The sequence below is a fragment of the Bidens hawaiensis genome, unplaced genomic scaffold (genome assembly GCF_021521415.1).
Source record: "Bidens hawaiensis isolate Kalapana, Puna unplaced genomic scaffold, B.hawaiensis_p1.1 tig00019201_1, whole genome shotgun sequence".
NCBI classification, from domain to species: Eukaryota; Viridiplantae; Streptophyta; class Magnoliopsida; order Asterales; family Asteraceae; genus Bidens; species Bidens hawaiensis.
Window position 1 is genome coordinate 94,579 of NW_027492911.1, and position 72,089 is coordinate 166,667.

The 72,089-nt window shown below is 40.3% G+C and overlaps 1 protein-coding gene and 2 pseudogenes across 2 annotated transcripts; 2 read left to right on the forward strand and 1 right to left on the reverse strand.

Moving 5' to 3' along the window:
- Positions 1 to 14,403: 14,403 nt before the first annotated feature.
- Positions 14,404 to 18,201, forward strand: LOC143557843 (BTB/POZ domain-containing protein At1g03010-like). Of its 2 annotated transcripts, none has more exons than XM_077046814.1 (4): positions 14,404 to 14,532; positions 16,031 to 16,097; positions 16,187 to 17,374; positions 17,559 to 18,201. In XM_077046814.1, exons 1-4 carry the CDS (start codon positions 14,456 to 14,458, stop codon positions 18,096 to 18,098), a joined length of 1,872 nt encoding a protein of 623 aa, XP_076902929.1. In that variant the 5' UTR covers positions 14,404 to 14,455; the 3' UTR covers positions 18,099 to 18,201. The 2 variants fall into 2 exon arrangements, with proteins under 2 accessions (XP_076902929.1, XP_076902928.1); XM_077046813.1 differs by lacking the exon at positions 14,404 to 14,532 and adding an exon at positions 15,342 to 15,834.
- An 11,771-nt stretch (positions 18,202 to 29,972) lies between these two features.
- LOC143557833 (monothiol glutaredoxin-S2 pseudogene) lies at positions 29,973 to 30,533 on the reverse strand (annotated as a pseudogene).
- Positions 30,534 to 57,557: 27,024 nt separating this feature from the next.
- LOC143557834 (glutaredoxin-C13 pseudogene) lies at positions 57,558 to 58,665 on the forward strand (annotated as a pseudogene).
- The last annotated feature ends 13,424 nt before the right edge of the window (positions 58,666 to 72,089 follow it).

Here is a 72,089-nt window from a genome sequence, read left to right on the forward strand (position 1 = left end):
TTTGCTCATTCCCTCAGGTGACACTGAGTGATTGAGAGCTAAGTGCCTTGTGCGTGTAGCCTTGCTGCGCGAGTGGCCTTCCCTGATGGCTTGTATCCGAAGCTGCGGGAACAGGCGGAGTCCTTCACCATCGGGAGGCATTTCCTGCGGGAACAGCTTGCGTACTGCGCGTAAGGACGTCACGTCTCTGAGCATGGTTGGTCCTGCGGATCCAGTTGGTTTCTGCGCAGACGTTCCTCTTCAAGGTGAGTCTTGCGGGTCCAACTGGGCTCTGCTGGGACCTACCTCTTCAAGTCCCCCCAGTCCAATGTTCTTCTCATGAGTGTTTAATAAAGTGAGGTGAACTTTTGGACTTAAGCAGAGGGTTTTGAAAAGGGTTTTTTAAGGTTTTCCATGGGGATTCTTCCCGCGGAAGTCCTTGTCACTTGCAGAAATTCCCGAGTTTCCTGCTTGGTCTTTGGGTATGATGCGGGTAGGTCTGTAACCTCCTCGCAAGTCAGGAGCGTTGAGTCCCACTTGTGGATTCTCCATGAGGTTTTGGTAGTTTTGAACATAGTGATCAATTATGTTAAAACCACCAATTCCATCCTGGAGCTTCAAACAACGTAGTTCTCGACGTTCCCGCTATGCGGGGATGTTATTTCCGTTTCCGCAAGCATTGCCCAGAAGATCCTTCTTGGTTTCAATTCCCAGCGGAGCGCTAGGTATGTGAAGGGTTTTGCCTTAACACTGTACCCGCGCTCGTCTTACGGTTACTTTACTTCCAAGGTATTCCTGGCGTCAATTCCCTACGGGTGCTAGGTATGTGAAGGGTTTTGCCTTTACACTGTACCCGCACCCGTCTTATAGTTACTTGGTTGCCGAGGTATACTTGGCTTCAATTCCCTGCGGGTGCTAGGTATGTGAAGGGTTTTGCCTTAACACTGTACCCGCATCCGTCTTACGGTTACTTGTTTGCCAAGGTTTTCTTGGCTTCAATTCCCTGCGGGTGCTAGGTATGTGAAGGGTTTTGCCTTAACACTGTACCCGCATCCGTCTTACGGTTCCTTGTTCGCCAAGGTTTTCTTGGCTTCAATTCCCTGCGGGTGCTAGGTATGTGAAGGGTTTTGCCTTAACACTGTACCCGCATCCGTCTTACGGTTACTTGTTTGCCAAGGTTTACTTGGCTTCAATTCCCTGCGGGTGCTAGGTATGTGAAGGGTTTTGCCTTAACACTGTACCCGCATCCGTCTTACGGTTACTTGTTTGCCAAGGTAAGGGGTATTTTCCCGCTTACTTTTTAATCTTTTTGAATTTTGAATTTTGAAATTCGAAGAGTTGGTGGAAAGATAAGAACAGTCCAAACCTCTGAAACGTCGTGCGACGGTTTCCTCTGACTGTGTCAGGACGTGCAGGAAGTTATGGTGACGTGACGGTACATGGTCATTCCAGACACTTTTTCAGGCGCGTGGGCGCGATTTTTCGGGCGCGTGGCCGCGAAATTAATGGTATGCGTCCTGTCAACAGCTGTTGCCAGCTTGCTTTTTGCCACGTGTCATAGTTTCATTGCACCTTCGTTTTCTCTCTCTTCCGCCTTAATTTCATCGCATTAATTGCGATTAGTATATAAAGGGGTAGAGGGTTTTTTGTAATCCACACTTTCACTCTTCTCTTCATCTTCTAAGCGATTTCCGGCGAATACTCACCTTTTCAGGCAAGCATTCTCCCGAAATCGTTTTCTTCTTCTTTTACAAGATGTCTCGTGATCTCGAATCTACAGCTGATGACAAGGGTACCGCTGGCGAGTGCCAGTGTGCTCTGCCTGGCGATCTGTATCGGTACGTCGTCAGGAAGTTCATGCTCGAGTCTCTCGAGCCTAAGTTTCCTGAACCCCATCAGACGGTGTACAATGCCCCCAGAGGCAAGATCGGGGTTTATGCTGCATTCTTTGTTTATGGGAATCTTAGGTTCCCATTGACAAAGTTTGTTTACCGTGTCCTTGAGAGGCACGGTGTTCATTTGACCGAGTTGCATCCCATGGCGATCGCCAAGATTCGCCACTTCGAGTGGGTATGCCGGAGACTGGGCATTGAGCCCTATGTTGACCGCCTGATGACCTTCTACACTTGGAGGTGCATCCAGGGGTGATACACATTGACAACCCGGATCAAGGGTTTGAAGATTTGCGCAACCGAGCGCAGTCTTCGTTCGTGGAAGAGGGAGTTCTTCTACCTCTCTGCTCGCGCCATCCCCCTTGCCATGAAATTTAAGAACGGGCAAGTACTTCCCAGCCTTCACGCCTCCAACTACGAGGAGGCGGAATGGTTTTCGAAGATATCCCGAGTCCAATCTCCGGTTTACCGGTTTGCGGAGTCCGGGATGGTGATGCTGGGGATGAGCCGGGTGTGGAAGGCTGCCGATGCGCAAAAGATCCCAATCGTCCTCGAATACGGTTCGAACTCTGTTCCTTACGGTATGCTTTGTTTCTTTTTGTTGATTTTGAATTTCTTCTAACTTTTTTCTTGTTTATTTCAGAGGGGAACGACATGCAGTCGCTCCTAAACCCGCGGGAGGCTGACGGTCCCGCTCGGATGGGTACTCGCGCTCTAGACGAGAACGAGTTGCCCATCCTAGAACAAACGGCGGATCGGTTCGTGGAGGTCTATCCGCTAGGCCATGAGATCCTTAGCGCCCGTCGGCCAGGTAAGGCGCTATTCGACCCTCGACCCCTCAATGTTGAAACCTCTGCTGGAATTCCTCTAATCGTATGTTCTGATGAGGAATCCGCAGATGGTCCTCCGTTGGTGCGGAAGAAGAAGGCTGCCGGCGGGAAGGGGAAGGAGAAGGTGGCCTCCACTGCCGATCCAGCGCCTCGGTCTGACTCGGAGACCGAAAGCGAAGAGGTGGCGGGGAATCCCGGTGGTGATAAGACCACCGCTCCGGAGGTTGCGACTGTCACCTCCGGAGAGCCAAAGAAGACGACGGTAACCGGCGCAAAGAGGCCGGCTCCATCGGGTTCGTCCCCGCCTCTCCGTACATTTAGGCTCAAGAAAACCCGTAAGTACAAACTTCCTTTAGCTTTTATCTTCATAGTTTAATATCGTTAAACACTTATCTTCTTTACGCAGGCGTGGATGTTGACGCATTCCAGGGTGGAGCGCAGAGGAGTACCTCTCCGCCAATGACGGCAGGCTTGGTCAGCCTACCTGAGGCGTCGACCCAGGCGCCTGCGCCTGCTTCCGCTGGTTCAGTTGCTCACTCCTTTGAGCCGACTGTTCCAGCTGAGATGACGTCACCGCCGGCTGTGAGTGCTATTTTTACAGCATCTTTCACCAAGCCGGCGGTTACTATTGCTGCGGATTCCACGGCGGCGACCGCGGCGGCTGCTACCATGCCCCCGTCAAAGGCAACGACGGCCGATCCATCAGGTACGCATGGGGCTTCTCGCCAATCTCTGCCACCTTCCCATCTGCCTGACCTCTTGGATGGATTTCCCTTAGGTTCAGGTGATGGGTTCGGCAGCTATCGGCCTGTTATTGACCCTACAGGTGCGTAGGGTTCTTTTGGCCCTTTTTATATATTTTTTCTTTATCATCTTTTCCTAACTGCTTTATGTTTTTTGCAGTGTCGGATTCCAATGAAGTGTATGTTCCACGATGGAACATTCGCCGAGGAACAACCCTTCGCACCCCTGTGGAGTGCGTGGAATGGGCTCGTCACGCTGCTCCCTGTGGTGCGTTGGGGGAAGCCATGGCTAGCTACCAGGAGGGTAGGCTAACCAATGAGCTTCGGGTTCTCCTGGCCCGGATGCAGCCGCGCGTTGAGCTGCTTTGTCGTGAAAACGACAAGTTAAAAGCAGCTCGCCTTAAAGAAGCGGCTCAGGCGCGGGCTGTCCGGGAGGAGAACCAAAGGCTTTCCGCATTGGCTGCGGAAAAGGAGAAGGCCTTCAAGGGCCTCGAGGTTGAAGTTCAGGCTCGACTTGAGGCCCGTTCCAAGGCTGCCCAAGCTGTTAATGAACAGCTTCGGCTGGCTAAGGAAACTGCCAGGAACGCAACCGAGAGGGCCACCAAGGCTGAAGCTGTTGCTGAGCCTCTTCGCGTGGAGAATGAAGAACTTAAAGCCAAATTAGAGGCTCTCCAGCAGGCTCATGATGCCTTGGCGATGGAAGACGCCAAAAAGCTCCAAGAAATCCTGGACCAGAGGGGGGTGCTTGACCATGCTGAGCGTAAGCTGAAGGGCGTCGAAGAGGCTGCGGCTAAAGAGGTGTTGCTTGCCAACCTCAACAAGAGTGAAGCCGATCGCGCCCGTAACGAAGCTCAAGCTGCCCTCCAAGAAGCCCTGGTTGCCAAGGAATGGCTTCTTCGAGAAGCGTTGTCTCAGGTATGTTTTTCATGTCTTTACGCTTTTCTTTGTAAATAGAAAAGGTTTTGACACTTGCATATTTTCTTGTAGGTTGTGCATCGGGTCTTTGCTGAGACCTCTTATGATGATGCTATGAGCGCAGCCCTCAACGCTTCTCACGAGGATGGGGAAAAGGTCGGCTTCCTGCTTGGTCTAGGGTTCGTTGAGAAAGGCATCCCGCCTTCCAACTTCCCTTTGTACAATGTTGATACTGAAGCTGTTTACGACCAAGCAGTGAATCAGTACGCCGCCTTCCCGCATCCGGTGGTGGAGAAGGTGAATGAAGTTGCTGCTGCTGATGATGGGCTAGCTATCCTTAAGGCTTTCCTTGAACTGCCACGCTCAACTGACGGTGCTGGTCCAAGTGGAAGTGGCCCTGAAGCCTGATCCTGAAGATCCCTTCCCACTGCTAGGATAGATTTAGCTTGTATAGATTTATTTTCTTGTAGGCGGGTAGTTACCCGGCCATTCTTGTAATGAATATTTATGAAATATTAATCTTTGTGCGGGTAAGACCGCTTCTTTTATTGGATTCCTTGCTTTATAAACGTTATATGACTTGCATACTTTAGTTTAAATTAGCAATTTTCCAAGTGTTTAGAATAAGTTAACCTTTGAACGTGGTAGATAGGTGTGAAGTTTTGCTTCCTCTTCCGTGATTGTGCGGGTAGGACCGTCACTTGCAGGTAGTAGGATGGCTAAACTTTACCATCTGACCTGCGTGTAGGTTTTCCTCATCTTTTGAGGATAAGTTAACCTTTGAACGTGGTAGATAATAGGTGTGAAGTTTTTCTTCCTCTTTCGTGATTGTGCGGGTAGGACCGTCACTTGCACTTAGTAGGATGGCTAAACTTTACCCATATCTGACCTGCGTGTAGGTTTTCCTCATCCTTTTGTTAGAAATTCTGTTTTGAACCGTTCGACGCGCGGTTGTCAATAGGTTAGTGTTCAGTTCCCTTTTTCATGATTCATGCGGATAGACCGGCACTTTCATTTAATGGGAGGACTGAACTTTTCCCCTTCAACTGACCTGCGTGAAGGTTTGTCGTTTTTTGGGTTTATGCGGGTTTTGCCGCCTTCCCCACGCAACGACTTTCCACGTATTTATGCGGTGAAAACCGGCATATCCGTGTTGAATAAATTAACCGTTCGACGCGCGGTTGTCAATAGGTTAGTGTTCAGTTCCCTTTTTCATGATTCATGCGGATAGACCGGCACTTTCATTTAATGGGACTGAACTTTTCCCCTTCAACTGACCTGCGTGAAGGTTTGTCGTTTTATGGGTTTATGCGGGTTTTGCCGCCTTCCCCACGCAACGACTTTCACACTTATGTATGCGGTGAAAACCGGCATTAGTGTTGATAGTTCATAAAAGTATAAATGTAAAATCATCAGCGTCGATGTTTTGAGGAGAATCATTTCCATTAGAAGTGGCTCTTGGCCTTTTCTTTACAAATTTGGAATTGATTTACATGCAAACTGTGTAAATGAGCTCCCTTCCATGTTGTTGGGATGGGAGTGCCATCGAGCCGATACGCACCTGGTTCGGGATCTCGTTCTTTACGCAGCATGTAGTCTCCACATTGAAGCTGGAATTTTATTCGTGTTTTCCCCAGCTGGGGTTCTACACGCATCAGCCTGCTCAGCGTTCATTGCGCCACGAGGTGCGCGAGCGTCCCATCTCTGACAAATGCTTCGACCATGTCCTTCACGTCTATGCATTCTTCGGTGTTGTGGCCTTTTGTCCTGTGAAAGTCACAGTATTTGCTCCGATCAGCATTGTGACGATGTCGGATTATTTGAGGCTTTGGCCATGGGAGCTCCTCAGTGGCGAATATCTCGGTGACGCTTTTGGTGAGCGGCGTCCATCTGGAGTTCTTGTTTGACTGTACGTTATCCCTTCCGCCTAACCGATTTTGCAAGCCGGATGAGGTGTCAAAGTTGACCCTTGACTGCCAAATGCCTAGCTTTCGCTTTTTGTTTAATCGGGCGGTAAGGACGTTGTCTTCCCTTGTTTTCTGGGTATAGAGGTTTGTGCTCTGTGGGAGATCTCTACCCAGTTGCTTCTCCGTTTCCGCAAAGCGTTTAGCTGCTGTCATGATGGCATCCCATGTGGATGGCATGCCATCTTTACCCGTTAAGGTGCGGATGAGCTCTGGGTCGTTCGCGCCCTGAATAAAGGCAGCGCGAACAAGGTCTTCGCTAATGTTACCCAGACTTAGCTTCTTCGAGTTGAAGCGAGTGATGAAGTCTAGCAAAGATTCATCTTTTTCTCGAATGCACTTGAGGATTGTCCATTGCTCCTCGGTATACTTTCTTTGCTGGCTGAAGTGTTGGCTAAACTTCTGTTGGAAGTCTGCCCAGTCGTAGATGTGGTTGACCGGTAGACGATCGAACCACGCTCTAGCAGCCCCCACAAGCGTCATTTGGAACATGTAACACCACGTAGGTTCCGTCCAACTACTGACGGTTGCCCCCGCTATGAACCTGTTCAAATGATCGTCTGGATCAGATATACCATCATATGTGCCTATGTTGGACATTTGTTTGGCACTTTTTGGGGCAATTGCTTCTGCAATGTCCCTTGCAAATTTGGACGTTCCCGCATTTGCAACGTTTGGTCTGAATGTTTTGGAGAAGTCTCGTGGACTTCCACCTGTGCTCTTTGGTTTGAAGGCTTGTCCAAAATGCCTTCTCGGTTGGGAATCCGTTTCCTTACGCTTTCCTTTTGCCCTATGGCGAGGGTTCGCGTCGGAGTCGGATTCCTCCGAGTCATCCAAGTAATCTTCGAATTCGTCAGCCTGTTGGACGGAACGCAAGCGTTCGTCCAACTCAGCTTGGAATTCCCTCTGACGTGCCTCCGCCCATGCCTTAACTTCATCGAGTGTTTGGCGGGGGAGTCTTGTTCGTTTCTCTAACTGGGTATCGGTGAATCCCAGTGAGCGATTATTTACTGCACTTGCCCCAGCTTTGGTAGCTGGGGTAGTGTTCGTAAAATTTACTTCACTTGCCCCGGCTTGGGTAGCCGGGGTAGTGTTTGTAAAAACTGTGTTGCCGGTATTCCCCCCAGTAGCTGGGGTTGTGGTTACCGGAATTTCTTTAACCATCTTAGAAGTTTGAAAAAACTGGAGAAAAATGTTCTAGCTTTATGCACGGATGGCGCCAATGAAGAAACACTAACCGGACCCCGGGCAGATTACTGGTAACCTGGGGGTTAGATAGATGTTTCCCACGAGGGGTTAGACCCTGAGAAGATGGTTCTTAACTGGACCCCAGGCAGATTACTGGTAACCTGGGGGTTAGATAGATGTTTCCCACGAGGGGTTAGACCCTGAGAAGATGGTTCTTCTGATAACCTGCAAAACAGACACCGTGAGCTTGTCACTGAGAAGGGGGGGGGGGGGTTCCTCCTTGTGACCACCCTCCGGCGTGAGAATCAGACTAGATTGCTCTTTAAATATAAGTGTATATTAAGAGATTGCTAGAGCAGATATCAGGTATAATATGATGATATAAGATAAGATATGATGGTCATACCATTTGTGGTATTTATAGCCGAAGGTAGGTTTCCAAGGAGGTGTGGCCGGCTGCAACAGTGTTCCTGTTCCACCAATAGTGGCCTACGCACGTGCCCTGCTGGTAGTTGGTGGGTAGGCAGCGGCTGATAGTGACCAGGCCTGCTGTGTACTATTCCTTTTCCACCAACTGCCGGCTACGCACGTGGTATGGCAGTAGTTGGTGAGTAGGCAGCGGCTAATAGTGACACAGTACAGGAGCATGCTGCTCGCCATACTGTTGTCAATAAGCTGTCGTATCTTTAGTCAGATCTTTTTCCCATACCTCGTCAGGTACAGTACAGAAGATCTTCCCGTATCGTACGGACTGGCTTATTTGGGCGGGAGTATTCCCCCTCCCGCCCTTGTGCGGGATTGTTCCCGGCTTTGCTCATTCCCTCAGGTGACACTGAGTGATTGAGAGCTAAGTGCCTTGTGCGTGTAGCCTTGCTGCGCGGGTGGCCTTCCCTGATGGCTTGTATCCGAAGCTGCGGGAACAGGCGGAGTCCTTCACCATCGGGAGGCATTTCCTGCGGGAACAGCTTGCGTACTGCGCGTAAGGACGTCACGTCTCTGAGCATGGTTGGTCCTGCGGATCCAGTTGGTTTCTGCGCAGACGTTCCTCTTCAAGGTGAGTCTTGCGGGTCCAACTGGGCTCTGCTGGGACCTACCTCTTCAGTTATTGAGGTCCCATAGGTTTTCCGCAAGAGTTCAAGTGTAGTTGATAAAAAATGAATTTAGTGATTTGTGGACAACAGTATATATATTCTTTGCTTGTGACACCTGGCACGTCAAAAGGGAAACAAAAAGATTTAGGACTTAGGGGCTCTAAGCCTCTAACTGAGCAAAAATGCACAAGATATAATTATTACTATACATAATATTAGTGGTGACATTGTGAAAATATGAATGGGTTGAATTGGATTTAGGTGATGGATATTAGAATGAGTTTGGGTCAGGATAAAATTTTAAAATAGAGGGTTATGATGGTTATGCTTAAGATAGGTAAAGTTAATTCATCTTGATTCAAGTAAAAGTTATACAAAAGGTTTAAAAAAACCCTCAAAATTTTTTTTTTTTAAAATTAATAAAAAAATAATAACTCAAAATATAAATAAAAAACGCAAAATGTAAAATAACTAAAATATTTCCCTTGTCGTCTTCGTTCATTAAAAAAAACCGGTTTTGTCTCGGTTCAAGGTCGATTTTTTGGGTTTTTTTTTTTCATTTCGGTCGGTTTTGGTATCTTTTCGGTTTTGATTTCTCGGTTTCGATTCGATTTCGTGGGTGTTGTTTGAAATAAAATTGGATGGAGCTTGTTTTAGTCCATTCTAACCTATAAACAAACCCATTCTAACATATAACCAAAAGTCGGTAACATTTTCCCAATACATCTTAACCTTCTTGCAAAATTCTTTTGATCCATCTTGACTCATTTCAGTTTTAAAAGTTATCCATATTAACCCAAAACAACCCATTTGGGTATATTTTGCCACCCTTACATAATATATATATATATATATATATAAGAAAGGAATAAATATAATTATTATATTTATATATAACAATTAAGGAATTTGATGTCGCTAAGTGCCGATTGGGCCACTTGGCAACACTTTATTAGTTGTTGCGTTTTGTTTTTTGAATTTTTTGTTATATTTTTTGATTTTTTAAATTTCCGGTACAATAACGAACATAATGGAAGCCGACTGAACGCCAATTTTGTGTTGTTTTTTTTATTGTTTTAATTTCGGTACGGTAACGAACATGATGGAAACCCGATTTTTAATTTCCCGTAGACTCTTAGTCTTGACGTCTGGACCGACAACGCTCGGGTTTTATCAACACCCGAGTTTACCGACTGACGCCACCCTATTGGTCCACCTCAAATTTTTATATGTTTTCCGTTCTTTTAGCTTTGGTACCGTAACGAAAGTAACGAAAACCGATCACATTCGTGTCGAGTTACCTCTTCAGCCCGGGACTACAACGCTTGGGTTTTATCTCCGCCCGGGTTTACCGACCAAATACACGTCGAATATTTTATTTTTTTATATGTTAACTTGCCCAATTTATTTTTTTAGGTTTTAACGCTCAGGTTTTACCAATGAGGATCTATAGTGTGACGAGCCTGACCGATAATGTCCAAATTCGTGTCGTCTCACCGTTATAACGCTCTGGTTTTACCAACACCTGAGTTTCAACACTGGGGTTTTACCAGCTGCCCCCCCCCCCCCCCCGCGCAATGCGACGAGCAAATCACTAGTTATATATAATTTTAAGAGTTTAATAAGGGTTAATCACTTTAAATAATCTCAACTTTCTTTTGGTTGGAAACATTCTTAACTAACGAAATGCTTACCATCACTCTCAACTTTTAACTTATTTTCTTCTGCCACTCTAAAACTAAATGAACCCTTACTCCGTTAGTATATTGCTGACTTGGCATTTATTTAATGATTAGTTAAAAAACCCACAGGTCCCGCATCATCATTTCATATATTTCTTCTAAAAAAGGCCCTAACGTCCATTACAACCGCTACCCAACCAACCCCCACCTCCTCCACAACCACCACCATGCAACCACCGACCACTATCTTCAACCACCACACCATCTCCCTTGCATCATCACAAACCCTACAACTTATTCTAAGATCACAACATAATATGATTCCGGTTGTGAACAAATAATAACAAAAAAACATCTACCTACATGAATTTATAAACTTTGCTACCATAGAACTCCTAATTCTAGCAACAATATCAACTTACATGTACATTAATATTCAATTACTCTAGCAATGGTGACATAAATCGCAAACCCTAGCACATACACACATAATATAAACTTGAAACCTAATCAACGCTAAACCCTAACCTAACAACAAATAGGGAAATCAGAATGAAATAAAAACTTTAAAGGGAAATGAGAACAACCAGAAGTGAGAGGTGCGAACCAATACGGTCGAATTGTTATTGTGCACCGATGAGGAGGACAACGAAGTAGCATAAGAGAAATGAAAGATTGAACCTGAGAGTGTTAAACACAATCACTAATACTGTAGACACGTATTTACTGAGAAAACCGTTCATTTTTCTATTCGTCATCTCTTCGGATCTAGTGAAGTGTTCAAAGTATTCATTAGAAACCCCAATTTGTGCTCTAACATCACCGATTGTGAAAATCAAACTAGGGTTTCAGAAGTTGTAGACGGTAGCCTATGGTTGCAGGTGGGTGGTGATGGTGGAGGTGGAGATGGCTGGTTGGGTGGTGGTGGTAATAGAAGTAAGGTTTTTCTTCAAAAGAAAGATGAAGTGGTTGTGTGGAACCCACAAATTTTTATTAATTCATTAAAAATGTCACATCAGCACTATACTAACGGAGTTAAAGTTCCACTAGTTTGGGAGTGACAGATGAAAATAAGTTAAAAGTTTGAGAGATTGGGCATCTCGTAATACGTGAAGTTAAACTGAGAATGGGATACATTTAATTAAATATGCTAGTATGGAAAGCCCAATGCCACAACATGTAGCCAAAATAGAGTATATAATGCCATATATACCCAATGGGTGCCTTCGTATGAGGTGGATTATAGTATGGATAGGTTGTCATTGATAGGGAACACCTAGAATACGAATCACAAAGCTAAGAGTTAATAGCAATTGGTAAATGTTGTCAAAGTTTACCTTACCCGCAAAGTTATATATGATTATCTAGCATGAGAACATTAGTGTTTCATATCTTTAAGGTATTGAAATGACATATCAAGAAGGTTTTAAATGTGGCCAAGGTTATGCAGGACGTTGGGGTCGATCGCCAATGAACAAAAACCAATTAGATGAGAATTCCTTCATTGGCACAAAGGTCAATGAAACTGAGGAACCATATCTAAAGACAATGCAATTTAGTAGGAAAAAGAAAGTAAATAATAGCAAGGTGAAGCGGGGCATATAGCTAGGGTTTGTGGGAAACTGAAGGCTGGAGGATCGGGTGGTGGGAAAGCTGGTGAATGAGAGAAGTTGAAGGCTAAGACCTGAGCGTACGCGCTTACATAGAAGGAGGCGAGAGAGAACCCTAACGTCGTATAATGTATCTTTCTCATTAATGATGTTTATGAGTCAGACTTGTTTAACTAAGGTCCAAATAGGAGCTTATAACTACTTCTTTTTGCCTATTGTTAAAGTGCGTGCCAAGACTTTTGCATGAGACTTTTGATGTTGAAACCGCTAGGGATAATAATGTTAAGCAATAGAACTTATAGACGGGTGTATAATAAAATTAGAAGGATTTATGTTTTTGATTACCTTATATGCTATGGTCTTATGAGGATTTAATGTAGTAATGCGGATGGACTGATTGGTTGAGTTCGAGGCTCGGTTCATATGTAGAAAGAAGATGGTGCATCTTAAAGCATGTGACAGCATTCCAATAACGGTTTATGGCGATAAAGTGTGTATAGTGCGAAGGTCATTTCTACGATCAATGTATGAATGTTTATGCAACGATGTGTGGTGCTTACTTGGCTTACACTGTTGATGCTGAAGTTGAAATGAAAGTTTTGAACACTATGCCCGTGGTGAATGACGTTCCAGAGGTGTTCCCTCTGAGGATCTTTCTCAAGTACCGCCAATTCAGGAAATAAAATTTTCAGATTAACTTATTGCCAGGAACCAGCTTGTCGCGAAAGCATCGTGCCGTCTAGTTTCATCAGAATTAAAAGAGTTAATGACCTAGATGCATGACCTTCTAGACAAGGGTTTCATTAGGCCGAGTATATCCCCTTAGGATGCTTCGGTGCTGTTTGAAACAAAGAATTAAGGTAGTATGAGAATGTGCCTAAACTATCGGGAGTTGAATAAGCGTAAAGTAAAGAACAAGTACGTGTCTCCATGGATAGATGATCTCTTTGATCTATTTCAAGGAGTACACTGGTTTTCAGAATCGATCTCAGGTCAGCTAACTATCAGTTGAAGGCTAAAGAGGATGACTTGCCAAAGACAAATTTTCGTATGCCCTATGGACAATATGCGTTTTTTGTGATGTATTTTGGGTTAATAAATATCCATGCGACGTTAATGGACTTGATGAATAGGATATGTCGGCCAATGATGGATAGGTCGATGATTGTGTTTATATATGACTTACACCTTATGAGTTGGGAAATGCCAAACACCTTATGAGATAAGGAGTTTCGTAGGCTTGGCAGACTATTACCGAAAATTCATCCTAGAGTTTCCAAAGATCTCTTCATCATTGACTAAGCTAACTTGTAAGGAAGTGAAGTTCAATTGGGGCTTGGACTAAGAGAACATGCTTGAGGAATTAAAGAGGAGGTTGACGTAAGCACCGGTCTTGGCCTTACCCGATGGCGATGAAAACTTGATGGTTTGTTTGGATGTCTCATACTAAGGATTGGAATGTGTGCTGATGCAGTGAGGAAGAATGATTGCATATGTGTTGCAACAATTAATGGTTCATGAGGTGAACTACCCAACGCATGATTTGGAATTGGTTGCAATAATATTCACACTAAACATCTAGAGGCACTCCCTCTACGGTATCAAGTGCACAATCTACATGGATCATAAGATTTTAAAGTATGTGCCCGAGAGGAAATATTTGAATACAAGACGGAGCCACTGGATGGAAATGATAAAGGATTATAATTGTGAAATCATGTACTATTTAGGAAAGATTAATGTGGTCATTGACGCATGGAGTCCCAAAGAAGGAAAAACTTTAGTAAAAGTAAAATCTTACAAGCTAGTAGTGACACCGGACTTCATGAATCAAATTGGAAAGGCCCAACTAGAAACATTAAATTAGGAGGAGCAGGCTAACAAAGAAAGAATAGTTATCACTAGGAACCTCTAGTAGAAAACACGCTCGAAGTTAATACTACATATGGACGAATATGGATACCTGGTTATGTGGATCTCAGAAATTGGATTTTGGGTTAAGTGCATAAGTCGTGCTATTCCATTCACTCCGGGGCAACAAAAATATATATATAAGCCGTAAGTTTCTTTCTAAATGGATGTGTTGGGTGATCACCACGTCCTGTTATGTTCTTTGAACAAAAGGGAAAATGAAAATCTTTCTATTGTTAACGAACATATTAATTTAATAGGCAACTCACTTTATTGTCAACTAACTTATCTAGCCTAACATATACCAAATTTAATATGAGCAGTATTGGTAATAATAATTGACACTTTGAAATGAAGAGAAAAGCACTACATACATTATTATTGTTATTATATTTATTTGAAAACAATTTGTAAAAGGGAAAATATAACACAAAAACATAGTGGAAAAAGGCACCGAAAAGTAAACTACAGTGCTGTCTCTACATTTTTGACTTTATATTAATCAAATCGAAAAACCACTCAATTAAAGCATAATTATCCCTCCCCTTTAATCTTGCATGCATTCCTCTCACTTTCCTCACACTCATGCTTCAACCCACTTGAAACAAAATCGGTCCTTTTTTGTTCTTGAAGAAACGGGTGTTGTAACTATGAGTGAATTGAAGCCTAGCATCTCAGGAAAACAATCGTTTCAACCGAGTTCTAGTGCGCGACATGCCACTGAATGGTAAGGCTTCTTTCCGTGAATTCATTTTGGCAATGGATTGTGACATAAATCAGATTTGTCATGTTATTAATTTTGGTGAGTTGTTGTTGTCTGAAAGTACTGTTTGCCTTCAATGGAGTACATTTAACCAAGACGATGATAGATATGGTTGAGCTGGGTCGGTTGACCCCATTGATTGCATAAGTTTTCTGCATTTTAGCATATTTTTCATATATTTTTTTTACCTATTTTAGTTTTAAAAAACATGAAAAAATTTCTAGATCTGCCACTAAAAGCTTTTGAGTTGATAAAATCAACCAATTGCGGCAAAATGCAACTGCCCAAGGTTGTCAAATTCTCTGTCTTTGACACTCGAAAAACAAGATGATAACTTATGTCACCAGAAGATGATATTATCATCCGGTTATGCGTTTCAACCCCTAAATTTTGATTAAAAATTTTTGGTTTTTATATAAATTTTCACTACACATTTCTCAAAAGTGGATGAACTTCCGAGTTCTCATTCTCCATATTTAGGGAGTCCTGTTCACTCCTCATGCCTTTCTCTCCCAAATAGTGTTCACCTAGTAATTGAAAAAACTAACATAAAATTAATAAAAACATTACTTTTTATTTAACAAAAAATTTAATCTGCTTCTAATAATATTATAATAATATGTCCATCACGGAACCTATTATTTCAGAAAAAAAAATATTATTGATAGAAAAGTATTGATAAAAAGGGATTTTGAGCTAAATTACAGTGACAAAGTCACCTTTACATATGCAAAGACTTCAAAAAAGTAAAGTGTAAATTTGGGATTTTTAAATTATTCTAAACAAGTTTTAGTGACTCAACGTAAACAAACATGGCCAAGCAAACAGGATAACACATCAAGAATTTAGGATTGTGTCCCAGTAGGTCTTTAACCTTTAATTACTTGAATCCAATAATTTAAATCTATTGATGCAAAAACCAAAAATGTTCACTTCACTTCCCATGTACATGTTCAATCAAACAGGCCCCTCACATGGTTGAAAACGACAGGAAATTTATTTCAGTTAGGTTATACAAAAATACAAAAAAAACATACTTTCGTGTTTAACGTAAGGCTCACATGTTTTGCCCTTAATTTCTTCAATCATAGACCAAAATCGTCAACTTTGGGTCCCTTATTAGTATCCCAGTTGTTCATCCTTATGCTTTCATCATTGTTTCTGCATGAAGTTCTTGATTTTTGGGTGCAATTACAACAAAATTTCATTTTCTCCGTGCTTGAATCTCTTGCGAAGAAGCATCGAACGTGTCGTAGCTAGATTCATGTGTGTTCTTCACTTGCTTTTAGTTGAAAATTTTTTAATGAAAGATTTTGGAGCACCTTTGTGACGTATTTATGTTATCTTGAGTTGTTGACGGATTGTTGTTTATAAAAACTAAAAGAATTATGCGACTCTTTTATTGTTTTTGAACGGCAAAGTTACAGTACTTCTAATAATCCCCAAACTTATTTTTTGACAGGCCGATATCTGATGTTTCTAGCGATCTAACAATAGATGTGGGAGCAACAAGTTTTGCACTTCATAAGGTAAGCGAAAACTGACCGGATCTAAAATTTTATTCAAAATTGCTCATGAAACTTTATGTTTTAACTCCAAATGTATCACCTTTTTGCAGTTCCCTCTAGTTTCTAAAAGTGGAAGAATCCGAAAGATGTTAATGGAAGCGAAAGACTCAAAAACTCTACACCTAAATCTTCAAAATCTTCCAGGTGGATCGGAATCATTTGAGCTTGCTGCCAAGTTTTCTTACGGGTTGAACATTGAGATCAATCTAGCAAATGTTGCAAAGCTAAGATGCACATCGCATTTCCTTGAAATGACTGAAGAATTTGCCGATAAGAATCTTGAGTTTCGCGCAGAAACATTCTTGAAAGAAACTGTTCTTCCTAACATAACAAATTCGATCACGGTTTTACAACATTGTGAAGGGTTGTTACCGGTTTCTGAAGAGATAAACTTGGTGGGAAGAATTATTACAGCCGTCGCCAATAACGCTTGTAAAGAGCAGTTAACTTGTGGGCTTTCAAAGCTAGAAAGTAATTATCTTTCAAAGCCAGTTTCACAACCCGAATCAGATAACTGGTGGGGGAAATCACTAACGGTCCTCAGCCTCGAGTTCTTCCAAAGGGTTTTGACAGTGGTCAAGACCAAGGGGTTAAAACAGGATATGATTGCAAGGATTTTGATGAATTATGCTCAGAATTCGCTTCAGAGTTTGTTTTTGAGAGATCCACAGCTTGCAAAAGGGAACTTTTCGGATCTTGATTCACAGAAGAAACATAGAATGATTGTTGAAGTGATTGTTGGTTTATTACCAACTCAATCAAGAAAAAGCACGGTTCCAATGGCGTTTTTGTCAAGCTTGTTGAAGTCTTCGATTATGGCATCTACATCTACTGCTTGCAGGTCGGATTTGGAACGACGAATTGGGTTGCAACTTGATCAGGCGATACTCGAAGACATACTAATTCCGGTTACTTCTCATGGGAACAATCATGGTCAGCTTTATGACACTGATTCCATTTTCAGGATCTTTTCAATTTTCTTGAATTTGGATGAAGATGATGATGATGATAATATGATGAGGGATGAAAGTGAAATGGTTTATGATTTTGACACACCTTCATCCCCGAAACAGAGCTCGATTGTGAAAGTTTCAAAGCTACTCGATTGTTTTCTTGCCGAAATCGCGATTGATCCAAACTTACAAGCATCAAAGTTTATCGCTCTTGCGGAGTTGCTCCCTGATCATGCTAGATTGGTGAATGACGGGTTATATCGAGCCGTAGACATCTTTTTAAAGGTACACAATATGCATTTTCATGGTCCATTATTTTAAAGTATGGTTCAATGTCCTGCTACCAAGAATAACAGGACATTGAAATGACACACAAATGGATTGCGTGGAGCAACTTGGTGAAAGACCATTTGCTCGCAACAATCATTCGATTTCGTTATGATAAGATAAATTTGTGGTTATATGGCAGGTTCACCTAAATCTAAAGGACTCTGAGCGTTACCGGTTGTGTAAAACAATCGACTGCCAAAAACTAAGTCAAGAAGCATGTAGCCATGCGGCTCAGAACGAGCGCCTCCCAGTACAAATGGTGGTTCAGGTGCTCTACTTTGAGCAAATCAGGCTTCAAAACGCCATGAATGGCGGCCACAATCACCTCTTTTTTGGATCACTAAACTCCCAGTTCCCGCAACGCTCTAGTAGCGGTGCAGGAAGTGGGTGTATATCTCCTAGAGACAACTACGCGTCAGTTAGAAGAGAAAACCGAGAACTAAAGCTAGAAGTAACCCGAATGAGAATGCGGCTTACGGATCTAGAAAAAGATCACGTTTCAATGAAACAAGAACTCGTGAAGTCGCATCCCGCGAACAAGTTGTTTAAATCATTGACAAAGAAATTGGGGAAACTGAATGCTTTGTTCAAGTTTAAAGATGTTAGGGGCATTGGAAGCAGACCGAATTCTGAAAGTCGGTTCTTGTTTCAAAAAAGAAGGCGTAACTCCATTGCATGATCGATTCCCCACTCCGTGCAATTCCTATTTGCACTAGTGTGATTGTGAATATGAAAGTGTGTATAGTGGTAGTAGTGATTATTGTTTGTTGTGACTTCTTTTTGTGTTAAAAATATTAAAGATTTGTTTAGAATAATTTGTAGACTTTGAATTCAAATTTTACACGAGTGTAATGCCTTTTGAGTTAGAAGTTAGAACTATATCAATATAGCAAACAAAAAAGAATTAAAGGGTATTTATTTCCATATATTATAAGAATGCATCGTACTATTGTTTTATTAAAAATGATTATTAAAGCTAATGCATTCTCTTTGTTTTCAAAGGTGGTATGTGTGGGGTTGACAACCTTGGGTGGATTAATTTTTTAAAATGCAGCCATTTAAGGATTTAAGTTTATAAAAAAATATTCATTTTTTCAACAAAATTAACATCTTTTTACATGAAAATCATCAAATTTCCTCAAGTGTGTGTGTTTATTTTCGAATCTCAATATGGCATAACATATTTCATTCTAACACAGTAGATTGATTCTTGAGCATAATAGATTTCGCTATTTTTGACACAACAGATTTATCTGGGCGCAACAGATCCTTGCACGGCGCAATAGACTGGAGATGATGCGCCAAAAGACCCCATATACTAAAAAAATGTTTTTTTTTTCTTCCTAAAGTTAAAATGTGGTGCATGAGACTTCACTATGGTGCTTGTAACTACAATTAAGGTCTGACCCATCAGTGTTTAATGATATGTGTCCTCATCTGATCGGTGAAAAGTTGATGAAAATTAAAAGAAAAAGTCTGTATATTTTTGTAATACCCTCTATCAAAATGGATATTGGCTGCGTTCCCCTTAAATACTTAATTACACTGGTGCCATCTTGTTTTCCACATGTCACAACAGAACCATTGCTTGCTTAAGTGCACACAATTTAAAATTAATGGTTTACGTTAAAAATCAACCACAAATCAAGAAAAAAATTTGTTTAAAAAAAGCTTGATATATAGTTAAAAACATAAAGGAACTTAGCCAACCAAATTAATCCATCCCGACCTTATAATTTCTTCTTTGCTTTCTTATGTGAAAATACACACTAACATATAAGACATAACTCTACGATGTTTTATCATCACCATAACTATGAGTCCACAATGAACCACAACTTTAAACACTACCATAAATTCAGAATATTTTTCCCAATTTATTAAGTTTCGTTTATGAAAGATTGGGCAATCCAATTGAGTTTGTAAAACAAATCCTTAGGGAATTCCTTGCACCACTCGGTAATTCTAAGTTTGACCTTGCTAGCTTGGTGAACGGTTCCATCAATATTTACGTCATACAACTGATCTTAACACTTTATTCACACAACCGCCCACCGAATTGAAGAATGAAATCCTTATACCATAGGTGATACTTTCTTTTCAAGCAGTGTACCGCTAATAAGAATTTGTATTGAAGTAAAAATTTTAAGCCAAAATGGTGTTCGATCATGTTTATTTTTACAATCCTAGAATGTCATCCTTACCTTGGTTACCTAGGATTCCTCTTAACTTCGACTAGTGTTAGGGGGAGGGATAGTGATCATTTAATCACTTGAAACCGTCAAATTATAGTTGGTCACGTTATTTCATAACTTGAACTCGTTTCCACCCAATTTTCACACGGGGTGGTTATCACCTTATCACTTGAACCCAATTTTTTTTATTAGATATAAAACCAAATTAAATAAAAACAACTTTTCATGAATTAAAAAAATTACAATAAAGATAAAAAATTTTAAAATTTCAAAACAAAGTGTTACAAATAAAAACAACAACCTAAAAATTAACGGGCCAACTTTCATTTGTGTTCTAGTAAAATCGACAACCATGGTTACATCTTCATGTGATTTCATTATAAAAATCAAATAGTTGCTTTTCTCATCTTCTGGCAAATGGTTTGGTTAATATAGGTCTCGTCTCTTTACAATTTCAATTTCGCCACCGCATTTCGAATCTCTGTTTTGCCCTCTACTTCAATTTCCTCACCTTGTATTTGGAAATGATATGCAAAACGGTCAATCACTTGTTTGTCTGATGGTAAAGTTAGATGACCAGTTGCGATTTGGGTTGGCATGTTGGGTTGGTGATAGGGTTATGGGTTTGGGTTGGAAATAGTTAGACCAAATCTGGTAAACTAAGTCTATTCGTTTCGTCTTAGCTAGCACGAATCTTTGGCCTAACCGATTTGTTCTATGAACCCGAACATTTTTTCCTTGAATCTTTTGTTTGTTTTTTTTTTTAATTTTATTTCTTCATATTTTATGAAAAATGTTGAAGAATGAGAAAAGAGATGTGTTTGAAAAATATAGTGGATTTTGTTTACTTATATAATGTAACAATAATTTTTGTTATCTATTTTCTCAACGGTCAAGGGTCCCTATTTCTCTATCCTTGGTTGTCATCACCGTCATTCAAATTTGCTATATTTCCAAGATGACATCACAAGGGTGGTGTTTCGTGATGACCATGGAGTGATGGTAGTCCATCACGGAACCACCCGCCTACCCTTATTGACTTATTGTGTTTCCAAAGATAGTCGAATGTAGGGGCTGTATGGCAATCTTCTGTTGAACCAATTATCTCGAATCATTCAACATGTTTACGAGACTTACCCATCAAGAGGCTTCATGAATCATTAAGAAATGTCTTTTTATGAACTAAACACACTTTAGCTCTGACCAATTCAGAGGTAGTTTTTAAATAGAATCATTAAGAAGTTATCAAAGTGTTGCAAGTCAAGTTTTTTGGCGGCTTGTGAATATTGCAACTTTGGTTGTCATTGATTGCTCGAGCATTCACGTTCATTCCGTTATCTCTAAATTCAAAATTACACTAAAAATTACTATACTTTTTCTCTTTTGTTAAATTAAATAATATTTTTTTTATTTCTTTATCGTTACTCTTTTTTTCTCTCATCTACTCACTATCACTCTAAGAAAATATTAAAAAATTAATAGGGTGCTACATTATATGAACTTTTCAAATATATAAAAAAATCACATCATATTCTCTTTTCTTCATTTACAACACCATAAACTTTCTAATATTATAAACGCCTTACTCATATAATATGGTGGATGGATTTAGAATGCTCTTACCTGTGATGCCGCTCACCTATTAAACTTTTCATTGGGAAGATTGAAGTGGAGATGAGGACCACGGTTTAGGTACTTTAATGTGGACCACTGGGGAATCATTGAGCATGAGTGTTCATGATATGAGGAAACCAAGAGTGTGAAAGAAACTATTAATAAATCTCTAGAGAATTGGGAAAAAAATTGAAAAGTTGATGATCAAAATAAACAAATACTGTGAGGCAAAGCAAAAACCTATGGATTGTAGGCTCTCTTCCATCTTTGATTGGTGATTATAGATCACCGGCACTGTTGGATGTCAAGGCTTTTATTAATTTATACATGGTGTAAGTTGTTCTGTGGTTATGCCTTTGTCAGTCACTCTTTATTTTAGCGGTTTGTTCAGAAAAAGCTGAATGAGTTGGTAGATGAACTCATTTGTCTCTCACGTTTACTACAAGCATTATGTCATCAGCACTATAGTTGTTCTTTTGAGCTCTTAACTTCTTTATGGTGTCAAAATTATACATTATTGAAGTAGTTAGCGATTTTTAAACCATGAGAGGAGTGATACGAGACTAGTCAAATACATTTTTAACCAACGCAATAAGGTAAATCGTATCTTGTACTGGGCATGCAGGAAATTTTGAAGAGGCTTTTAACATAAGTGTCTTAAAGCACTCATATTCCATCCACTATATCTCTCATTCTAACCAATGCATTCTCATCCAACCCTCTATCCTTAAACCAAAAATTACATTAAAACTCATTATATTTTCTCTCTTCATTTCAATTAAATAATAGTTTTTTATACCTTTATCATTAACTTTTCTCTTTATCTCACTCACAACCACTTTCAAAAAATATTAAAAAATTATAGGAGATGAACAGCAACTTTTCAAATATACAGAAAAATCATTGTTTTCTCTAAAATATAAAACTCTTCACTCACAATATCCAAAATCACTATCTAAATTATAAAAACACCCCTCACATAAAATGAAGGGTTGGATGAGAATGCTCTTATCCAATATTTTTATCTCCACTTCCTAAAATTTAACAAAAATCCACACACCTTCCCAAATTTAAATTGCTACTATTCATCTCTATATCATTTCTCTCACACACTACACTCATACAAAGTACACACACACAAATATATGATAAAAAGAGTAATAGGAAAATTCTCAAAATAAGTATTTATGAGAACAAATTTTCAGTTTTAGATACTATTTGTAAAAAAATTCAGAAATAGGTATTATAAACTAGTCGTGACGAATAGTTTATAGAACCAATTAAAACTTGCCGTGTGTCCTTAAACTAACCGTAATGAGCACATTCCCTAATCATTCGTCACGATTAAATACGTTTCATGCCTCGTAATCAACGCCCACGAGTAATTCATAAGTCCTTTAGTCGTGACGACTAGTTTACACGTTTTACATTCCCTACACGAGTAGTTTATTAGTAGTTAACTCGTCGCGACTGGTTTAACCTCATAATCTACTCGTCGCGACTAAAGGACTTATGAATTACTCGTGGGCGTTGATTACGAAGCATGAAACTTATTTAGTCATGACGAGTAAATGACTAGTGAGCGTGCTCGTTACGGTTAGTTTAAGAACACATGGTAAGTTGTAATTGGTTCTACATATTTCTGAAATTTCTTCCAAATGCTACCTACAACTTGAAATTTGTTTTCATAAATGCTTACTTTGGGAATTTTTCCCTATAAGTAATAACAAAGAAAGAGAAAAAAAATAATTAAAATAGAAATAGGTATGATGAACAGGATGCGAGGAGGATTTTTTTTAATTTTTTATTGAGAGAAAAGTTAATATTATTTTTTGGTAAATTATAAAGTGAGAGATGATAGAAGGATGCAAAGGGTTAGGTTAGAATAAAAACTTACTTGAGTTGTGAAAACTCTAAAAACTCATTTGAACCACATGTTTTTAATTAAAGATTAAATTTTGTGGTCCACAATTAAAGTTAATAAAAAAATGTAAAAGTTAATTTGCATTTTCTCTCTTCTGAAAACATATATAAAAATTAGTAAAAAAATAGCAAACCATCTTTTTTTTATGTTTTCGATGTTTTGTATTAAATGTAACAACATATATTACATGTAACAAAAAAAAATGATGTTACATAGGGTTTTCACAACTCAAGTGGGTTTTCATTATATGTCGGGATGAAAATGCTCTAAACTGATCTCCATTTACTTTGCAAAGTCATTTGAATTGTTTTTAGCAAATAATCAAGGGAAACTAAGGTTGCGTTTGGTTTGTGAAACGAAATTTCAAACAATTGGATTTGAAATTGACATTTCCAAAAGAAAACGGAATTTGTAGGAATTAGAATCTATAAAAAGCTTTTTGAGTTTGAGAGTGTGTTTGGTTCAAGAAATTTATTCAAAGAAATTGAAAGCAATCAAAAAACTGGAATCCATCGCTACGACCACAACCTATCGAAATTGTAACTGACATCTAGCGCGGTAACTAGCACTGGACGCAAACGGACATTAGACACGAAACGACACTAGACGCGTTACGAACGTCTGTCACATAATCAAGGACGTACGACTAATGCGTTAAAGGATGTCAGAAGCGTTAACCGGCATCAAACGCATGACGTGTTAACAAACGTTAAACGCATTTTCGGCGCCACATGCATAATCGGTTAACGGCATGGACGCGTAACAGGCATCAGACGTGTAACTAACACATGGCGCATAACCGGTAATCGGTCTCATACGTGTAACAGGCGTTGGATACATCAACAACGTTGCACGGGTAGCCAATAACTACTATTGGGTGTGCAACCCGCGTTGGACACATTAGCTGATCTACTGGTTCGAAAGCATAAGTTGTGGTGGATGTGTTACCCGTCCAGGTACGTAATGAGCATCATATGCAAAACCAAAGTCAAGGTTGTAAACGATAACCGATGTCGTAGGCATTACAAGCGCCAAAAGCGTTCATAGACATCGATCGGCGTGTAGATAGTTATCGATGTCGGATGTGTATTGAGAAAACGTACGCCTGATGTGTCAACCTGCATCAGAGGCAATACTTCTGCCGGAGACGGTTAGAACCATATATCAAGTTCAAGGTGTTAAACATGTCCAACACCAAACCATATTGATGGCTACTAGAATCTTGGAGAATATTTAATATAATAATTAATTTTTAATTATAAGATAAGTTAGTCTATTTTATTTAATCCTATATATGTTTTGGATTCAAATGTGTATTTGAGTTTGTATAGGATTAGGAGCGATGGGTTTACATATACCTAGGTTCAATTATTAGCATTACTAAGTTTTTATCGTTTGTTGTTTTCTTAATAAAAGTTTGTGTTATTGATTCACTTGTCTAAAGTTTAACACAAGGATGGGAGGCCATGCATTGGACCACTAAGATTGGGTCAAATACGTAAGTCTGGAAAGGTTTTCACATGGATACCGGTTGGAATAAGAAAGAGGCCCATTGGGAGACCGAAGAAGGCAGGAATTGCAATGCTACTAGTGTTACGAGATCAACGTACATCGCTTCAATCTGCAGCCCGCAAAAGTTTTTACACACAATTACTATTCCACAAGGGTTGTTTATGTTGTTAACGAACTGTTGGAGGCAACTAGATCTTTATTTAGTATGTCGATCCGATTGGCAAATGTAATGTACGATAAAAAAAGAAAGAAATTGTTTCTACTCGTAAGGATTATAATAAGTTTCTATTTATTCACGGGATAGGAGAAGTCAAAGTCCTTGTTACGGTAATTTAAAGATTATTCCTTGTGTATATAATCCAAAAAGAAAATTACTGTTTGTGTTCATGTGGTTTTAAGGTGGAGGCACAATGAGTCTCTGAAAACTTTTTCGAACTGATTGAGTCCCTGTGGTTTAAAAAATGAACTATTTTAACTTTTAGGGTAAACTTTCATTTTACTGAAAACACATGGACTCAAATTGTTCATTTTTGAAACTACAGGGACTCAAATTGTTCGTTTTTGAAACCACGGGAACTCAATCAGTTCAAAAAAATTTTCGATGACTCATTGTGTCTCCGTCCACACAGAGATTTTCTCTAATCCAAATTCTGTCAGAGTTACAGTTAAGGAATTGAAACAATTATGGAATGGGAAAGATATGTGTTAAAATAGATGTTTGAAAGCAATGTTAAGGATGTGGAGGTATATAGAAGTGAGATAGAAAGAGGAGTGTTTAGGTAAATACTAAGGTAGTGAATGGTGATTTATAGAATTCACAATTCATTTCATTAACGTAAACGTAGGTACATAGAAAACAATCGGGAGACAATTTAGTAGATTAATAATATATATTACAATTAGAACTAATATTGGCTAGTGATTTATAAGAATATATGCATGGTAAGACAACCCGTTAGTCTTAGCTGGTAGTACCACAAACGTAAAGGCTAATTTGAACTTTGAAATAGTGGACAAGGCAACCCTTTGGTAAACGATATATTGATAATCCGCCAGAATACGTAAAACTTTGGCATCATCAATGCGGACCTTTTCACTTACAAATTGTATATCAATTTCAACATGTTTGGTACGCTGGAGAAGATAAACATTAGAGATATTGTCGCAATACATGATGGTGGTGTGACGAGTGGGGAATGATAGTTCGAGAAGTAAATTTTGTAACCAGCTCATTTTCGCAACTGTATTCGTGACTCCTCGGTATTCGACCTTGGCGCTTGATCTAGAGATGGTTGCTTGATGTTTTGAGGACCTTGAGGCCAAGTTAGTACCTAAGAAGATGAATAGAGAAGTATATGTGATGACACTTTTGAAACCGCGCTTAAGTAAATACGTAGTAAATCGATGGACCCATGCGCGCATAGCCTAGTTTAAACCATAAAGAGATTATTGTAATTTTCTTGCATAATCGGGCCGAATTTGATCTTTAAACCCCCTGATTGAAACATGTATATCGTTTCCTTAATATTACCATGCAAAAACACATTCTTGGCATCGAATAGGTGAATTAGCCAAGAAACGAACCTTGCTAAACTGAGCATGACCCGAATGGTAGTGGGATTTTCAACATCCTTAAAGGCTTTACTCTTAGCTGGCTTTACTCTTAGCATGACATATGTTTGTAAATAATATATTACAATTAATACTAATATTGACTAATTATTTATGATTATATGCCATGCTAAGAGTAAAGCCTCAAAGCATGTTGATGAAAAGGAGGCAACAATGGTTGAACTATATAATGAAGTTGATAGGATTTTAAGCATAAATTTATCGGCTAGAGAAGATGGAATCAAGGTTGAGGAGGAAGATTAACTTGGGTCAGATCACGTAAATTTTAAAAGAGAGTAGACAACTTTGGTTTGGCATCTCAATGTTGTTGAAGAGAATCCACATAAGTCTGACGACTCTATTCACGTAAAGGTGAGTGGGATTATATAAGCCCATGATCCTACTACCTCATTTGACGATTTTGATTTAGACAAAACATTAGAAAGCTGCATTAACTTGCTTGATCTAATCAAGCAGGATTGGCTCAATGATGTTTGAGTCCTAAATCAAAATGAAATTTTGTGGCCATTTCTAAATATTTGTGTTAAATAAAAAAAGGAAGTGTTAAACCCGGTCTCAAACTTGTGGCCTACCACTAAACAACACATAGGTTTACCACTAAACCAATTGTTATTTTCGTTTTTAATCCACCAATTAAATATATATCTATATATAATGTTTTTTTTAATAATTTGGAGACCTTAATTAAGTGTGAGCCTAAAACCCTATCTTTATTTTGCTGGCCTTGGGCCGGCCCTGTAATCAAGATTCATGAAAGAATGATTATGAATGAGGACACCTACATTTAAAGATGAATAAAATAGGGTGGTCGCATAGTTCGTGAAAGAATTGGAAGACCGAATTGTGAAAACCACCAAAATTGTCAAACAAAAGTAGACGATTTGATAAATATCATCTGTTGGTTAACACGGAAGGAGGCTATGAAAAGGTTTGTATGGATAATGGTTGGGGTATGATTGCAACGAGACACAATTGCATGTGGGATGAAGGAAAGAATTTGAAATTAACTTGTGTCAAGTACCTCTGTTTAATTGATTGGTACTATCACGTAATGAAGGATGGAGTGAAACAAACAAGAGTGAAGATGGTTTGAGTGAAGAAGTAGCGGTGGAACCAAAAAGAAAATGGAAGAACTGTTAGGGATTCGGGTATTGCAACACACACACAAACACAATAATACTGCAAGAGAAAATAATAAACGAAGATGACACGCGAGATTTACGTGGTTCGGTCGGCTAACCTACGTCCACGGGCTGCAACCAGGATACTTTTCTTATTGTCTCTGCCTCACTCGTGATGAGGAATTACAAGTACACCACGAATATAAATAGAGAACTATCTAGGGTTTACAACTTAATCCCAAAGAAAACTATAAATGGGCTATATTAAATAAACGGGCCATGCCTGCCACTAGTCTTCAATTTAATTAATCTGCCACAAAGATGTCTTCTAACCCGGGCCCAATTAAGCCTCCATAAACCCAACAAGAACCGCAGTGTTTGTCTGGTTAGAGATTTCCCTCCTAGCTCCTGGATGCAGTCTAAGTTTTACTCAAGATAGTGACAAGAATAACAAGCAAGGAAAGAAGAATAAAGGCCCGGTTCATGTTGAAGATGAAGACCCAGAGGAGGACTTAGAGATCGTGACTGTACTGAATGACGATGCAACGATATGATCATGAAGGCTAATGAAATAGGGGGAGAATGTGAACTGTTAATTCATTAGTGGGCTGCTAATTTATTTTTGTTTAGTTTCCTTATTGGGTCTAGTACTTAAACAATTATACTTAATGTTTGGTCCTATTAGGATTCAGCTTATTTGGGCGCCGTAGGCCATGTTTTCGGTTGAGATGATAAATGATGATTGAATTGGATGAGTTCCACAGTTAGGCTGTTTTTGTTGGGCCGGTAATGTGTCGTCATCATCATCCTCATCGCGTCGCTTGTCGGGCTTGGAACAATTATTTTGTATTCAGTTGGTTATTATCACAATCACATTATCAAGTTTCAATCTTTGTGTTTTTCATTAAGATCGTGCGCTTGTGTTTGTGGAGTATAATCATCATATCCAAAAGTAATCAAACATGAACAAGATCGAAGGGCCTACACAGTTGAGGCAGCACAGATATATTAATAAAAAATTCTTCCAGCATCTTTTACTAAATATTTGATCTGTGCCAACACGTGACATATCATATAAAAGAAACTCCTTGGACATGACATCCATACAGGTAGACAAAAAGCTCATAGATTTGTTAAGGATTACAACAAAGACTTAGTTATGAAGAAGTATTGTATTCCTTCAGAAACTTTTAAGGGCTATCTTGCTCCAAATATATGATATTCATATATGCCAAATGGATATATCCCCTTATCTTTATTATCTGATGATAGTGGTGGAATTTTTGCTAGATGAAACCGTACCATAGTGAATATAAAGTATATTATTTCATGGTACTCTGTATGACCACATACATGCAGCCAATAACCACGCGGTATGAAGTAGAGGGATCAAACACATAACCGGCCAAAGATGAAACTAAAGGCCACTTCTATAGGTTCACTAACTTAAACAATTTATATATCTATCAGTAAACCTAAATATCAAATATTTTTCTTTTGCATATAGGAAAAAGACTAAAAACATTTATGAAGAACACTAAATGTCTAATTAAGTATATATTCGTTTCTTTTCATATTTGACAAACTAGCATTCAAGTCCCTTGTTTTTCAATGCACAAATGAACTTGAGCTAAAATATTGTTAAGCTGTTTCATCCTTAGGTTTTGGCATAGGATTGTTGATATAAAAACAACTTTTAATTTTTTTTTAACAACCAACAGCCCGGACACTTGGATACACCCATTAGTAAAAGGCCCTTGCGCCCGCGATTACTGATAGCGTTGGTGACCCGACCCGTACCTATACTAGGGAAGGCCCACCGCCTGAAAGTCCACTATGGTAAATCCCATGGCTTCCGTATGACTTTTTATCACGAACGAGACTCGAACCCACGACCTCCCATAAGGAAATTCATGGGGCTATCGCTAGACCTTTTCTAATTGAAAAAGTATGGATATAACTGCACAAGAGCCTTGCATCACAGGTCTTTTTGTTTATGTTTGCTCTTCAGATTGGTTGGCTTCTTATTGCTGGCCATAATTCTTGACAAAGAAAAGGAAAAGAAAATTATTTTGAAGATATATAAAGCTAGTACAAAATCAAGATTATCTAAAGAAGATGAGGCTTCCTAAAAATTTCCTAATTTTATTTAAATTAAGTAGTTTATCTGTTTGTTGTAGAGTTATTTCTTTATCATTTAGAGTTAGTTTTTATAGAATTCTTTATTGTAAATATTTTGATTATTGATTTTGACTTAATAAACGAAAAAATAGTAGTGCTTGCTAGAGTTATCACAAATATTCTTTGGGCCATCTTTTCTGCCTGTGATGTACTGATTTAATCTTTCAAACTCGGTATGATCGAAGCAATGTACAATAAGAAGCCTCATCTCAACCAATTATATTTCGCTTAACACATTTGTATGGGTGTGGATAAAATAAATTAAAACTCAGGTATCAAAAGAAAAGGCTTAAATTAAGATCAAACATAACATAATCTAGTAAAATATAGGCACCGTAAATGTATAATTTAATACATAAAAATTACCAAATGCCGATGCAGACATATAGTATTTTCATTGCTTCTTAAAAACAAGTAAAATTACATATGGAAGTTAGTACATCAGTTTTCATCTGACTCAAAACACGATTAAAGAAGGCTGAAAAAGAGTACTTGTTGTATTCTAATAACTAGAACTCATCAAACTGCTTTTCATAGTTATGCATATATGGATATGCTTGCCTAGACCCATATAGCATTAGCCTTGAGGAGCAAGTCTACCAGTTGCCCCTTAAGATGAAGGCTCATTATTTCATTAGCACCACCAATCAGCTCCTCTCCTATGAATACAGCTGGTACGCTTGGCTTGCACCCTAATCCTTTCAACTCTTTCTCTAATTGCTTCCCATCTGGATGTTCATCTAACTCATAAACTGTAGGATTTGCACCAAAATTGGTAATTAGTGTTGTAATGGTGTAGCACATGCAGCAAGAGCTTTTGCTAAATATAGCCACCGGCCTTTCGTTCACCAATGACGCAACCATAGCCATATCTGGAAGTGTGTAGCAGTTATTTGTTTTATGAGCCTATGCAATATTTAGTTGAAGAATTATGTAGATAGTTTGGTGTGATAGGAAGATTTTGTTGTGATTATATTTGCAATCCTAAGATGTCTATATATAGTGATAGGTTCTGAAATTGTTGGGGGATGATACCTGTTAGATGCTAATGAGATCAGATTCTTTTTCTTTGAAAGATTATACTGATCATGATCAAACTCATAAAAGAGCATTTGTGATTTGTTAAGTGCACGGTTGACCTTGTCTGGCAACAACGGATATTATCATGCATGAAAATATGAAATGCATGACAAAGTTAGAGAACATCCGTACTAATTAATACATACACATAAAAATGCTCACAAACATCTTTATCTTTTTGGGTGATTTAGATGTCCACTTGTCAGATGATTGTACTGAAAGTCCATTTCCCTGCTTATTCTCTGTCTCTTTGCCCACATCTTGTTTGTCTTTGGTGATAAAGAAGTTGTGTTGTACATTTGAGTACGAAGGAATCTAGGCATCGAGTTCTGTTATCTTATTGCAGCCTTAAAAAAGTAAGCATAGTCTCTTTTGTGGCAGGAGGAAGATTTGCATAACTGGCTCAAATCAAAGTGAAAGGTCATTTATGTTTGTTGCTTGACTCCCAAGTGACTATTGGAGACCATGGCTTATGTTTGTTGCTTGACCCCCAAAATATGAATGATTATCAACTTCGTTTGACACAATGACACCTGTGAACTATTATACGTACATGAAGATTGAATTAAATTGATGTGTCATATCGATTGTATGACCAATTGATGTGGGCTTATAAGCCAAATGAGCCTCTCATTCATTAGACTAGTCTTTTGAGTTGAGTTCTTCTGTATGGCTAAAACATTGGTATCAGAACCTAGATGCCAGCCATGTCCAACGTGGGACGTTGGCCGTTAAGGAGGGTTGATGTATGGACTGAAACAATTGCAAGGTATGGGACGTGTCCCACACTGATTGTATGGGCAGTTGATGTATGGTTTGCCAAATAGGTTACCTCACCCATTAGACTAGTCTTTTGGGTTGAGTTCTTCTGTTTGATTTGTAATTGGTTGGTCTACAATTTATGGAAATGATTAGCATTGAGTCCTTTTAGATTACTATTCTGGTTTAGTTAGGCAGAAAGATCTTTTAGTATCTTTTGAATTTTGAATATGTAGCTTAATTCTATGTGCTAAGTTTTTTGATTTTTATAAACAAAGAAAAGAGTGCACTTGTTTGCGCAATACCTTTGTCGGTTAACGCACATGTAAAGAACAAAAATTGGTATTAGAGCTCACTCTGAAGCTATGGGGGATTTCCAAGTTGAGGGAATCAAGAATCTTAGCAATAAGAACTACATTGCGTGATTAACCTGTATGATGCCCTATCTACAAGGTCAAGACTTGTGGGAAGCTATTAATGGAGCAATGATAACCCAACCTAAAAACGTTTGAACAGGGCTACACACAAGTGGTGCGTTCTTGCAGCTTGGTTTACTAAAAGGAATAATGCTAAGATACAACTCTTAGAGAACGAGTCAGTAACGGCTAGCCAAAAGGAGTACCCATCAATACCCGTAAGACGTTCAAAAAGTGAAGATGCACGGTTGAGAGCTTGCAGACATGAATAATCAAGCAAACATTAGTGGTGCTAGGGTAAAACAAATGTAGGTTCCGAAATGGATCAAACAACTTGTGTTTCGGATCAGTCCATGTTGAGGTGCGGAATCCAACAGCAGCACTCAGATCTCGGATCGTGATAGCAAAATGAAAGAAAAACCAAAAAAAATAAGAAAGATGAATTTATATTAAGAGTGCAAGGAGGCTAGTAACATGAAGTACCTATTTATCGGTCTAGCCTCCAAGGTTACATACATACCCAACTGGGCCGGCCCAAACACAAATGTAAATTACAATCAAAATGCTAATTACAATATAATCTCTCTCTTACTCAAGCCTATGTTTTAGCCCTATGGATACTAAATCAAATACCAAAAATAAAATAAATCTTTTAAACTTAGCCTACAAGATATTATTTTTCTCTTCAGCCGCTTTGTGATCTCCTCCAAAACCGCCCATTCCAGATAAAAAAAAGTACCACCATTATTGCCCTTCTATTAGCCGGTATTGATATTTTCATAGTTGTAGTTTTCTGTAATTTCCTTTAATATTCCTTCCATTTGTTTAATGAAGTTGAGAAGTTTTGTGAGTTCTATGGTACTGTGTGTGCCCGTGCAAAGCATCTGAACCAATTAAAAAAAAGACATTATAGAAATTACACGTACATAGCGTCCAGACACGTGGAAAAAAAGTTCATTGATCTGTTTGGGGTTACTCGATGAAGTGACTACAACTAAGGGTTAGTGATGAAGAGGTATTGTATTCCTACCGTATCTTGTTCCTATTAGATGAACTTGAATGACATGGATATATCCCCTTATCTTTTTTTGTCTGATGATAGTGGTGGAATGCATGGAAGTTGAAGCCGTACGATAGTGAATTTAAGTATATATATTATTCCCTAGTACTATTACTGCATACATGCAACCCAAAGTCAAAAGCAATAGTAGAGTGAATGAGCACGGATCAAATGTATAACCGGCCAAAGATGAAACCAAGGGCCACTTTATAGGTTCACTAACTTATACAATTTAAATCTCTGTCATTAAACCTTAAAAATATCAAATGTTTTTCTTTTGCATTGGAAAGAACTAAAACCAAATGCTAAGAACACCAATATATATATTTACCCTTCTTTCAGTCATATTGTTATTCTTTTAAGAGCTGTATTCATGTCCTTTCTTTTTCAATGCTCAAGTGAACTTGCTTTACAATATATCGTTCAGGTGCATCCATTAATGTTCAGTCTTTTTCCTAATTAAAAATGGGTGGGTATTACATTTGACAGCCAGGTCCTGGGATCACCTCACTTTCCAAGTTTTATTTATTTTCCAGATTGGAAGAATTAGTTTTATTCCCTCATCATTTATCGCTTGGAGAATAAACAAGACGGTATAACAAGCAAATCTCAATATTTCACTATGCACCTTTGTATAGGTGTGATGAGATAAATAAAAGCCTTCTAATAAAACAGAGTCATGATAAAATTATCATTTTTAGGCCAATCAAGGATCAAGAACCGTTATGATCAGTAACTAAGAATGGCACTACATGGATGTGTCTCCATAGTCAATTCATTATCAAATTATTAAGGGTGCGTTCGTTTCATGAACTTTTTTTAAAGGATTTGGAATTGGAATTGGAATTGGAATTGGAATGGAATGTTTGAGAATCCCTATCATGTGTTTAGTTGGTTAATATGTATTGGAATTGGAATCTTCTTCATTCTCAGTTTTTTTTTTTGAATAAAGAGGACAACGAAGGAAACGTTTTAGTTTTTTTACATTTTTCGTTTTTGATTTATATTTTGAGTTATGATTTTTTTATTTATTTTTTTTTGAATTTTTTTTGGAGGGGTTTTTATTGTTAATAAAAACCCCTCCAAAAAAATTCAAAAAATTAAAGAAAAAATCATAACTCAAAATATAAATCAAAAACGAAAAATGTAAAAAAACTAAAATGTTTCCGCCTTTGACCTCGTTCTTCAAAAAAAAAAAAAGACACCGACCCAAAACCCGTTTTGACCCGTTCCGACCTCGACCCATTCCGACTCGGACCCGTTCTGACCCGAACCGTTTGACCCTAACCCGTTCCGACCGAACCAAAACAACCCTTTTTTAGTTGACCCATTCCGACCCTAACCCGTTCCGACCCATGACCCGTTTCGACCCAACCCAACCCATTTGCCACCCTAGTACTGATTAGGGTTAATAAAACAATCATTTATTTTACATAACAATCCTTATAAAATATTTGGGATTTTAAAATCCCAAGAAATATGGGATTTAGTTTCCATTCTCATTCTTTCATTTAATGAAACGAACATATCAACTCATGGGATTTAAAATCACATTTCTTAGAATTCCTTTCAAATCTTTGAAACAAACAGGACCTAAGTGGCATCTTGGTTCTATAGATTTATGGATATGCATTAGTATGATCACATGGTCTTCTGTCCATGTGTTACGTTTCTTTATGGTACTAACTTGTTATTATGCACAAAATATTTTTCCTGTTCAAGAACCGAACACTTGAAATGATCGAAGAAGCATTCCCCCAGACTTAACAGTTGCAAAGTACGGTATCAACACATGATCGGTAGGATTATAGACTAAGTGAACAACTTAGAGTCACCCGGCCAATCACAGATATGAATGTACCCGTATGTTAACATATATTATACCATTAATACATAAATACAATAAATTCACCCCCAAATTAATTAATAGCATTAGTAACTCATGAAAGACATAGTATATATTCTCATTGCTTCTCAAAAAGACAAAAACTAGTAAATTTACATATGGAAGTTAGCACATAAGTTTTGATTGGACTTAAAACACACTCTAATGACTGGAGTTTATCAAATTACTACTAGTGTGTGTGTATATATATATTTGACTAAACCCATATAGCATTAGCCTTGAGGAGCAAGTCTACCAGTTGCCCCTTAAGATGAAGGCTCATTATTTCATTAGCACCACCAATCAGCCCCTCTCCTATGAATACAGCTGGTACACTTGGCTTGCACCCTAATCCTTTCAACTCCTTCTCTAATTGCTTCCCATCTGGATGTTCATCTAACTCATAAACTGTAGGATTTGCACCAAAATTGGTAGTTAGTGTTGTAATGGTGTAGCACATGCAGCAAGAGCTTTTGCTAAATATAACCACGTACCAGCCTTTCGTTCACCAACGATGCAACCATAGCCATATCTAGAAATGTTGTTGTAATGGGTAAATTTTGTTGTGAGTATATTGTTGAACTTAGGATAACTATATATAGTGCTAGGACTTAAATGATAACTATATATAGTGCTAGGATTAGATTCTTTTTCTATGATAGATTTAAAGAGATTATTTTCGAAGTCAATAAATGAAACAGAATTAATACGTGTGCATGTTCGTTATATGTAGCCATGTAGGTTGATATATACACGAATGACATTAAAGTGCATGCATGTGTGATATGTTGACTGTTGTGGTCTCGCGAGCAGCCACTTCACCAGCTGCCGCGAGCCACATCAGTCGTGCACATCGCAACAGACCGCCGCAAGTGAGCCGCCGCGACAGTGGTGGCTTGGGCTAAAGTGGACCGTTGGGCATGGGGAGATGTAAGGTGACCGTTGGGCATGGGTACAACCGAAAAAAAAAATTATTTTTTATGTATATAAACCCCACAGTTACCTTTAACAAATTACCAATACTCTCAACTCTCTCTACACAACTTCAAAAACAATATATTCTATATTCTCATCTACATTTTTTAAAAAGTATGGATCCATAGGGTGGTTATTATTGCCCAGAAATGGGTCAAGACGACGATAACGTGTTTGGCGCTACCGAGATGGAACAAAACTTGAGTCAAATGCCACCACAGGCTCCCAACTATTTTGCTCTGGAGACACAAGAGGCTCGTAAAGAGGCCGCCAAGGGCAAACGAGTAGCCGAGAAAGTCGTTCCAAAAAGAAAAACAACTCCTTGGACAAAAGAGGAGAAAAAAGCTGTGTCGTGCATGGGTTGAAATATCCCAAGATCGAAAAGCTGATATTTTTATATTTTTTATTTTTTTTTTCGTATAAAATTTTAAAAATATGTTTGTAACTTATCTTTATTAAATTATAGCGGGCTATCAAAAGCACCGTGTATTTTGGGCAAAAGTGAAAGAGTTGTTTTATAGTATGGTAGGAAGTGCGGACCGTACCGACAATATGATATCGGGAAGATGGTCCGAAACTCGCAAATTTGTCGGACTTTAACAAATTTGCATTAAAGAAACAATCGCTGAATGCGACCGAGCGGGAGCCATGATCTTCAAGTCTATAGATACACATGCAACGAGTGGAAAGCCGAAGTGTTCAACAAGTACGGAACGACAAAAGCATGGGACGAGGACGAGTTGTGGCAAATACTCAAGTCGTGCTCGAAATGGATCAAGTTAATCACACCGGACATTGATGGTGGCTCAATGCCAAAGCGTACGAAAACTACTTCGTTCGATGCATATGTCCCATTTAGTAGCTCAGATGCTTATGTAGGGATCGACCTAAACGTGTCCAGGCAAGAAGATCAACCACAAGTCCTACGACGATCACCCGAAAGGGACCGGAGAAAAAGATCAACCACAAATACCGAGGTCGGTCCGCCATTTGTCGAAGATGTACACAAAATATCAACTAGTATCGAGACGGCGGCCAGGGTGAAAGTTTCAAAAGACAGATTTAGGAGGTTAGACTTTCTTAGCAAGGACTTTAGCAACCTCGACCCCATGCGCCGAGAGATATTCGAACAAGAACAAGCGCTTGTTCTTGAGGAAATCAAAGCAGATCAAGAACAAAGGCGACGAGCGGGAGGCAGCGAAGATCGGGAATAAATTTTTTTATATTTTTAGGATATTTAATTTTTTTTAATTTTAGTAGGATGTTAATGTTTTTTTTATTATATAATTTTGTTTTTTAGTTATATTATTATGTTATATTAAAACAAATAGAAAATCAGATAATTCACTGAAGCCACCGCTCGCTTGAATCACAACAGGCTCAGGCGGTTTCAGCAAGTGTCCAGTCAGCACTGCATGGCATAATATTATTGAATCAATTCGGAGCTCAGCTTCAGCAACAACACACAATCATAGTTACATTCTTGACCTTTATTAGGACTGTCTTCGAAAATCCTTAAAAATTTTGGGGCTTAGGATGAGTATAAAAAAGGTCTCTGAAAACACGTTTTAATTATGTAATAAATAATTTGACAACTTTACTAATTTCCAAAGCCCGATATAGATGAAAGCAAAATAAAAATAAAAGTTAATAAAATAGCTTACATAAAACACAAAAAGAAAGTTTTTATATAAAAATAAAAAACACCACAAATAGGTATGGGTCCTCAACCCCCTTTTAAGCCAGCCCTGACCTTGATCTATTCATATGTGACGGCCAGAACTTCCCACCAGCATAACCAAAGTCGAAATAAGATATGCATGACAGAAATTTGAGAACATATACTTACATTCGTGACTTTAGTTATTTCTGTTACTTTTAGTTATTCCTGTTACGTACCTATCGATAAGAGTTATCATCCATGCATATTATTTATTCTTAATTCTTAATGAGCACAAAAATATGTTTTATTTCATATAATTCTTTGTGAATATACTTATTTTGGAATCGTCCATTTGGTTATTATTAAGTTTAACCTTTGCAATCAGATCTAAGCACAGAAGGATTTCATATGTGAATGGCCCAAGTATAAGACCCAGCCCAATAATTAAAATGGGTGGGTTGTTTAATGATCAAGTTCGGGTTATTAGGTTTTTTGTTAGTTAAGTGAGTTAACATTATAAATAGGGCAACCAAATTAGGGATTGTCAAGAAGTTTATGCAACCGAGTTAGAGTTCATCTAGAGAAACACGAATTATATGTAATAGAGGTTTTTGAGTTCTATTTCCTCTATATAATATTGAGAGTTATTCAATATTAATTATTGTGTGTTTACGTTTTGGTGAGTTATATCAATTCGGCCTTAAATTGGTATTACAGCCAAGTTCAAAAAACCGATAATTGTGTTAACTTAGATCGGTGGCTAAAGAGTTTCGAGTCGATGATCGGAATACAGACGGAAACAGCGAGTAGGCTATTATGACGATGATCAGAATTCAGAAATCGGTATCTATGAGTGGTGGAAAGCCAGCGGAACTTGCGGCAACGCTCTATCTATATGGCAACGCTTTTTCTTGACCACCTCAGCTTTCACAACCATCTCTTTTTCATCATATTGGTCTTGACCTCCAGTTTCACCGCCTTTTCCACGCCCTAGTGAACTCGACCAACCCTTACCACGGCTACCGGACTAATCATACGTTTTACCTTTGCAACTACTTTCCGATCGATTGAAAAGTAGCTGACCTTGTGAATTTGAAGCGCGTTCTCTTCCCCGCAGACGTTCCTCAAATGCCTTAAGTCTTCCAACAGCATATTTAAACATCATACTATTGAGATCAACACTTTGCTTGATTGAGGCTACGAGTTGAAAGTACTTATCTGGAACCGCATCCAGTAAATTCTTCACCAAAACATCTTGCTCGAATACGTGACCTAGACTTGTTGCCTTTAAAACTATACTTGTTATTTTTCCTGCAAACTCGACAATAGTCTCGTGTTCCTTCATCTTAAGTTTCTCAAATTCACTTTTCAACGTTAGCAGTCGAGACTTTTGAACTCCCTCGGCCCCAACTACCGTGCTTTCAAAGCTGTCATATTTCTCAGGCATTCTTGTATTGAGATATCTAAAGAAGAATATCACCATCCACCACTTGAAACAAAAATGATGTTGCCGTTTTATTCTTCTTCGCATCAATAACCGCACCCTCTTCCGGTTGAACAACTTCCCATAACTCTTGATCGCCCAAAATCGCTTCAACCATAATCACCCATGTGATGTAGTTTGTTCCAGTCAACTTTGGAACTTGCAGTGATAACCCCCCGCTCGCTTTGGGTTGGATTATCTTTAGGTCCCGAAACAGGATCCGACAACAAACGGAAAATAAAGAATTGTTCTAACTTTGTTGTCGAGTTCCCAGCCAATAAAGTCTCGGAGAGTGTTTGAAATATAGGGCTCACCGTGATAAATGATGTGACTGTCTTTTGGCGCCCTATACCTCCACATAATTCTCGGCTGTCTGGTGGCTGGGTCGATCTCTCTCGGGTTCTTGAACTTCCGACCCTTATTCAGCTCAAAATCCTTATAACCCACTTTTGTATGATGAGAATTTGGACGGTTGGGTCACCCGTCATTTGTATCATCAGTCAAAAGTGGGTTATAAGGATTTTGAGATGAATAATGGTCAGAAGTTCAAGAACTCGAGAGAGATCGACCTAGCCACTAGACAGCCGAGAATTACGTGGAGGTATAGGGTGCCAAAAGACAGTCACATCATTTATCATGGTGAGCCCATATTTCAAACACTCTCCGAGACTTTATTGGCTGGGAACTCGACAACAAGACAGGAAAGGCCGTCATACACTGCAGGAATATGCACGAAATTCGTGTATTTGACGAGCACGAGCTGATGGGTCTAGACAAGGAAGACATTCTGAAGCTCTACAACTCATCCTTGTGCATAGTCGAGGACATTGGTCGTCAGAACACAGACCAGATGGTTGAAGCATTCAACAAATTCATCAAAAGACTTGTTGAACTTCCACTTTCTGAGGACGGATGCTTGGAGTATGATACCGACGGTTTCCAATACTAAAGACTAGAGGGAGATTGTTAGGTCCCGTTTTGTATGTTTAAGTCTTTCGTATTGGAATATATGTAATCGTGTATGTTTGGGCTTTTTGTATGTAATTGGGCCTTGGGCCATTGTAAAGAAGCCCATTGGGCAAGTGGAAATAATATAATATTCTCATGCATACATCTCTATAAATGGAAAAGCATGCCATGAGAAAACAAGCTTTTTGTCAAAAATTGTTATCTTTTACATCTTTCTCTCTTCTTCTCTTACTCACTCTCCTTACCTGCAAATAACTCTTAAGATCCGAGACCAAAGGTGACCCGGTGTGATATTCAGCTAGCACCGAGTTTGGTTGATCCAAGAATAGTTGTTAGATCCACCCCGTTGGGACCTACTTTATCGAATCTTCTTTGTCACCTGTCATTGACGTCTTTTTTTTTTCGTCGGTAAACACTTAAGGGTGTCGAACCCCCTTGCTCCATTTCATTGGAATAAATACAAACCAAATCAGTCCCAAACAACTTTTCAAAACTGAACCCGTTTACTACGAAAACCCAATCACTAATAACTTTAAAAAAAAATCGAAATTGTATGCAAAGCAAATAAACAATACTAGAATTTCAACAAATTATTCTGTTTTTTTTCTATTTGTTCGTGACCTGTGCTTATGCAAACTCCTTAACTTTTGAGACTTTTGTAATTATTAATCCCAAAAGGTCCACAAAATTAGTAGAGCTTAGAACGGAACGGGCTGATCGTGAAAGCCTGGTACGATCTTTGCCTGCGATAGCCTGCTATATGTGATCGAGGTACTTGGATTCTGAATATCTCTAAGAACCAAAGCGCGTCTCTCGCAACAACCCTGTTCTCGAATGCCTTGCGATTACCCGGAATTCATGTGCTAACAAAACCCCGATCTTGAAACCAACTTGTTTCCGATATGTGCTGGTTGATGGCCCCTCCTCAGGCTACCGTTCGTCGCCCCCGTAAACCAATCGGAGTAACCTATCAACGTCGGTAGCTGGTCCGACTCACCCGCTGCCGATTTGTAAACTCGCTGCCGAGCTTAGTTAGCTCGATTATCGATTTATTGGACTTGGCTCTAATACCAATTAATTTAAAGATTGATAATCAAACACGAAGTAAACAAATAACTCTCGTTTATATTAATTAGAAAATATAACTCAAAAAATTTATTACAATATCTCACACCCTAACTCGATTTGACTCTTGATGAACCTTAACTTGGTTGCATCAACTTCATAGCAATTCCTAACTTGGTTGCCCTTAGTTATAGTGTTAACTCAACTTAGCTAACAAGAAACCTAATAACCCCTTTTTAATTCTTGGGTTGGACCTTACATTTAGGCCAAACAACAATTGAGCCAACACTGGAGGCCGCTAAGAACTATGGATCTAACAAATTTAAGTATGTAGGTTATATGATGATATGAATACGTTGGTTAAGAAACCGATGGCTCTATGAAGCTTCGCAACCTAATCATTGCACCGTTTTATACTCAATTTCTTTGGTTTCAAAGTACCAGATATTTGTGCTTAATCATCAAGTTGTTTACTCAATTTCTTCTACTTCTTAGTCTGTAGGTTCAATGGATCTTGGGTTAGAAAATGCAATCAAGCCGATCATAGGATCGGAGAATCAGTTTGATAAACCACGAAAGAACTCGACACAGAACAAAATAAGCATTTGAAGAGAAACCGAAGACCAGAAGATGAGGATGATCGTAGTTGTAACTTGTAACCAAGGACCAGAAAGGTTACTTGTGTTTTTCAGCTACATTCAAAACCTACAACCAGCGTGGTTACGAATGGTAAGAACAAGGTTGCATGGCCATTAAAGATTATAAGAAGTTGGCTAATGGTGGTGTGGAGTTTTGTTTGATGAATTTTGTTAAAGTTGAGACATGATGTTTTCACTCACAACACAGAAACCACAAAATCTTGTTTTTCGTTTAGCTAACCCTCATTTTTTTTGTCAGATCTATTAGTTTTTATGCGAATTAGCTACTATAATTTAAATTCTTATTGATGTGACCATGCCAAAATATATACATATTATGTTAATAATAATAAGATGATAGCATACATTTTGTGTCCCTTGTATTTTTAGTCAACCTAACCTCAAGGGTTGTTTGCCTTTTGTGTTTTGAATTCTATTGTTCATATACATACTATCGCTCAATCTGCATTTTATTGCATGTTATGTTTAGTTTAAAAAGGGTCATCTAAAAAAGAAATAAATTTATAAGAGGAAAGTCTGGAGTCATGTGATACGTGTTCAACTCGTTATCAAAAAGAATCATTGACTCATACTCATAGTGGTTGCTATATATACCCTATATCTTATGAATTGAAAAGAGCTTCATCACTTTATTTGATTCTTTAACTGTAACTGTCATCCAGAATAATGAACTACAAACATTTAAATGTGAGATTCTTACTTGACAGTGACTCCAGAAATGAAGAAATTATTGTTAATGGTGGCTATTTTCTTTTCCAAAATCCTCATATAAACACTAATCTCTAAATTTTACTCTGGTAACCAGAGTACAAATCAAATATGCTATATCCTACAAGAAGCTATGGCTGGAAGATAATAGAATAATAAAATCTGCAATATGATTTCAGTAACGCCTGTTGGTCTTAATTGTGTGATCAAGTTTGATACAATGTTGCGGATAAAATTTGTAATTAGTATAAAGTATAGTTTAGGGTGCTTTATACAACATTTATAATTTAGGGGATCTTGATGTAAATATTCGGCGTTTATAAATTAGTTATACAACTACCAGGTAGTTTTATTACTAACAGTGGCAAAAGGTGGAAAGGAAAAGGATAAATTCTTATCCTTTATATATCTTATATTCTTATTAAATATAACATCTACTCAAATATGCAACATGAATTGAGTAGAAGGATCTCAAGAAACCACATTAGAATACTAAGCTACTTGGTGAAACCCACCACTTCATAATGTGGTTGGTATGATTAGTTCATTTTATTCGTACTCTATTGGAAGAACCAAACTTATTTGTTGAAGTGATAACTTATCTAACTGAACTTCACTACTATAAAAGAAATTGCTACAGAAAAACTCAGCCCATAGCAAATCTACAAGTCTCATAGCTATTGATTTGATTTGGTCTGCAGGTACAAGTCTACAGAAAAACTAAACTTCACTACTATAAAAGAAATTGCTACAGATAACTTATCTGACTGAACCAAATTGCTATTGATTTGGTCCGCAGATACAAGTCTCGTAGCTGACTTATTTGCTATGAATTTTTGTGAAGAATTTGCTACAATATTAGGTACAGTTTGCTACATAAATGATTGCTATGGATTTTTAGCTACGGAATTTTGCTGTGTTTTTAGCTACGAAATTTCACTACGATTTCATTACTACGTAAATTTGCTACGGAATTTTAAGCTTCAAAGTTTGCCACCGAGTTTTAGCTACGGAAATGGCATAAGATATCGAAATCTAATACATGAAAGATCAAAATCAACTGAAAATTAATATAGTAAAAACTGAATAAAATTCAGTTTACCAACATAAGCTCATATAACTTAAAATGGTGGAAAGTTTTGTAGCTTGTTTCTTGACAACGTATGAAGTTTCTCATTTAATTTAGCATACATTCTTGTAGTTTCTTCAATTTCTCCCCAACATAGTATGTTTATCTACTTTTTTGTGTTCCAACTCTGCAATTTTTTTTTCATCTGTTGCACATATAATTATATTAAATATGCACACCAGCCTTAAAAACGCATCAACGTTCATATGAAATAAAAAAGCCTCATGTAAAACTGAACCGTAAGCACCCCTACTTGAGATGATCTAGAAAGCGTAAGTTTAGGGGTGGAGTTCAACACTAGACTCGACTTTTGTAACTAAATTAACTTTTCAACTCACAGTTTACAGATATAAATATTGAGGCTGAAAGAAGACCAAACTCTGCCTTTTTTTTTTCTAAAAGAGAATACAGACTGTATAACTTCTCCGTGATGAAAAGGAACTATATGCAATCGGCTTTGATGGTGCACCCGTCAACACCACATACGTGTCAGCGATGTTGATGGTCCCGTACAACCAATCTTTTATCTTTCCCTGTGCAGCTTGGTCATAATTCCATATCAACTTCTGGGTGTAAGATAGCATCATCTCCATATTTCTCTATAACGAGTTCCTAATATAATTCCAAGATGAGAACATTATAAATTATTACATTAACTTTATATAATTAAGGAGTAAAAGCATACATTTACAAAGTAACAAGACTTACATAATCTTCTCCTGCCCTCGTGTCACCCAATCCACATTTTTCTCTTAATAGAGTCTTCCGCATCATCGACTTCTCCCAAACCAACATCTACTAACTCGCTACAAACCAACAATTTATCTAGGGGTCTTGACCTTTTCTTTGCGTGTGCTTGCAAGTACTTTTTAAGGCAAGACATTAAATCAGGGTGCTGTATTTTATGAATTCTTGTTACAAACGCATGCAAAGAAAGGGTCAAAACCCTAGATAAATTGTCAGTTTGTAATGAGTCATTAGATTTCAATTTTGAAGAAGCCTATGGCGTGAAAGACATTATTCAATAAAAAAATATGGATTGGGCCAACCCAAGTATGGGTGAAGCTTATGTAAGTATCACTACTTTGTAAATATATGTTTTACTACTTAGTTATATATTGTAATGTTAATGTACTAATTTTTTTTTGTTCTCATTTTAGGAATCATATAATGAAACTGGTTATAAAGAAGCATGGAGACGACACTAGTTTACACACAGAATTTGATCTGGAATTATGCTTAAGCATTGTAATATGAAAGAAAAACATGGTCGGTTGTACGAGACTAGCAACCTCGCTGACTTGTATGTCGTGTTGATGGGTGCACCATCAAAGTCGAGATAGCTCCTTTCTAACAGGGTAATGACAAGGTTTGTATTCTCTTTTTAAAAAAACATAGAAATGCAAACCCACTCTTTTTAAAAATTACTTTGATAGATCTTGAAGTCATAAAATTACTATGCATGACCCGTTGGACATGATTAAGTAGCTCCACAACAACAGGCGTGAGGAATCCAAAAGTGTCAAATGCAAAAGGTATAAATATAAGTTGGTTGTTAAGACTCGGCTTCTCATGTTTAGTCACCTGGAAAAAAGTAGCATCTAAAGTAGCCTAGCCGACCGTGAAATCACTACTATCTAAGCTTATCAGAGGTGAAACCCCTGTTGAGCCACACACGCATGTTTCCCTTCTATCCATCCGAAAACCAAAATGTCAGCCGATCGAAGAGTTAATCTACCATCCAATGGGTTAGCCAAGAAATTCAAAGGTGCTTCTTTCTTAACAAACATCCCAACACACTTGAAAATGACAAAGAACACATCCCTAAGCAAATCGTGACGGTACTTGAGCCACGTTAGCTCTTTACAACGTACCTCGTGCTCCCATATGAGTCCAACACGCCTTGCGACAAACATGGCACATCTCTCATCCAGGAATGAAGGAAGCATGAGGCGAAACTTAAGGATAGTGCGAAACTTCACTGGCGATATATGTTGGTATAACCCGTCCATATGGATAGCAAGAAGAAACTCTTTAGTATCTGGTGCTTGTAGACATTGAAAAACAGCTTCTTATCTACCTGTCATGTTAAAGTGTGTTTCCATGTCGTGACCAATTTTACTGAAAAACGCACTCGCTAATGCATGTTGGAATTTAGGAGGGGCGATCTCCATGCTAATAAAACCGCTAAAATAGAAGCTTAGAATCAAGCCACGAAGACAAACCAAAGCACAAGAATAATCAGAATTTTATACCACATATACCATTGTCACGTAAGATATGGTGCTGAGCATCCACGATTTGGCCCTAGATGCCACAAAGGCTCTACTGTCGAATACACCCCCCCCCCTTTTCTTAATGGGTAAGGAAGCAAGTAGACATTGCAGGTCTCCAATGAAAGGACCTCCACAAACAAAGAGTTTGATCGTCTTTTGCCTCAATGTTTGAATCTGTAAACTTTGATTTGAAAAGATAATTTAATTAGAAAAGTTGGAGTCTGGTGTTGAACTTAGGGATGAGCTCGGTACCGTACCGGTACCGACCGGTACCAGTACCGAAAATCCCGATCCCGAAAATCACAAATTTTTGGTACCAATACCGGGACGGTACCGGTATTTAAGGTAAAATTCGGGAAATACCGGTACCGGTACGGACGTACCGTACCGGTCCCGAAAACTCAAAACATTGGTACCGACGGTACCAAATCGGTACTGATTTCGGTACCGGTACCAATCGGTACCGTACCGATTTTTGCTCATCCCTTGTTGAACTCCACCCCTAAACTTAAACTTTCTATATCATCTCAATTAGAGGTGTTTATGGTTCTGTTTAAATTTTTTACTTTCGGTTTGATTTCACGATCAATTTTTCAATTTTACTTTCAGTTGGTCGGTTTCAAAAACTTCAGACTATGACAAATGGTTAGTTATGCAATTCATACTAAAAACCAATCGTATAAAACCAGACCGTAGAATATAAACATTGTATAAAATTTATGTCCGGCTTAATACAAAACAATCTAGTTGACTTACAAACCGATTATACACATTTACAAACTAGTAAAAAAAATCTGCAAGAGGCTTTTTATCTTATATAGACCATTGAACATTGATGTGATATTAAAGATAATGTGCAAATTTAATATAATTGCATGTGCAATAGATAAAGTAAAAAATAGCTGAGTTGGAACATAAAAAAATAGCGAGGTTGGAACGAGAAACCGTAGAGAAAAATGCTATGTTTAAGGAAATTGAAAGAAAATACAAGATTGTATGCTGAAATGAATAAGAAATTCAGTTATTGTCACAAAACTAGCTGCAATACAAGTTAAAAAGAACTATGTAAAGTATAAACACACTTGTAGGGTGAACCTACAAGTCAAAGAAAACCCAGCTGCATACCAAACAAAGAATTAATATGCAAAATTACATGATCACAATTAATAATTATAACTAATAAATCATATGTAAACACTTTAACATACAGACACACTTGAAACTCTTAATCGCTAGAACGATCTTTATCTGACCCCGGCAACCTATACCGACCAAATGTCGTCACGATACCTTTTTTGGACGGTGTGCCGTGGGCATAGGTTCTTTTAGCCAGAGTCTCAACGCAATAGGTCCAAAAGGTTGTCGACAGATACATATCGTCGCGATGAGTCAGCCAAAAACAAAACTTTTTGAGGCACCCTATAACGGAGGCATGCCGTCAGAATAGGGTTTTCATGTTATAAGTTTGTCTGTGAAGAGGTAGGTCCCAGCAGAGCCCAGTTGGACCCGCAAGACTCACCTTGAAAAGGGACGTCTGCGCAGTTGAACCCGCAAGACTCCTTAACGGACGTCTGCGCGGTTGAACCCGCAAGACTTAACTTAAAGGGACGTCTGCGCAGAGACCAACTGAATCCGCAGGACCCACCATGCTCAGAGACGTGACGTCCTTACGCGCAGTACGCAAGCTGTCCCCGCAGCAAACGCCTCCCAATGGTCGACGTACTCCGCCTGTTCCCGCAGTAGCGGATACTAGCCATCAGGGAAGGCTACCCGCGCAGCAAGGCTACACGCACAAGGCACTAACTCTCATAATAATTCAGTAATGTCACCTGAAGAAGAAATGAGCAAAGCCGGGAATACTCCCGCACAAAGCCGGGAAAACTCCCGCCCAAATGAGCTAGTCCGTACGATACTGGAGGATCTTTTGTACTGTACCTGACGAGGTATGGACAAAAGATCTGACCAAAGATACGACAGCTCACTGACAACAGTATGACGAGCAGCACGCTCTTGTACTGTATGTCACTATTAGCCGCTGCCTACTCACCAACCTGTCGGAGGACGTGCATAGCCTGCAGTTGGTGGAACAGGAATAGTACACAGCCGGCCTGGTCACTATCAGCCGCTGCCTACCCACCAACCACAAGCATGGCATGTGCGTAGCCCACAGTTGGCAGAACAGGAACACTATTCAGCCGGCTGTACCTGCTTGGAAACCTACATTCGGCTATAAATACTCCAACACCTTGGAATGGTATTATCTTATCTCATATTTCATATCTTGATATATTACCTGATATTTGCTCTAGTCATTCTCTTAATATACACTTATATTCAAGAGCAATCTAGTCTGATTCTCACGCCGGAGGGTGGTCACAAGGAGGTACCCCCCCCCCCCTTCTCAGTGACGAGCTCACGGTGTCTGTTTTGCAGGTTATCAGAAGAACCATCTTCGCCGGATCTAACCCCTCGTGGGAAACATCTATTAAACCCCCAGATTATCCGTAATCTGCCCGGGGTCAATTAGTGTTTCTTCATTGGCGTCATCCGTGCATAAAAACTAGAACTACTTTTTCAGTTTTTTCAAACTTCTGGAAAGATGGTTAAGGTTACTCCGTTGCCAAGGCCAACGAGTGACCAAGAAGCCCCGGTAACCACAACCCCAGCTACTGGGGGGAACACCGGCGAGCACACAATATTTACGAACACTACCCCGGTTACCCAAGCCGGGACAAGTGCAGTAAATTTTACGAACACTACCCCGGTTACCCAAGCCGGGGCAAGTGCAGTAAATTTCTCCCTGGGAGACGAGGCTCCCCCGCCAAACACTTGAACAAGTTAAAGCGTGGGCGGAAGCACGTCAGAAGGAATTCCAAGCTGAGTTGGACGAACGCTTACGTTCCATCCAACAGGCTGACGAATTTGGAAGCACTCAACAGCTCAACCGTGAAGAACCCCGGTTGGGGAACACAAGAATGAAACTGCAGCTTCAATGTTGGAGACTACATACTGCATAAACAACGAGATCCCGAACCAGGTGCATATCGGCTCGATGGCACTCCCATCCCAATAACATGGAAGGGAGCTCAATTACACAGTTTGCATGTAGATCAATTCCAAACTTGAAAAGAAAAGGCCCAGAGCCACTTCTAATGGAAATGATTCTCCTTATCACATTGATGCTGATGGTCTTACACTTATACTTATGAACTTTCCACACTGATATGCCGGTCTTCACCGCATACATAAGTGGGGAAGTAAGTCGTTGCGTGTGGAAGGCGGCAAAACCCGCATAAACACAAAAAACGGCAAATCTTCACGCAGGTCAGTCATAGGTAAAGTTTGGTCATCCCACTAAATGAAAGTGCCGGTCTTAGCCGCACAAATCATGATAGAGGAAACCGAACAAACCTATTGACAACCGCGCGTCGAACGGTTAATTTATTCAACACTGATGCCGGTTTTCACTGCATAAATAAGTGTAAAGAAATCGTTGTGTGTGGACGGCGGCAAAACCCGCGTAACCACAAAAAACATATGAAGACAACCTTCACGCGGGTAGTTATAGGTAAAGTTTGGTGATCCCACTAAATGAAAGTGCCGGTCCTAACCGCACAAATCATGATAGAGGAAACCGAACTAACCTATTGACAACCGCGCGTTGAACGGTTAACTTATAAAACACTTAGAAAATTTCTAACGAAAAGATGAGGAAAACCTCCACGCAGGTCAGATATAGGTAAAGTTTGGCCATCTTACTAAGTGCAAGTGACGGTCTTACCCGCACAATCACGAAGGAGGAAGCAAAACTTCAACCTATTATCTACCAGGTTCAAAGGTTAACTTATTCTAAACACTTAGAAAATTTCTAAGGAAAAGATGAGGAAAAACCTCCACGCAGGTCAGATATAGGTAAAGTTTAGCCATCCTACTAAGTTCACGTGACGGTCTTACCCGCACAATCACGAAGTAGGAAGCAAAACTTCAACCTATTATTTACCACGTTCAAAGGTTAACTTATTCAGAACACTTGGAAAGTTGCTAATTTAAACTAAAGTATGCATGAGCAAGTCATATAACGTTTATAAAGCAAGTCATCCAGTGAAAGTAGCGGTCCTACCCGCACAAAGATTTATATTTCATAATAATTCAAGTATTACAAGAATGGCCGGGTATCTACCCGCCTACAAGAATATAAATCTATATAATATAAACATATCCTAACAGTGGGAAGGGATCTAAAGGTTCAAGCTTCAGGACCACTCCCTCCAAACCCACTTGTACCCGCACCATCAGTTGGCTGTGGCGGTTCAAGGAAGGTCTTAAGAATGGTTAGCCCATCAGCAGCAGCAGCAACTTCGTTCACCTTCTCCACCACCGGATGCGGGAAGGCGGCATACTGGTTCACTGCTTGGTCATATACAGCTTCAGTATCCACATCATATAAAGGGAAGTTGGAAGGCGGGATGCCCTTCTCAACGAACCCTAGACCAAGCAGGAAGCCGGCCTTTTCCCCATCCTCATGAGAAGCGTTGAGGGCTGCGCTCATGGCATCGTCATATGATGTGTCCGTGAAGACCCGATGCACAACCTACAAAACAAAATACAAGTATCAAAACCTTTTCTAAGTATAAAGGAAAGCGTGAAGACATTATGAAGCTAAGCTTACCTGCGACAGAGCTTCTCGTAGAAGCCATTCCTTGGTAACCAGAGCCTCCTGGAGGGCAGCTTGAGCTTGGTTACGGGCGCGTTCGGCTTCACTTCTGTTAAGGTTGGCAAGCAACACTTCTTTAGCCGCAGCCTCTTCGACGCCCTTAAGCTTACGCTCAGTATGCTCAAGCACGCCCCTCTGGTCCAAGATCTCTTGGAGCTTCTTGGCGTCTTCCATGGCCAAGGCATCATGAGCCTGTTGGAGCCTCTCTAGTTTGGCTTTAAGTTCCTCATTCTCGAGGCGTAGAGGCTCAGCAACAGCTTCAGCCTTGGTGGCCCTCTCAGTTGCGTTCCGTACAGTTTCCTTAGCCAGCCGAAGCTGTTTGTTAACAGCTTGGGCAGCCTTGAAACGGGCCTCGAGACGGGCCTGAACTTCAACCTCAAGGGCCTTGAAGGCCTTCTCCTTCTCCGCAGCAAAAGCGGAGAGCCTCCTGTTCTCCTCTCGGACAGCCCGCGCCTGAGCTACTTCTTGGATCCGAGCTGCCTTTAACTTGTCGTTTTCACGACAAAGCAGCTCGACGCGCGGCTGCATCCGGGCTAGGAGAATCTGGAGCTCATTTGTCTGCCTACCCTCCTGGTAGCTTGACATGGCTTCCCCCAACGCACCAGCGGGGGCGGCGTGGCGCGCCCATTCGACGCAGTCTACAGGCGTCCGAAGGGTGGTTCCCCGGCGGATGTTCCACCGCGGAACAAACACCTCATTCGAATCCGACACTGCAAAAACAAAAGGCAGTTAGGAAAAGATGATAAAAAAACATAAGAGGCCAAATTCACCCTACGCACCTGTAGGGTCGACAACAGGCCGGTAGCCGCCGAACCCATCACCTGAACCTAATGGATATCCATCCAAGAGGTCAGGCAGATGGGAAGGAGGCACAAACTGGCTTGAAGCCCCAAACATACCTGCTGAACCGGCCGGGGGCGAGGTAGTTGCCGGCGCGGGAGGCACGGTCGAAGCCGCTGCGGTGGCAACCAACGGAGGTGAACTCACCAGAGGTGAACTCACAACCGTGGCCGCGGCTGCGGAAGAATCCACAGAAACACTCACCGCCGGCTCAATGAAGGAATCAGTGAATATGGCACTGACAGCCGGCGGAGATGTCGTCACAGTTGGAACAGTTGGCTCAACTGGGTGACAACTGAACCAACTGAAGCAGGCACAGTCGCCTGGGTCATCGCCTCAGGTAGGTTGACCAAGCCTACCGTCATGGGTCCGGAGGTGCTCCTCCCCGCTCCACCCTGGAATGCGGTAGCATCCACGCCTGCACAAAGAAGATATATAAGTATAATGGCGGAAAGATATGAAGTTAAAAGTAAAGGAAGTTTGTACTTACGGGTCCTTTTGAGCTTGAAGGTGCGAACGGGCGGGGACGAACCCGATGGAGCCGGCCTCTTCATACCAGTCACCGTCGTCGTCCTGGGCTGCTCGGAGGTGACAGTCGTCTCGGCCTCCGGAGCAGTGGTCTCAACACCACCTGGGTTCCCCGCCGCCTCCTCGCTCTCGGTCTCCGAGTTTGACCGGTTCTCCTGATCGGCGGTGGAGGCAACCTTCGCCTTGCCCTTTCCGCCAGCAGCCTTCTTCTTCCGCGTCAAGAAAGGACCGTCTGCGGATTCCTCATCAGAAGATGACAGAATTAGAGGAATTCCAGCAGAGGTTTCAGCATTGAGAGGTCGAGGGTTAAATAACTCCTTACCTGGCCGCGTGGCGCTCAGAATCGGGTGGCCCGGCGGGTAGACCTCCATAAACCGATCCCTCGTTTGCTCCAAGATGGGCAACTCGTTCTCATCAAGAGCACGGGTACCCATCCGAGCGGGACCATCAGCTTCCCGCGGGTACAGAAGCGATTGCAAATCGTTTCCCTCTGAAAACAAAAGAAAAAACAGTTTAGTGGAAAAACCCTAAATCAGCAAAAAGATGTGAAGCATACCGTAAGGGATAGAGTTAAAACCGCATTCAAGGACGATGGGAATCTGCGGCGCCTCCGCCCCAGCATTCTTCCACACCCGGCTCATCCCGAGCATTACCATCCTGGACTCCGCAAAGCGGTAAACCGGAGACTGGATCCGGGAAATCTTGGCGAACCATTCCGCCTCCTCATAGTTGGAGGCGTGAAGGTTCGGGAGAGCTCTCCCGTTTTTAAACGTCATCGCTATCGGGACGACGCGAGCGGAGATATAGAAGAACTCCCGCTTCCAAGACCGAAGACTGCGCTCGGTTGCGCAGATCTTCCGACCCTTGATCCGATTGACCAAGGTATACCACCCCTGGATGCACCTCCAAGAATAGAAGGTCATCAGGCGGTCAACATGGGGCTCCACGCCCAGAATGAGGCACACCCATTCAAAATGGCGGATTTTGGCGATCGCAATCGGGTGTACCTTCGTCAGATGTACACCGTGTCTCTCCAGAACGCGGTATACAAACTTCGTCAATGGGAATCTGAGATTCCCATAGATGAAGAATGCAGCATACACCCCTATTTTGCCCTTGGGGGCATCATACACCGTCTGGTGTGGCTCAGGAAACTCAGGCTCGAAAGGCTCGAGCATGAACTTCCTGACGATATACTGATACTGGCCGACGGGAAGAGCACACTGGCACTCGCCAGCAGTACTCTTATCGTCCTTATCAGAAGTGGACGACGGATTCTCGACGAACACGTCAGACTCCTCGACAGTAGCCTCAACATCATGGGAAGAAGACATTCTAGAAGGATGAAAGGCAACGATTTCAGGAGAATGCTCGACATAAAGGTTAGAGTATTCGCCGGAAATCGCTTGAAGAAGAAAAAAGTGGGGATTAAGATGCACTCTCTCCCCCTTTATATACTCATCGCAATAAATGCGATGAATTTAATGCGGAAGAGAGAGAAATCACAGGTGCAATGAAACTATGACACGTAGCAAAGAGCAAGCTGGCAACAGTGTTGAAAGGACGCGTGCCATAATTTTCGCGGCCATGCGCCCGAAAACTCGCGCCCACGCGCCCGAAAAAGCGTCTGGAATGACCATATACTGTCACGTCGCCATAACTTCTTGCACGTCGTGGAGCTGTCAGAAGAAACCGTCAGACCACGCTGACGTCCCTTCAACAGGTCAGACTGTTCTTATCCTTTCACCAACTCTTCGAATTTCAAAAACGAAATTCAAAAAAATTCAAAAAGATTCAAAAGTAAGCGGGATTATACCCCTTACCTTGGCAACCAAGTAACTATAAGACAGGTGCGAGTACAGTGTTAAGGCAAAACCCTTCACATACTTAGCACCTGCAGGGAATTGAAGCCAAGAATACCTCAACAACCAAGTAACTATAAGACGGGTGCGGGTACAGTGTCAAGGCAAAACCCTTCACATACTTAGCACCCGCAGGGAATTGAAGCCAGGAATACCTTGGAAGTAAAGTAACTATAAGACGAGTGCGGGTACAGTGCCAAGGCAAAACCCTTCACATACCTAGCACTCCGCAGGGAATTGAAACCAAGAAGGATCTTCTGGGCCATGCTTGCGGAAACGGGAATGACATCCCCGCATAGCGGGAACGTCGAGAACTAGATTGTTTGAAGCTCCAAGATGGAATTGGTTGTTTAACATAATTGATCACTATGTTCAAAACTACCAAAACCTCATGGAGAATCTACACAAGAGGTACTCAACGCTCCTGACTTGCGAGGAGGTTACAGACCTACCCGCATCATACCCAAAGATCAAGCAGAATAGTGGGAAATTCTGCACGTGACATTAGGACTTCCGCGGGAAGAATCCCCATGGAAAACTTTAAAACTAAACCCTTTTCAAAACCCCTTGCTTAAGTCAAAAAGTTCACCTCACTTATTAACAATTCATGAGAAGAACATTGGACTGGGGGGACTTGAAGAGGTAGGTCCCAGCAGAGCCCAGTTGGACCCGCAAGACTCACCTTGAAAAGGGACGTCTGCGCAGTTGAACCCGCAAGACTCCTTAATGGACGTCTGCGCAGTTGAACCCGCAAGACTTAACTTAAAGGGACGTCTGCGCAGAGACCAACTGAATCCGCAGGACCCACCATGCTCAGAGACGTGACGTCCTTACGCGCAGTACGCAAGCTGTCCCCGCAGCAAACGCCTCCCAATGGTCGACGTACTCCGCCTGTTCCCGCAGTAGCGGATACTAGCCATCAGGGAAGGCTACCCGCGCAGCAAGGCTACACGCACAAGGCACTAACTCTCATAATAATTCAGTAATGTCACCTGAAGAAGGAATGAGCAAAGCCGGGAATACTCCCGCACAAAGCCGGGAAAACTCCCGCCCAAATGAGCCAGTCCGTACGATAATGGAGGATCTTTTGTACTGTACCTGACGAGGTATGGACAAAAGATCTGACCAAAGATACGACAGCTCACTGACAACAGTATGACGAGCAGCACGCTCTTGTACTGTATGTCACTATTAGCCGCTGCCTACTCACCAACCTGTCGGAGGACGTGCATAGCCTGCAGTTGGTGGAACAGGAATAGTACACAGCCGGCCTGGTCACTATCAGCCGCTGCCTACCCACCAACCACAAGCATGGCATGTGCGTAGCCCACAGTTGGCAGAACAGGAACACTATTCAGCCGGCTGTACCTGCTTGGAAACCTACATTCGGCTATAAATACTCCAACACCTTGGAATGGTATTATCTTATCTCATATTTCATATCTTGATATATTACCTGATATTTGCTCTAGTCATTCTCTTAATATACACTTATATTCAAGAGCAATCTAGTCTGATTCTCACGCCGGAGGGTGGTCACAAGGAGGTACCCCCCCCCCCTTCTCAGTGACGAGCTCACGGTGTCTGTTTTGCAGGTTATCAGAAGAACCATCTTCGCCGGATCTAACCCCTCGTGGGAAACATCTATTAAACCCCCAGATTATCCGTAATCTGCCCGGGGTCAATTAATGTTTCTTCAGTCTGCCATAGCTGTGCGGTGAAATTGCATCGGGAAATCATTCAATTAATGCGAGAAATACATGCTAAATCAAATAATAGAGACTAGAATAGCATCCCACACCATTTGGTGTGGGGGCAAAGATGGTTTACTTTCAAAATGATGGTCAGGGGTTCAAACAACACTAGTGGTGGTTTGTAAATAATAATTTGTTTGGTTGTTAAAGAAAAAGAGACTAGAATAGCAGACTTACAGTTTAAGTTATCCAAACCTTCGGTGATGATCAACAAAGTGTGAGTATTAATCTCTACCCGTGCCAGATGAAGCAATTGACTAAAACCACTTATTAAGAACAATATAAAAATCCTTAATCGTAATCGATGATGCAAACGAGCACTTCATAAAAAATCATCGATGTTCAGATTTGTCTTAATTTGTATGTAAAATAAGTAATGGACATCGTCTCCTAATATGGAATTAGGGTTTTGTTTTTGAAATATAAATAACTGAAATTTTGGTTATTGAGTTTTTGAAACTCATTTGGTTTTGATTTTCTGATTTTTGGTTTGGGGTTTAGTTCAAGTTTTTTAATTTGAGCTTGAAACTTTTAGGCCTGAAAAAAATGACCAAAAATATAAATATGGGCCTAAATTTTGTATTAATTAATAACTAACTGATTATCATATATATTTAGGCAAAAATATCTGTGTTACACTATTTATTATATTTTTATAAATTATTTAAAATAAAAAAAATTACAAATCAAAATCTATAAATTTAGTTCGGTTCGGTTTTCTATTTTTTATTGCATGCAAAATCAAAACCAAACTGAACATTCGTTTTTACGTAACATAAAACCAAACAGTCAGTTTTTGTTACGGTTTTGTTTTTTCGGTTTGTTTCTTTCGGTTTCAGATCGGTTTTTCGGGTTTCATGCGCGCCCATAATATGTGATCTAGATTGGTAAAGGGATCCGGATTACCCTGCAAAACCTGCATGTTTTATACCCATCCACCCAAATCAAATTTATAGCCTAGTCTATCACAAACCTATCTCCAATCCAACATCTTTACTAGCCCAATAGCATGATCCCTTATAAATAGCCCAAAACCATCTCTCTAGCCCATAATAATAATAATAATAATAATAATAATAATAATAATAATAATAATAATAATAATAGTGTACCATTATTTGGTTTTAAAATTATAAGATAGTAATTTAATAGTCTAGAGTATTATGCATGTACAAGTCGGCAACTTAGTTAATTGTTGCTCATCATATATACCAACTTTTAAGCAACGTAAGAAGAAATAGTTGGCCCAGAACCGTGTCTCACAATTCACAAACTACGATGTTTGAACAAATTTTCGACTCTTTTTCGTATTTAACATGAACAAACACTACACCGTTACATATATTAAACAAAAGTTATATCACCCTCCAACACTAATTCCTAATAGTTTTCTTATAATTAATAAATAAACTTTTAACAATTATCTCCTGATAATATATCAAGACGTGTCTTTATCTTGATTTCATTTCTTTTCACATATAAACATATTCAACCCTAAATTTCTTGGAGGACCCATATAATCATTCTTAAAATAACGAGTATTGCATTTAAATACTTCCGGCATTCACCTTTTAGCTAGCGACACTCCTAACTAAACAAATATTATGACACACCACTCCCAACTTTCACCTTTTTAATTCTAACACTACCAAACTAACGTCTAACAGAACACCAACAACTTTACTTTTTTTTCTCTAATGTGCCGCTTGTTTTTTAAATCACGTGACATTTCTTACATTGTGTGGATTTGCTTAAAAAAGTTAAAGAACTAAATAAATAAAATACCCCCCACCATAAGCTTCATCTTCATCCATCTTGACTCACAAAGTCCTAACCTCAGCCATCACCGCCCACCCTAAATTGCCCACAACTTCTTGGTTCACGCGTATAACCTCATTTACAATCAAGATTATTTAATGCCTTCAAAAAAAACTTGCTGTAGCCTCTGGTGCAGGAGAATTATTGTGATGCAACATAACTTCAAAATTCAGTCTCTAGATATTTACTTTTAGAAGCTAGATCATACTATTAATTACTGATGTATACATGATAGCACATTGTCTTTTCTTCTCTCTGTCTAACCCAAAGATTGATACGTGCAATTTCTACTAATAATGAAAAGAATTGTTTTTCAATTTGTGCTGTTAATACTAATCACATTGTTTGGAGTCACTAGCTTGAAACTATGAGAACAAAACTCTCACGCTCACAAGATTCGCATGTTTGAAAGAATTTAACCAAGTTGGTTACGCATTATAAAGAATCATACATTGATCACCCACTGAAAGCAATCTCATTCCCATTCTTTTTACCCTCAGAATATATACATTCACTTATTTATAAATTGATTGATGGAATCTGTTTGAACCAATACTGACCAGCCCTTTTGAACTTGCATCTTTATCGTGTACCGCTAAGTTCTTAGGCCCGTAGAATGTGGAAGACTCAAACTCACGGTCGACAATTTGCCCACGTTGTTCAAACATCTTAACCTACTCACTTAATTGTTATTAAACGCGTATAATCATTGTTTTTGACTGAAATAATGCAATTTTAAGAAGAATATATGTGTTCAACTTGTTGGGAAATCAGTATCTATCTTTCTAAAGATACCTTTGGTTGTTTTCAAGCATATATCTCTTCTTTTGAATTTTCTTGTTTGTAGGAAAGGAGTTCAACACAGCTAGTTTTCATATAAATAGAAGTAACGCGAAAGCGTAAAACTTCAAGCAAATATCACCCTCTCTTCTGAACTAGTCGAAAATCCCTAGCGAAATTTGATCAATTGAGATGGAGAAAATACAATCATTGACATCAGAGAATGGAGTTGTGATATTCACAAAGAGCACATGTTGTTTGTGTTATGCTGTGACAATTCTGTTCCAAGAACTTAGGGTGAACCCTATAGTTTATGAAATAGATCAAGTTCCTGAAGAAAGGGAGATGGAGAAAGCCCTTCCTAAGCAAGGGCGTAGCTCACCCACTGTGCCAGCTGTATTCATAGGTGGCAAGCTTGTGGGCTCCACCAATGAGGTCATGTCCCTCCACCTAAGTGGCTCCCTCATTCCACTGCTGAAACCCTATCAGTCACTTTCTTAAATTACTTCTCAAATTACTGGCTAGACAATTTATCTGATGAAATAAGGTTGCTCAACACTTATGACCAATAGTAGTGATCGATCTATTATTTATCTAGGTTATGTATTATTTTTAGCATTTGCATTACTTTAACTAGGTTCAGGTTCTAGTGGTCGTACCTCGTAAGTACTGAGTAAGATTGGCTTTCTAGATAATTTATGTCTGATTATTACTAGTTTTAGATTGTGAATGTAGTTTATTAAATCTGTTTACAGGTATTTCGATGAAAATACATGACTATGTTTCATTTGAATGTGATTATTAATTTACTGAGAACCTGCATATGTAAATATTCTTTTTTCCTTGAATCTTCCACAACTAAAACTTGAAAGTTTTCTGATCCTTCTAGAAACTTTTGATGATGTTTATAAACGAGCATCAAATTTTGTCATCTAGTGTAATTAAAGTGGGTCGTCTAAAATTTTTGTTTTCAGGTTTGGAAATTTTCGAAGGAGTGATGATCAATTGTATATCACTAATGCTCGGAATTTTATGTCGAGTTCGGTTAAACGGTTTAGGTTGAGTCACATAATATAAATGGCAAAAATCAAATTAAAATGCAAAATGTTAATAAAAAATACGTCAATCAATATTAAAAGTCAATAATAAAATTCATTAAAGTTGTCTTCTATGGGTTTCACATTTGAAGCATATCCATTACATCATCTATTGAAACTTTTCTAAGCATATATTTTCCAGTAAAACAAATGCAACTATCACCTAAATGTTCATAACCAATCCAATTACGTAAATCGGATTTTGCGTACTTCATTGCTAAGAAGCATCTCTCAACAGTTGCAGTCACGACAGGTAAAACGAGTGCTAACTTTAATATTCGGTGAACCAACATAGAATTAATGTGTTTTTTTCGTTTCAACGGTTACATACAAGTTCGATGTTAATACGGGTGCAATTAAGGGTGCAAACGAACCGAGCCGAGCCGAGCCGAGCCCAAGCTCGGCTCGTTTAACTAGCACAGAGCTAGAGCTCGAGCTCGGCTCGTTACGAGCTCTGTTTTCAAAGCTCGAGCTCGGCTCGTGATTAGATTTTCAAACTCGAGCTCGGCTCGTTTACTATTTATCAAATTATTTTTTATATAATTGTAATTATTTTTATTATTTTTTTGTATTATAACTTTATGTATAAAATAGTATATATTATTTAGTTATTTTTTATTTATTTTTTCATTACATTATATATGTTAATTAATAAGTATTAAATATATATTTTAAAAAATTGTATAAATGGCAGGTTTGTTTAGGCTCGCGAGTCAGCTCGAGCTCGATAAGTGAAACTCGGACTCGAACTCATTTGTTAAACAATCTTACACAAACATATAACACTTTAAAAAATTAAACGGGTTCCACCGAACCATTCCCCTGCCTACGCCTATGAAAATATGTTAAATAAATTAAATTAGAAAGAAAAGTGCACTCGAAAAAGTTAGCTGTTATATTCATCTTTTTTGACATTCCTGAATTTTGATTGTCTAAAAATATTAAGATATATGCTCCACTTTTTAAAAAAAAGAAAGGTATTGAATGCTCTAGTCTTTAGTTTTAAATCGCTCTTATTTAATTTATTTGTACTTTTTTCAAAAAAAATTACTTTTCAGATTCTCATTTTCGTAAAAGCTCCTACAAAAGATCGCCCTGGAACAGTGATTTATTAGTATTTTAGTTTCTTCATTTGACTGCGTTGAATCTTTGTGATCTGAATATTCATCTTTTAATAAGTTGCGTACATGCAAATGATCGTCAAAATTCTAAGAAGGGCCAAGGATTTGACGATTTCAGCAAGACTAATTTGATTATGAGAATTCTTAATCTGATCAATTCGATAATATCAAAGTATTCTTGGTCTTTGTTAATTCACATTTGTCTTTGACTATATTAGAGCATTTTTCAGATATTAAGGCAATATGTCCTCCCTTTTGTTGAGGATTCCTCTAGTCAACGATATCAGCTTCTGTATAAGCATTAAATAATATTGCTTCATTGTTTGGCTTTGAGTGATCATTTATACACTAGTACATTTGAAATGATTGACGTGTTATGACTAAATAGAATCCTACAGAATGTTATGCTTGGTTTGGTATTTCTATGTTTTTAAAATATATACTTGTTCTTTAATTACCAACAAAGCCCGGTCACACCCGGCACTGTCTAAAGGCTAAGGCCCACTATGGTAAAACTCGTGGCTCGAGCGTGCACATGATATTTTGTCAAAAACAAGACTCGAACCGATGACTATAGGAAAGCCATGGGGCTACAATTAGACAATTGATTTTTGGTAAAATTACTTTAGCGTATTTCTATGCCTTTTAGGTTTAACAAAAACTTAAGAGCTAAAAAACGCATTAAGTAGAGACTAGTCGAAGTGACAAATACAATATGTTGTGCACTGCTATACGTAAGCCAAAGAAAAGAAGTTAGGCTTATCAAGTTAAACAAGCTTAAGGAAATAAACATGCATCCTTGGAGAGAGAGATAAGAGGAGACAGTCGGTCAAAAGGTGGTGTGCAACCTAGGGGGAGTTGGTGAGGAGGATGGAGGCCAATTCGGAGAGAAGGAAAGAAAAAGGGCAAGTCTTGGAATGTGAGTGTGCTACACCGGGCTTGGGGCCTGAGGTATAATCAACAGTTGGTATCTGTTTATATTTGTTTACGCATACTATTTGATAGGTCATATTGTAATACACATTCATCGCTCAATCCAACTTCAACGGTTCTTAATTTGGTTTTTTCAATATTCTTGATATAAATTTTATGATAAGTAAAGTTGTATTGAAAATAAAATATTTGTTGGTATGGTAAAGTAGTAGAGGGTTTCCACATGTGCATTGATCAATTAGACTGTAGATATACATGTACAAAATTCTCGTCACATCATTCGAAACTAGTTTGTAACTTTGTAATAGTCTAGAGAATATTTGAAGGAAATGCTAATGAAATATTTTACAGAATCTTTAGCCTCTTGCTAGTTTTTATGGAACTAGTATGTAAAATTTTAGCAAAATGCAGATTGTTGTATCTTATTTATCCTAGAAAAACCTAAAATTGTTGTTAAAAAAAATAAAAAGTAAAACGTGTAGAGACTAGAGATGTAGAATAATAAAGAACGGCCGTTGGGATGGTCAAAGTTGAACAAAGTTAGGCCTGGGCTCACAAACTTTGGACCAGTCTTGTCCCTGCTGTCCCATACAGTCCAAACCCATCTCTGATTTCTTAATTTGGCATAATCTACCTATCTGTACTATTAAAGTAGCACAATTCTTACGCATGTCTATTAGACTCTTTACATAGGCTGCCAAGTGTACAAGTTTTCATTTTTACAAATTCCGCTTTATGAATAATAAAATGAAAAATCGAACTCACTACCTTACTTTTAAAATGTTTGTGACTTACCAACTCAACTATAATGAATTGATGTTAGCTTTCTCTTTTTCTTAATTGTTATAGATTCACAACCTTTCATTTTATTTTATTTTTTTAACCACCCGTGTATCCACGGGCATCCTAGTGAATATATGACTTGTATCAGATTTATAATCTACTTTCTTAAATATTTTCACTTTGATGGATTATACAAGTAAAATATAAACATAGTTTAATATCATGATAGAAAAACTAAGAATATACTCTAAAATGCATGAAATGAAAACATTACATAAATTTGAAATTACATGCAAGTAGGTTAATATTATACATTCAATCCATAATTTCAATTAGATTTTTTTATGGAGGTTTAGAATTGCAAAAACCACAAGCCATAAAAACGCGAATGAGCCAAGGTAGGACATGGTTACGGAGGCTGCACCCTGGTGGCAATACCTCTGGAAAATGTGGCACACCTTATGCCACTGGGTATGAGAGTTGCCATTGAGACCGATCAAGCCCACCGCTGTGGCGGCTCCATTGGCTGAGAACAATAAGGCCATCATGATCAGGTCAGAAAGGAGAAGTGCCAAATGGGTTGGGATCTTCTTTTTAATGGAAAGTATTATTGATCCAAATGCGTATGAACATGCTATGCTATTTGCCACCACCAAGAATCTGCGAATTCAAGTAACAATGCAATGCTACACAATCAAACACAGCACAAAAAATAAATGATAACAATAAACATGACACAATAATTTTATGTGGTTCTATTCCAATGGGCTTATTAAAAAAAATCTTTCTTTTATAGTATTCCGTACTCCGTAGGTATACTTTAGTTTCTACTTTCTTCATAATCATAAGAAATATATTAGTTTAGTTAAACTTCAATCAAATTATACAACATAAATGACAATATTATTTTGTCTGTTCTATTGTACCCTGTCTCATATAGAGTACTATTTATTCTATTTTAATGTTATTAAAAATGAAAACGAAAGTGATGTGATTGATATCAAACTGCTATAGCGTCAAGTATAAATGTGATATTTTACGATATCTCCGCCAACCTTAAACAAACCTTAAGACAAAAGGATTAGTTGCAATCGAAAAGACATTAATCAAAAACCATTTTTTAATGTTGAACATTAAATATTTACAAAGATACAAAATCTTTTTAAGTGTCTTTTCATTTCCAACATAAAACTTTAATATCGTATGCACTTTAATTGTATTTCTTGAGGATGTTCCTACATTTCAACAAACCATTGTTTAAAAAAATATAGACCTTTTAAATTAGAATTTGAAACATAAATGTAAAAGTATATCTTGTCTTAGGAATACAAATATAAATATAGCTTTGGAAAATTTTGACTTTACAAAGAAAGACGCTCGAATACGATACTAAATATAATGATTATATTTCACCTAATAGCAAGCTGTTGCAAAACTCGAAAGACGCTAGTCGAGTAGTAAGTTAAGAATTAGCGATTAATCATAATTAATATATACTTATAAGAATTAATCGGTTTGAATTTTTTGTTTTGAAAAGTTACATATAAAAGTCCGCATAAATACTTCTAAGTTCACAAGTAAGCATAATAAATCAATGAGAAAAACCAATAACAGGGGTTAGCTGCTTAAAACCAAGTTTGATTGACTTCCATAAAGTAAAGATAAAGAAATTTAAAATTGGAGTGTCCGATTTGGGCCGACTAGGTCTGACTACCGATTAGTGGAGCCGATTAGCTAAATTTTCATCTGCCTAAAGGCACCTAACGATTAATCTACACCCGATTTTTACAACAATGCCTGATAGTAATAAGGTAGCTACCAAAGTCATTTAAACGCACTATAAGAGCATGTTTGGGATTGAGTTTGAAAAATGCTTATTGGCTTATTGGTTTTTTTAAAAAGCCATTTTGAAAAGCCAGAATTTAGGGCTTTTGAAAAACTGCTTTTTAACCCTTTTAAACAGCTAAAATAAGAAAAATTTTGTGATGTGAAGAAACACTAATCGACCCCGGGCAGATTACGGATAATCTGGGGGTTAAATAGATGTTTCCCACGAGGGGTTAGACCCGGCAAAGATGGTTCTTCTGATAACCTGCAAAACAGACACCGTGAGCTCGTCACTGAAAAGGGGGGGTACCTCCTTGTGACCACCCTCCGGCGTGAGAATCAGACTAGATTGCTCTTGAATATAAGTGTATATTAAGAGAATGACTAGAGCAGATATCAGGTAATATATCAAGATATGAGATAAGATATAAGATATAAGATAAGATGATATACCATTCCAATGTGTTGGAGTATTTATAGCCGAAGGTAGGTTTCCAAGAAGGTACAGCCGGCTGAATAGTGTTCCTGTTCTGCCAACTGTGGGCTACGCACATGCCATGCTGGTGGTTGGTGGATAGGCAGCGGCTGATAGTGACCAGGCCGGCTGTGTACTATTCCTATTCCACCAACTGCAGGCCATGCACGTCCTCCGACAGGTTGGTGAGTAGGCAGCGGCTAATAGTGACATACAGTACAAGAGCGTGCTGCTCGTCATACTGTTGTCAGTGAGCTGTCGTATCCTTGGTCAGATCTTTTGTCCATACCTCGTCAGGTACAGTACAAAAGATCCTCCAGTATCGTACGGACTGGCTCATTTGGGCGGGAGTTCTCCCGGCTTTGTGCGGGAGTGTTCCCGGCTTGCTTACTCCTTCTTCAGGTGACATTACTGAATTATTATTAAGAGTTAAGTGCCTTGTGCGTGTAGCTTTGCTGCGCATGTAGCCTTCCCTTATGGCTTGTATCCGCAGCTGCGGGAACAGGCGGAGTACTTCACCATTGGGAGGCTTTTCCTGCGGGAACAGCTTGCGTACTGCGCGTAAGGACGTCACGTCTCTGAGCATGGTGGGTCCTGCGGATCCAGTTGGTTTCTGCGCAGACGTCCCTCTTAATGGTGAGTCTTGCGGGTCCAACTGGGCTCTGCTGGGATCTACCTCTTCAAGTCCCCCCAGTCCAATGTTCTTCTCATGAATTTAATAAGTGAGGTGAACTTTTGGACTTAAGCAAAGGGTTTTGAAAAGGGTTTAGTTTTAAGGTTTTCCATGGGGATTCTTCCCGCGGAAGTCCTAATGTCACGTGCAGAAATTCCCGACTTTCCTGCTTGATCGTTGGGTATGATGCGGGTAGGTCTGTAACCTCCTCGCAAGTCAGGAGCGTTGAGTCCCATTTGTGTAGATTCTCCATAAGGTTTTGGTAGTTTTGAACATAGTGATCAATTATGTTTAAACAACCAATTCCATCTTGGAGCTTCAAACAATCTAGTTCTCGACGTTCCCGCTATGCGGGGATGTTATTCCCGTTTCCGCAAGCATGGCCCGGAAGATCCTTCTTGGTTTCAATTCCTTGCGGAGTGCTAGGTATGTGAAGGGTTTCGCCTTGACACTGTACCCGCACTCGTCTTATAGTTACTTCCAAGGTATTCCTGGCTTCAATTCCCTGCGGGTGCTTAGTATGTGAAGGGTTTTGCCTTGACACTGTACTCGCACCCGTCTTATGGTTACTTGGTTGCCGAGGTATTCTTGGCTTCAATTCCCTGCAAGTGCTAAGTATGTGAAGGGTTTTGCCTTAACACTGTACTCGCACCTGTCTTATAGTTACTTGGTTGCCAAGGTAAGGGGTATTTTCCCGCTTACTTTTGAATCTTTTTGAAATTCGAAGAGTTGATGAAAGGATAAGAACAGTCCAAACTGTTGAAACGTCGTCCGACGGTTTCTTCTGACAGTGTCAGGACGTGCAGGAAGTTATGGTGACGTGACAGTATATGGTCATTCCAGGCGCTTTTTCAGGCGCGTGGGCGCGATTTTTCGGGCGCGTGGCCGCGAAATTAATGGCACGCGTCCTTTCAACAGCTGTTGCCAGCTTGCTCTTTGCCACGTGTCATAGTTTCAATGCACCTGCGATTTCTCTCTCTTCCGCATTAAAATCATCGCATTTATAGAGGGTCCTTTGTAATCCACACTTTCACTTCTATCTTCTCCTTCTAAACGATTTCCGGCGAATATTCTCTGAAATCGTTGCCTTTCATCCTTCCAGAATGTCTTCTTTTGCCGAGGAGTCTGACGTGTTCGTCGAGAATCCGTCGTCTACTTCCGATAAGGATGACAAGAGTACTGCTGGCGAGTGCCAGTGTGCTCTTCCGGCCGACCTCTATCAGTACGTCGTCCGGAAGTTCATGCTCGAGCCGTTCGAGCCTGAGTTTCCGGAGCCACACCAGACGGTGTACGATGCCCCCAAGGGCAAGATAGGGGTGTACGCTGCATTCTTCGTTTATGGGAATCTCATGTTCCCATTGACGAAGTTTGTATACCGTGTCTTGGAGAGGCACGGTGTGCATCTGACGGAGGTACACCCGATGGCGATCGCCAAGATCCGCCACTTTGAGTGGGTGTGCCTCATTCTGGGCGTGGAGCCCCACGTAGATCGGTTGATGACCTTATACTCCTGGAGGTGCATCCAGGGGTGGTACACCTTGGTCAATCGGATCAAGGGTTTGAAGATCTGCGCCACCGAGCGCAGTCTTCGGTCGTGGAAGCGGGAGTTTTTTTATATCTCCGCTCGCGTCGTCCCCCTTGCGATGACGTTTAAGAATGGGAGAGCACTCCCCGCCCTTCACGCCCTCAACTACCAGGAGGCGGAGTGGTTCGCCAAGATCCCCCGGGTCCAGACTCCGGTGTACCGCTTTGCGGAGTCCGGGATGGTGATGCTCGGGATGAGCCGGGTGTGGAAGGAGGCGTCACAGATTCCCATCGTCCTCGAATACGGTTTGAACTCTGTCCCTTACGGTATGCTCTGTCTTCTTTTTTGATATAGGTTTTTCTTCTAACTATTTCTTTTTTTTTTATTTCAGAGGGAAACGACTTGCAGTCGCTCCTGCATCCACGCGAGGCTGATGGTCCCGCTCGGATGGGTACTCGTGCTCTCGATGAGAACGAGTTGCCCATCTTGGAGCAAACGAGGGATCGGTTTGTTGAGGTCTACCCGCCAGGCCACCCCATTCTGAGCGCCACGCGGCCAGGTAAGGAGTTATTCAACCCTCGACCTCTCAATACTGAAACCTCTGCTGGAATTCCTCTAATCTTGTCATCTTCTGATGAGGAATCCGCAGATGGTCATCCGTTGGTGCGGAAAAAGAAGGCCACTGGCGCGAAGGGCAAGGCGAAGGTTGCCTCCACTGCCGATCCGGTTGTCCGGTCTGACTCGGAAACCCAGAGCGAGGAGGCGGCGGGGAACCCTGGTGGTAGTGAGACCACTGTTCCGGAGGTTGAGACGGCTGTCACCTCCGGGCAGCCCAGTGTGACGACGGTGAGCGGCGTGAAGAGGCCGGCTCCATCGGGTTCGTCCCCGCCTGTCAGAACCTTTAGGCTCAAGAAAACCCGTAAGTATAATCTTCCTTTAACTGCATAGCTTTCCACCATTATACTTATATCTCCTTTGTGCAGGCGTGGATGCTACTGCATTCCAGGGTGGAGCGGGGAGGAGCACCTCCGGACCCATGACGGTAGGTTTGGTCAACCTACCTGAGGCGATGACCCAGGCGTCTGCGCCTGCTTCAGTTGGTTCAGTTGCTCACCCAGTTGAGCCAACTGTTCCAACTGTGATGACATCTCCGCCGGCTATCAGTGCCATATTTACTGATTCCTTCACTGAGCCGGCGGTGAATGTTACTGTGGATTCTTCCACAGCCGCGGCCGCGGTTGTAAGTTCACCTCCGGTGAGTTCACCTCCGCCGGTTTCTACCACGACGGCCTCCGCTATGCCTCCTCCGGCGCCGGTGACTACGGCCGGTCCTTCAGGTATGTCCGGGGTTGGGGCGTCAAGCCAATCTCTGCCTCCTTCCCATCTGCCTGACCTCTTGGGTTCGGGTGATGGGTTTGGCGGCTACAGGCCTGTCGTCGACCCTACAGGTGCGTAGGGTTATTTTGGCCTTTATTTTATATATATATATATATATATATATATATATATATATATATATATATTTTATCATCTTTTCCTAACTGTTTTTTGCTTTTGCAGTGTCGGATTCCAATGAAGTGTATGTTCCACGATGGAACATCCGCCGAGGAACAACCCTTCGGACGCCTGTTGAATGCGTCGAATGGGCGTGCCACGCCGCCCCCGCCGGTGCGCTGGGGGAAGCCATGTCCAGCTACCAGGAGGGTAGGCTGTCGAATGAACTGCGGATTCTCCTTGCCCGGATGCAGCCGCGCGTCGAGTTACTTTGTCGTGAAAACGACAAGTTAAAGACGGCGCGTAGCCTGGAAGTGGCTCAGGCGCGGGCCATCCGGGAGGAGAACAAGAGGCTTGCCGCAGTGGCTGCGGAAAAGGAGAAGGCCTTCCAGGCCCTTGAAGTTGAAGTTCAGGCCCGTCTCGAGGCCCGTTCCAAGGCTGCCCAAGCTGTTAATGAACAGCTTCGGCTGGCTAAGGAAACTGCACGAAACGCAACTGAGAGGGCCACCAAGGCTGAAGCTGTTGCTGAGCCTCTACGCATTGAGAATGAGGAGTTAAAGCCAAGCTAGAGAGGCTCCAGCAGGCTCATGATGCCTTGGCTATGGAAGACGCAAGAAGCTCCAAGAGATCTTGGACCAGAGGGGCGTGCTTGACCACACTGAGCGGAAGCTAAAGGGCGTTGAAGAGGCTGCTGCTAAGAAAGTGTTGCTCGCCAACCTTAACAAAAGTGAAGCCGAACGAGCCCGTAACCAAGCTCAAGCCGCCCTCCAGAAGGCTCTGGTTGTCAAGGAATGGCTTCTTCGAGAAGCGTTGTCTCAGGTATGCGTAATTTCATAATATCTTTACGCTTTTCTTTGTAAATAGAAAATGTTTTGATACTTGTATTTTTTCTTGTAGGTTGTGCATCGAGTCTTCACGGATACATCATACGACGATGCCATGAGCGCAGCCCTCAACGCTTCTCATGAGGATGGGAAAAAGGCCGGCTTCCTGCTTGGTCTAGGGTTCGTTGAGAAAGGCATCCCGCCTTCCAACTTCCCTTTATATGATGTGGATACTAAAGCTGTATATGACCAAGCAGTGAACCAGTATGCCGCCTTCCCGCATCCGGTGGTGGAGAAGGTGAATGAAGTTGCTGCTGCTGATGATGGGCTAACCATTCTAAAGACCTTCCTTGAACCGCCACAGCCAACTGATGGTGCGGGTACAAGTGGGTTTGGAGGGAGTGGTCCTGAAGCTTGAACCTTAAGATCCCTTCCCACTGTTAGGATAGGTTTACATTGTATAGATTTATATTCTTGTAGGCGGGTAGTTACCCGGCCATTCTTGTAATGAATTATTATGAAATATAAATCTTTGTGCGGGTAAGACCGCTACTTTCACTGGATGACTTGCTTTATAAACGTTATATGACTTGCTCATGCATACTTTAGTTTAAATTAGCAACTTTCCAAGTGTTTAGAATAAGTTAACCTTTGAACGTGGTAGATAATAGGTTGAAGTTTTGCTTCCTCCTTCGTGATTGTGCGGGTAAGACCGTCACTTGCACTTAGTAGGATGGCTAAAACTTTACCTATATCTGACATGCGTGGAGGTTTTCCTCATCTTTTTGTTAGAAACTTTTAAGTGTTTAGAATAAGTTAACCTTTGAACGTTGTAGATAATAGGTTGAAGTTTTGCTTCCTCATTCGTGATTGTGCGGGTAAAACAGTCACTTGCACTTGGTAGGATGGCTAAACTTCACCTATGTCTGACCTGCGTGGAGGTTTTCCTCATCCTTCCGTTAGAAATTTTCTAAGTATTTTGAATAGGTTAACCGTTCGACGCGTTTTTGTCAATAGGTTAGTTCGGTTTCTTCTATCATGATTTGTGCGGTTAGGACCGGCACTTTCATTTAGTGGGATCACCAAACTTTACCTATGACTGACCTGCGTGAAGGTTTGCCGTTTTTTGTGTTTATGCGGGTTTTGCCGCCGTCCACACAACGATTTCTTTACACTTATTTATGCGGTGAAAACCGGCATCAGTGTTTTGAATAAATTAACCGTTCGACGCGCGGTTGTCAATAGGTTAGTTCGGTTTCCTCTATCATGATTTGTGCGGTTAGGACCGGCACTTTCATTTAGTGGGATGACCAAACTTTACCTATGACTGACCTGCGTGAAGGTTTGCCGTTTTTTGTGTTTATGCTGGTTTTGCCGCCTTCCACAAGCAACGACTTCCCCACTTATGTATGCGGTGAAGACCGGCATATCAGTGTGGAAAGTTCATAAGTATAAATGTAAGATCATCAGCATCAATGTTCTAAGGAGAATCATTTCCATTAGAAGTGGCTCTGGGCCTTTTCTTTACAAGTTTGGAATTGATCTATATGCAAACTGTGTAATTGAGCTCCCTTCCATGTTGTTGGGATGGGAGTGCCATCGAGCCGATATGCACCTGGTTCGGGATCTCGTTGTTTACACAATATGTAGTCTCCAACATTGAAGCTGCAATTTTATTCGTGTTTTCCCCAACTGGGGTTCTACACGCATCAGCTTGCTCAGCGTTCGTTACGCCACGAGGTGCGCGAGCGTTCCATCTCTGACAAATGCTTCGACGATGTCCTTCACGTCTGTGCATTCTTCAGTGTTGTGGCCTTTTGTCCTGTGAAAGTCACAGTATTTGCTCCGATCAGCATTGTGACGATGTCGGATTATTGGCGCCTTTGGCCATGGGAGCTTCTCAGTGGCGAATATCTCGGTGACGCTTTTGGTGAGTGGCGTCCATCTGGAGTTCTGGTTCGACTGTACGTTATCCCTTCCGCCTAACCGATGTTGCAAGCCGGATGAGGTGTCAAAGTTTACCCTTGACTGCCAAATGCCTAGCTTCCGCTTTTTGTTTAGTCGGGCGGTAAGGACGTTGTATTCTCTTGTTTTCTGAGTGTAGAGGTTTGTGCTCTGGGGGAGATCTCTACCCAGTTGCTTCTCCGTTTCCGCAAAGCGTTTAGCTGCTGTCATGATGGCATCCCATGTGGATGGCATGCCATCTTTACCCGTTAAGGTGAGGATGAGCTCTGGGTCATTCGCGCCCTGGATGAAAGCAGCGCGAACAAGATCTTCTCTAATAATACCCAGACTTAGCTTCTTTGAGTTGAAGCGAGTGATGAAGTCTGGCAAAGATTCATCTTCCTCTCGAATGCAATTGAGGATTGTCCGTTGCTCTTCGGTATACTTTCTTTGTTGGCTGAAGTGTTGGCTAAACTTCTGCTGGAAGTCTGCCCAATCGTAGATGTGGTGGACCGGTAGACGATCGAACCACGCTCTAGCTGCCCCAACAAGCGTCATTTGGAACATGTAACACCACGTAGGTTCCGTCCAATTACTGACGGTTGCCCCGGCTATGAACCTGTTCAAATGATCGTCTGGATCAGATATACCATCGTAAGTGCCGATGTTGGACATCTGTTTGGCACTTTTCGGGGCGATTGCTTCCGCAATGTCCCTTGCAAATTTGGACGTTCCCGCCTTTGCAGCAGTTGGTGTAAATGTTTTGGAGAAGTCATGTGGGTTTCCACCAGCGTTTTTTGGTTTGAAGGTTTCTCCAAAATGCCTTCTCGGTTGGGAGTCTGTTTCCTTACGCTTCCCTTTCGCCCTATGACGAGGGTTTGCGTCACTATCGGATTCCTCCGAATCACCCAAGTACTCTCTGAATTCATCAGCCTGTTGGAGTGAACGTAAGCGTTCATCCAACTCAGCTTGGAATTCTTTTTGACGTGCTTCCGCCCACGCTTTAACTTCATCGAGTGTTTGGCGGGGGAGCCTCGTTCGTTGTCTCTCTAACTGGGTATCGGTGAATCCCAGTGAAAGATTATTTACTGCACTTGCCCCAGCTCGGGTAACTGGGATAGTGTTCGTAAAATTTACTGCACTTGCCCCGGCTTGGGTAACCGGGGTAGTGTTCGTAAAAACTGTGTAGTCGTCGGTGGTCCCCCCAGTAGCTGGGGTTGTGATTACCGGGGCTTCTTGGTCACTCGTTGGTTTTGGGACCGGAGTACCTTTAACAATCTTTCCAGAAGTTTGAAAAAACTGAAAGTAGTTCTAGCTTTTATGCACTGATGGCGCCAATGAAGAAACACTAATCGACCCCGGGCAGATTACG

Coding starts and splice junctions, on each gene's coding strand:
- LOC143557843 (XM_077046813.1), top strand. CDS start 15,734: ATGAAGTTCTTGATTTTTGGGTGCAATTACAACAAAATTTCATTTTCT. Junction 15,835..16,030: donor CGTGTCGTAGCTAGATTCAT/GTGTGTTCTTCA, acceptor ATTTTTTGACAG/GCCGATATCTGATGTTTCTA. Junction 17,375..17,558: donor CCGTAGACATCTTTTTAAAG/GTACACAATATG, acceptor GTTATATGGCAG/GTTCACCTAAATCTAAAGGA.